The sequence below is a fragment of the Phyllostomus hastatus genome, unplaced genomic scaffold (genome assembly GCF_019186645.2).
Source record: "Phyllostomus hastatus isolate PE091 unplaced genomic scaffold, TTU_PhHast_1.1 phas_scaffold_585, whole genome shotgun sequence".
Classification (NCBI taxonomy): Eukaryota; Metazoa; Chordata; class Mammalia; order Chiroptera; family Phyllostomidae; genus Phyllostomus; species Phyllostomus hastatus.
In genome coordinates, this window is record NW_025334037.1 from 307,204 (window position 1) to 360,000 (window position 52,797).

The 52,797-nt window shown below is 51.7% G+C and overlaps 1 protein-coding gene across 2 annotated transcripts; it reads right to left on the bottom strand.

The window, feature by feature from the left end:
* Positions 1 to 1,434: 1,434 nt before the first annotated feature.
* On the bottom strand, positions 1,435 to 37,210 carry LMO1 (LIM domain only 1). Of its 2 annotated transcripts, none has more exons than XM_045825574.1 (5): positions 37,061 to 37,210; positions 32,425 to 32,683; positions 6,169 to 6,382; positions 3,498 to 3,623; positions 1,435 to 1,768 (listed from the first exon to the last, which is right to left on the bottom strand). In XM_045825574.1, exons 2-5 carry the CDS (start codon positions 32,447 to 32,449, stop codon positions 1,663 to 1,665), a joined length of 471 nt encoding a protein of 156 aa, XP_045681530.1. In that variant the 5' UTR covers positions 32,450 to 32,683; positions 37,061 to 37,210; the 3' UTR covers positions 1,435 to 1,662. The 2 variants fall into 2 exon arrangements, with proteins under 2 accessions (XP_045681530.1, XP_045681531.1); XM_045825575.1 differs by lacking the exon at positions 37,061 to 37,210 and adding an exon at positions 32,765 to 32,887.
* Between the last annotated feature and the right edge of the window lie 15,587 nt (positions 37,211 to 52,797).

Below are 52,797 nucleotides of genomic sequence, written 5' to 3' on the forward strand. Positions count from 1 at the left end.
TCCTTCCCAGGAGGGGGAAACCCCAAAGTTGAGAACTCCTACCCCGAGATCCTTGGCCTTTCCAAGCCCTTCCCATGAATGAGGCCATGGGCCACACAAATACAACTTAGAAACACAGCCTCTTCCAAGTACCCACAAGAGCCTGGCCATCCTCAGGCAGAGCTTGAAGAAGTAGACTGGCTTCATTAGCCCTGGGCTCTCTTCTGTGACCAGAATGAAAACAGTCCCTGGGGAAGGACAAGCGAGTGGCCTGATGGTGGGGGTAGCCTGTCCATACAGCCTTCTCTGTGAGGTGTGGGACCCAAGGAGCCCCCACTTGTTAAAATGCTGCTCAGTGATACTTTCCCAGTGCTAGTCCCGGTGCTCGGTGCTGTGGCTGCAGCCGAGACAAGGGAGCGCATCTGCTGCCCTGGGTGAGCCTGGCTCGGCCGGTGGACTGAAAACACCCTGGGTGTCTGCCTGTGTGGCTCTCTTCTGGCCTGAGCTGAGTGCCTGCCAGCTTGCCTGTCTGTCCCAGCCTCTCTCTGCCTACATACCTGTCTACGTGTGTGTCCATCTCTCCTGCCTGCCAGCCCATGTATCTGGTGGTGTGTCTCCTGGCTGCTCTGTCTGACTCTCCAGAGTCATCACGAGCAGTCCTGTGTCCACTGGAGGGAGCTGGCCTGTCCCAGGTCGCCCTGAGCATGAATCTTCACCATGACGAGCTCTGTTTGTCTTCCTGGCTTTCTCTCTCTTCTTCTCGGGCACAGGCTGTGTCCGATGCATGATTCATCCTCGGGCCTGGTGCTGACAGCGCAGGGCTGAGACAGGGTGGATTAAGGTTTGCTGACTGAGTGAACGAAAGCCTCCAGTCCACTCAGGCTGTTACAGGGGAGCAGGACTGTCCTCCGTCACCCAGGGAAGCAGAAAGCTGGACCCCAGGTCAGGCCCAGGCTGCAGGGAGGAGACAGCAAACACTGCCCACTGCCCTGAAAGCCAAGAGGGGTTTCAGAATGGTGCTTCCGTGGTAGGCTGCTCAGGGTTTGGGGTCCTGCTGAGGAGGAGGAGGAGGAGGTCAGAACTAGATTACTGTCCAGGCAGAGAGAGGGGTCTTGGTGGGTGGATGTAACGGAAGAACCCAAGGAAGGCGGGGCTCCATCTTGCCTCTTCATCTGGAGGGCCTGCTCGGAATCAGGGTATATGCTCTGCCAGGTGAAGGAGAGGGCACCCCAGTTCCCACTTCTGGCTGTGGGGTGCTTGGGGGGCTCCCTTCTCTCCAGTTTCTTCCCCCTAAAGCCCACCTGGAGAGCCCCATGCCGTGCTCTGTGTCCCTCCCCCGTCCCCCCAAGGGCCAAGGGAGAGCCTGCCCACTCCCGAGCGGAGGACAGGGGCAGTCATGTGATCATCGCAGAGTAGCCTCCCCGGAAACATTCATAAGTTTAATCCACGCCAGTAATAAAATCGCATTACATTTCTCATAAAATAAATGTTCCCATTTATATACAGTAGACAGAATGTACAGGCCCCGCCTGGCCCCAGGAGGGTCACACACAGACGGGCAGCATGGAGGGAGGGCCGTCCCTCCCACGGAGGACGGAGTTCTCATCGACGGGAGAGCGGCTGGCCGGCCAGGCGGGCGGGCGGGCAGTCGGGCGGACAGCCCTGGAGGCCAGGCGCCGGGTATTACTGCACCTGCGAGTCAAAGGTGCCATTGAGCTGCCCCTCCTCATAGTCCATCTGACACAAGATCATGTTGTTCTTCAGGAAGAATTTGTCTCCCACACAAAATCTGGAAAACCAAGCAGGAGAGAGAGAGCATGGAGGGGTCCCCATGGGCGGTGAGAGCTCCAGACGGGGAGGAGGACGCGTGGGGCTGGAGGTCCAGGGGGCTTGCTCCTTGGACTTTCCAGAGGGGGCCCCAAAATTCCCTGGGTCTGCCCAGCCCTCTGCCAGGCCCCGGGACAGTCTACCATACAGGACAGACAGACAAGCCTGGGCCACTGGGGGGTGGGGTTAGTGGGAAGGTGTAGGAGTAACCTCTCCCTGTCCCAGAGAGGGAGAGAGAGAGAACAAAGAAATGGGGAAAGACCCAGGGAGGAGAGAGGCAGCAAGAGGTAGAGATGGAAAGGAGGAAGGGATAAAATGGTTGATTTTTTCCACACCTCTGTCCCCTCTCCAATTTAAGAGGACGGCTCAGTGAAGGGCAATTTCTTTAAACAAAACCTGTGGGCTTCCTGGAACATCCTTCCAGGAGGAGGTGATCCAGTCCCACCATCTTTCCTCCTACCCAAAGAAGGCTCTGTTTTGCCCTCCCTCTACCCAGTCTTCCTTAAGTACTGGAGGATTCAGCCCTTCCCTCAAAGACATCTCCAGGGTGGCTGAGCCTTTAGTGGGACCCCAGGGTCACAGGCCTAGTCCCAGCAGATCCCAGTTCAACCACCAGGTGGCGATGCAACTTCACAGAGCCCTCCTAGCAGCAGGTCTGGCCAGAGCCCCAGCCAAGCCAGCTGTCCCTGAGGCTCCCTCCGGGAATACTTATATAAACTGCTCCCTGACCTGCGGACTCCTGAGAAAAGGGCCTGCCTTGGGAGCCTTGGTCCCCAGCCGGGAGGGCTCTGGCTTTGCAGGTCCCTGGGGCTTCCCACCGGGCTGGGGCACTGAGCAGGAGCCAAAAGACCGGGAAGGAGGCTGGGCTGGAACTATAATAGACTCACAAGAGAAGGGTCTGCAATGAGGGGCTGTTCCCTGAGGGGATCTCACCCACCAGGCCCGGGAACCCCTTCTTTCTGGAATATATGTGCACACGGTACCCTCACAGGGCACAGGGCACGTGCACAGGACCCTTGTACATGCACATTTAAAACAGGTCTCTTCCTCCACACACCCACTCTTCATGCACACAGAGCACACACATACCCCATTTGCAGACAGACAACTAGAATTATGTACATATTCCATCATGTGCATATATCCATGTGGACATGGACATTTAAAAACACATGTGTGTGCCCCAACTAGTGTGGCTGAGTGGGTTGGGTACCAGCCTGAGAGACAAAGGGTCGCCGATTGGATTCCCAGTCAGAACACATGCCTGGGTTGTGGGCTAGGTCCCCAGTAGAGGGCGTGTGAAAGGCAACCAATTGATGTATCTCTCACACATCAATGTTTCTCTCCCTCTTCTTCTCCCTCCCTTCTCTCTAAAAATAAGATCTTTAAGAGACACACACGCATGTATGCACACGACACACTGTGCATGCACAGTAAGCTCATGCATGCTCCCATCCATTACATTCACACAGAAATGTGTCCCACAAACATGTACATATAGTACTGGTGCACACACATTTGACTACAAGGCTCAGGCTTACATGGAACACACATATGTACACACATGCTCAGGACAGCGTGCACATGGCAGCCACATGCACACACAGAACCCGCATTTGCATGCAGGCCTCCACAGGAGTTCAGGTGGGATCAAGTGAGGGGGTTGAGTCTCCTACCAGACTAGCACTCACCTCTGGTTGCAGAGCTGGCAGGCGAAGCAGTCGAGGTGGTACACATTGTCCCGGGCCCGCATCACCATCTCGAAGGCTGGGATCAGCTTGCTGCAGGCGGCGCAGTTTCCCGTGGTGCCAAAGAGCCTGCAGAGGGAAGGGTGCAGAGGGCTCAGGAGCGGCCAGAGATCTTGGGAGAGGGCGGCCAGGGCATTGCCTCCACCCATGGCTCCACTTGTCTCCCTAAATTCTAAGAGATCAGGTTTCAGAGAAATTGGCACATGGACTCAGGGAGGGGGATGTGGGACTCCAGGTCAGCTAACACTGCCTGTCCCTGGGCTGGGATGACAAGGCCTCCTCCCAGGCTCTCACGGAGGTCCCTCAAGCCCCAGGGGGCACCAGAATACTGGACTGGACCATGAGCAGGACTTCAGAGTCACACAAGCCAGAATATAGAGGCAGTTGGCCAATCATGGGCTGCGTGTCCTCAGGCAAGCCACCGAGTCTCTCTGAGCCTCATGTACTTCAACTGTAAAACAGGGACTGAAATACAACCTTCACATGCTTGTGAAAGCTTCTGTAAATGCTCAGTCACAGCCCCTGTATTGTAGCAAACACCTACCCAGTGCTTACTATGTACCAGGCCCTGTTCTAGGGGCTTTACAAAGATCAACTCATTTAATCTCGACAACAACCCTATGAGGAGGTCTTTTTCAGCTACCAACTCAACTCTGTGACTTGCGTAAGGCCCGTTTTCCTTTCCCTGGAGCCCAGTCCGTCCTTCTTTAAAATGGGGATGCTGGACTAGATAATCCTGTTCAAAGGTGTTTCTACAACGAGACTGATGTCAACGGGAAGTTCTAAGGACTTCTGGCACAACACCTCTTTGAGACAGACAACCCTTCTCTTAGCAGCTGGTTGCAAAGTTCTGGGGGCAGGGAGCTGATACTCTCCCCATGCAGGCCAGTCCTTGGCTGGGCATTTCAATGGTCTGAGCCAGCCAGGCTCCTCCTCGATTCTTTTCTGCACACTGGCAGAGAAAGCCCCAAGTGAGACAAGGGGGCTGAGAGGCAGGCGGAAGGCCCCTCTAATCCCTGATTTGTCCAGCTCGAGCTCCGGCGTCTGCAGGCAAGTCTGGCTCCATTATTCATCAGTCCGAACTGCCTGGTAGCTCAGATTAGGGCAGACAAAGGCTGGGCCACAGCATCTGCCTGCCAAGAGGGGCCAATCTTGCCCCCAGTCCATGAGCAAGCTGCAGAGGGGGCAGGCTCTGGAGAGCCATTTTCTGGGGCTGAGCAGCTCAAAGAAGCCCCACCCCCATTCTGGACCACTGGCCTACCTGGCCCCAAAGTCATTCTGTGGCCTCTGCCAGAACCCAGGAAAATACCTTCAGGTTCCAGGGGCTGGCAGGGCTCAGGATGCTTGTGGGCGCTTCAGCCCTGCTGACAAGCCCTTCCTGCACTGAGGCCTACATCTCCAGGGCCTGTGGACCCATCAGATGGGCTGCCACCTCCTCTGACCCAGGGGTGCAGCCCCCAGCCAACGGCCTAAACCTCCAGGTTCAGATGCCCTGTTCAGGTCATTGAGGGGCAAATCCCCAGGAGCTCCTTTCTAAACCCCTCCTCCTGGCCTCAGCCTCCCTCTTCTGGGCCCAGCCAGGAGCACTGAGTCACAGGCCCTGGTTCACTGCATCTCTAAAAAACAAAAAACAAAAAAACAACTCCTGCAAAAGGCAAACGTTAAAAGAGAAGATACAGGCAGGTAAATCTTAAGCTCTTCGGGTTGATAAGCCCACCCCACAACATACCCACACCTGAGTGGAGGGGCCCCAAGAATCCCTTGCCCCGACCCATTAATTAACAAGTTAGGCCTTTTCCCTCCCGCAAGGCCCAGACACCACCCAGCAGCCTGTGTGGGAGCCAAATGCAGGTGCTGGGTCTCAGCCAAGGCCCTTGCTCTGTGGCCTCCTTCCAGCCCTGCTGATGTCATGGATGGCCTACGGGAGGGTCAACTGGGGGAGACAGCCCCAGGGAATAGGATCCAGACTGAGGGGGAGGGTAGTAGGGGAGCTCTGATGAATGTCAAGCAGGAAGTTATTCTTTTTGCCACTTCACAGAGGGGTAAACTGAGGCTCAGAGCTAGTTCAAACCCAGGTCTTTCAGCTTTGACATCAGCAATCCTTCTCCAGGGTCTGGCTGCCTGCCAGGATCCTCAGGCATCAGGGCATCAAATCCCAGGACCCTCCTAGAAAGGCGGGGGGATCTGGGCCCTGGGGAGAGGGGGGAAGGGGGTCCCAGGGCAGTCAGAGCTTTTCCACCTGCCACAAAGCCCCTCTGAGACACCCTCTCTCAGACCCAAGGACAGGGTGGGTCAGAAGCCCCTGACAAAGGTGGGGCAGGACCAGGCTGGTGCCCTCGGGAAGCTCCTCTCCATGTCCGTGGTTACGGACGCTTGCCCGGAACCTGTGCTGGTGGCCACTGAGTCCCAGGAGTTGAAGACATGGCCCTGCCCTGGGGGGCTCCATGGGTGTCCTGGGGAGCAGGGCAAGGTCAGGGGCAGCACAGTCCAGGACGAGCACACACTTGGGCTGTGCACTCCGGGTACTGGGTCTGTAGTTGGGGCAGGACCATGCTGGGCCCCGGAGGATGGGGGCTCTCTGAGCAGAAGGACCAGGTGGCAGGAGGTGGCCCACCTCAGGTAGTCTCGGCGGCACAGGATGAGGTTGGCCTTGGTGTAGAGGGTGGAGCCCACCTCGCCCAGGCGGCAGTCGCAGCAGGCGCACTTGAGGCAGTCCTCGTGCCAGTACTTATCCAGAGCCTTCAGTAGGTAGCGGTCCTTGATCTTGCGGTTGCAGCCAGCACAGCCCTTCTGCTTCCCTTTGGGCTGGACAGACAGCATCGGTACGCCTGCGGAGGGACAGACAAGAGACAGAAGGACACGGGTGGGCCCTGTGTCTCTGTGCCCTCTGAGAATGAGAGCCCTCGGCTTCTCCCTGCCGTGCCCCCTCCAGGATCGGGGTTCCCAGGTGCCCTCTTTTTTTTCACCAGCACCCTCCTCCCCAGTCTTGGGTCCTGTCCTTCAGGCTGTGTGGCACAGCCTGTTCCCCTGCCCTGTGAAGGTCCATCCACAGGCTCCAGGCACCGGGGGAGCCCCACATCTGCTCTGCTGCAGGACCACATGGGTGGCCCGGAGGCCTGGCCCCCCTTAGTTGTTCCCTGCCATGCAACACTGCCCCCCCTCCCCAGCCCGAGCTACAGGAGGCCCGAGCCTCCTCATGCAGCCGCCGTCCCATTGGCTCTTTCTGCAGGTCCAAGGATGAAATCTCCTAACAGGCAGGGGGTCCACTAGAACTCCCACATCTTTTTGCCACCTTGAGACTTCCACACACAGCATGTGTGTTTATTCCTCTTAAGCCAAAAAGTCAGGCTACAGCCTCTTGGTTTATTCATGTAGAGCTGAGGAGGTATCACAAAGAAAATAAGATGCCCTTGTGACAGTCCCAGCAGTGGGGCCCAGGGGAGGGAGGGGGGAGGGGGAGCAGGAGCTCGGGAGGCAGGTGTGTGCTGGAGGCAGCTGGGCCAGGCCCAGGTGGGGCTCTCCTCAGCAATGCTCCCAACTGGAGTCATGCTCCCTACCTGCCCTGGCCTGAGGGAGGACAGGTTCCCAGCCTCTGGATCTTGGCTCTTCCCAAAGATCTCTGAGTCCCTGGCCCCCTCCCAGGACCCAGAAAGCTTCTCAATATATAAGAAAGAGCCAAGTACAAGGGGCTGGATCTGAGCCTGGCATTCACCGAGGTAGAGGCAGACCTCCCCACAGGCGAGCGTGCGCATCACTCAAACCCCATACACGCGGGCACAAGGAATGACCACAGGGAGGGCCAGTTGAAGAGGAGATGGGGACAGATGACAAGTGTCATCCGGGAACTTGAACATCTACATGGAGCCCTGAGGCTGGAGTGTGCTGAAGACTAGGCTTGGTGAGGAGTGCAGGGAGTCTCAGACCCCCAACCTGGGGTGGGGGTGGAGGTGCCTGTGAGCATCTCATGAAGGGGATGGGGCGGGGGGAAGGGGTGAGGATGAAGGTATTGACTCTGGAGAGAATAGCTTACCCCTTCCTGCCTCCCTGGCTTTTCAACCTGCTCATGAACTCTGCCCTCCTCTTGGCCCCATCCTCTCCAAGGGATCCCTGCACTCTCCAGGGCTCTGGGTTCAGCTCCCATCACCTGGCATCCTTCCTCTTGCCCCACTCCCACTGCCGGCAGCCCAGCGTCTGAGCTGCTTCCTCAGGCTTCCGAGGAGAGCCACAGCCTCCATGGGGCCTCGGGCTCAAAATCCATGGGTGTCAGATTGGATGGGCCTTCAGATTTCTTCTAGAAAATGGTCGCATTCTACAGATGGGGAAACTGAGGCTCAGACAGTCTAAGGGGTTAGTGTAGACCACTAATTAAGCTGGCCACAGGAGCCCTTCCCTCCTCCTGAGCTTTCTCAGCCTCATCGTCCTCTGACTTCTCTGGGAGAGGTGGTGGCCCTTGGGCCCAGGGGGCCCTCCCGAGCCCAGAAGCAGCAGGACAGGCGAGGGCAGGGAGGAGGTACCGCAGGCTGCTGTGGGCTCTCTGCTCCCTCCATCCTCCGGTCCCCGCAGGGCTGTCTGTTAGCTGGGAAGTTCACTGCCTAATTTCCTTAATGCAGCTCTAAAGGTTAATTGGTCTGAGAGAGCGATGAGGCTCAGAGTGACTGTCCTCAGGCCCGCCTGTGTCTCTTCTGGCAGGGCTCAGCCCAGTCGTGGCTCTGAGGGACCCATGGACTTCGCCTTGGGACCAGGCACCCAGAGAGCTAAGGGGGACCTGAGGGGCTCCTTTCAAGGCCTGGCCTACAGGTATGCCCGAATGGAGGGGTTAAGAAAGCTGGACGTGGGATTGCCTGGCAGTCTCAGGACAGCATTATTTTTCTCTGTCACCCACAGAGGGAGCATCCAGCCGGCATAACTACCAGTTTGCAAAAGCTCGGGCCAGGCCTCTGGTGTAGAGCCCAGGGCTGATTTCCACGTACTTACCTGGGCTGGCTGTATTTGTGCTCTCCTGGTAGGGGTGGGGCGAGTGGCTGGAATATCCATCCATCTAAGGGGATACACCCAGTTCACTAAACTATACCTGAAAATGATGTAGGATCTCTCAACACTAGGAGTGTCTGCCCTCTCCATCTTCCTCTGGCTTGGATCCTGGACAGAATGCCTGGCCCCCGAGCCTGCAGGGCTGTGAACTACAGCAGTGGCCAGCACCTCCATCACTGGTGGGACCTGACACCTAGAGGACCCAGGGAGGCCAGGAGGAGCAAGGCCACAAGCTCCCCCAGGCCCCCACCTCCCACCTATGCCCATGCTGGGCCTAGCACATACCAGGTTCTTGGTAGGGCTTGGGCACCCTACTCTAGGGTGTTGGACTCCACTTCCTAGGCCCTGGAGAACTCTTAAGGAGCCATGCAGCTTCTGCCAGAAGTCCGCCGAGACAAGGAACACCAGGGCCAGCCTGGCTGAGGAGGTCTCAGAGCATCTGGGGACCTTGAGCTTTCTCTGCCTGAAAAGGCTGAGGTCCTGGGAGAATTCTGACTCGCCCTCCCTTCTTTGTGATGCCCCATGCTGGGCTGGGTCCCACTGGGCTAATCCAGGAGATTGAAAACACTCCTGGAAAGGTAAGGAGGCACCTCTGGGCTCCTGCTCCCCAGGGGGTCCAGGCTCCCCCTCTCCGCACTGCCTCCTCAGCAACAGCCCCCCCCCAACCCTGGCCTGCCAGTTGGCCCTGCACACACCTCTTCCCTCCCCACTTCCCTGCCAGGCTCTCGGAGCTGAGCCTCGGGCCATGCACTTTCCATTAAGGAGATAGCATCCCTTTGCTGAAGTCCATTTGGGATCCATTTTAGTGTTATCTAAAAATCAAATCTACATGGTAATCCTTTTAATGTACTCCTGACTTTAGAAAAAAAAAGCAGGTTTGCGCTCCTTCAGGAAAGGTTTTAGAGCATTACCCAGTAATTACTACTCACCATGAAAACACTGACATTTTACGATGGGTGACGCTTGCACCTCCCCGTACACACCGGCACACGCCCAGGCCCACCCGGGGACTCGGCAAAGTCAACCGCTTCACTCAGCCACTGGGTGCCCCTCGAATCTCAGGGCATGGAGGGGACATCTGAGGGGAGACAGGCCAAACGCCTGGCCCACCACTACCCTGGGCAGGCAGGCAGGGGAAGGAGGCAGCCTCCCAGGCTGACTCATCCAGCTGCCAGACACCTACCCTCAGCTCTTTAATCTGGGGAAAAGCCAGACAGTCCAGGTGACCGGGAGGGACTGCCAGAGGTCATTCAGCCCTTCCTGCACCCTCCTCTTCACATGGCCTCCCCAGGTGGTCTGCCAGCCCGACCCACATCATCCACAGTCCCTGCCCGCCCATTCCAGGCCAGGCCGCCTTTCAGATGCTGCAGGTGGGCTGCTCCAAACTGCCGAGCACCGAGCCCGTTGGCTCCTGATCCTGCCAGGGCCTCCGGCTTGGCTAGGAGGCTGAGCAGGCTGTGGAGCACTCTCGCCCCCTCCCAGTGAGCTCCTCCGAGGCCTGTCTCCCTACCCAGAATGCACAGCCTGCCCAGCCCTAGGTCACTCCAGGCCTGCCCTGTGGCTCCCCTGCCTGCGGCCATTACCAACTCTGCCTGGCATTTGAGGCCCCCTCCCACATACCAGCATGTCCTACTTGGCACTGTTGGATCTGCTCCCTGCAGAATCCTGGAATACCATCCCTCTCCACCAGGCAAATGGATCTTGTCTGCTTCTGTCCCAGGGCCCTCATTGCGCTACTGCCCCAGGACGCAGTGCCTGGTCCTGCCCATCAAAGGTCAGAGTCCACAGTGGTGTTGAGGCAAAGAGCACACACCTAGAACTCAGAGCCTACTTTCCAGTCCGGGAACTGCCCCAAGTAGGGGGGAGGGCCTGGAGCAAATCCCGGCACCTTTCTGACCCGCCTCTGTGCAATGGCAGCAGTGACGGTCTCCTTCCGCGCGGACTGTGGTGAGGCCGGAACGCAGTTACGCACAGGAGGCCAGGCACAGAGCCCGGCATCCCGGCGGGAACCGGCAGTGTCACTGACGCGCCCTCCAGGTCACCTGCCTTCCCTGCTCTGTCACTTGTTTTCTTTTTGTCTTGACAGAATTCCCAACTTGCAGAAAAGTTGCAAGAGTAGAAAGAATTCCTATATATTCTTCATCCAGGTTCTCTAAATACAAACATCTTACATATTTACTTTCTATCTATCTATAATATTTTTCCTGACTCATGGGAGAGGTGGCTTTGGGGATGGAGCCCTATACCCTTTAACACTTTGGTGTCATTTCCCCAAAGCGAGGACATTCTCTCAAGCGATCAGAGCACAGTCACCAAACCCAGGAAACTATCACGGACGTAACACTATTATCTAATCTACAGACCGTATTCAGATTTCAGCAATGCTCCCAGATATCTTTTATGGCAAGATACAGTTCTGGATCACGTATTGCATTCCATTGTCAAGTTTCATCTACTCAAATCTGGAAGGATTCCTGAGCCTTTGTGCTTCGAGACACTGACGTTTTTGAAGACCAGTTATTTTATGAGATATCTTTCAGTCTGGGTTTATCTGTCATCTTTGATTGTATGACTTTAGCTCCTCTGTGCCTCAGTGTTCTTTGTTATACAACGAGAAGGGAAACACGGCTCATCTCATGCAGTTACCACGAGGAGTAAAGGAGTTCACGTACGTCTTTAGGACTAACTGGACCTAGCGGGGGAAAGTTGGCTCTCATTAGTGTCATCTACCTCATTCACGGGAAGGATGACCTTAGTCACAGCTCCATCTCAGGCCCCTAAAATCATGCTAGACTCTTATTTTGAGGAGAGCAAACTGACATGAATGTGTCACTGGGGTAAAAGTCACACAGGCACCAGCTAGAGTCCAGCAGAGCCCAAAGGACAGTCCTGTGGTCACTGCAAACATTTGGGAGGAAGTCAGCCCCATCAATCTGATAGGGGGTTCCGTGTACAGTCAGGTGGGAGGGGTTGTCATGGCAGCTCAGAGAGTGCTGGCTCAGGGCAGGTCCCTCTGGCTGCTCTGGAGCAAGGCCTGGGGGCACAGGCAGGTGTGACCTTGAAGTTTCTCATCGTCTCTCCTTGTGCCTCAGTACTGGCTCCACACCCATGCCCACACGGTGCAACACAGTTGCTCAGCACAGCTCTGGGGCTTCCCTTTCTCACTATGGCTGCCCGCCTGTCGGTGGGAACAGGCAGGGACCCTGGGCTGGGGTTCCCCAGGGCTAAGAGCAGCCTGCAGGGAACACTGGTGGGACAATGAGCAATGCTCAACTTCTAAGCGCTTCACTCACAACTGCCTCATGAGGTAGAAACCATTATTATTCCCATTTAACAACAGGAAAACAGAGGCACAAGAAAGGTTACAACTTGTCATGGGGGACACAGTTAGTATGGAACAAAGCTGGGATTTGAACCCCAGCAGTCTGTGCTCAGGGCCCAAGGACGAGACCCATCGGCTGCACTGCCAGCCTGGGTGTTGCAACCCTCTGAGGTGCTGCAGACCCAGGTGGGAGGCATTACAGAGATTAGGAAACCCGGAAGGTACACAGGTGCAGGACACACATTCAATACACACAGCAGCACACACAAGTGTGTGCCTGCAATGACACACATGTGCACTCTGTCCGAGAGGGGCGGGACTGTGTCTGTGTGCTCTCCCCACGACAAGTGGATCCCAGTGCCTGGCTCAGTGCTAAGTACAGTAGCTGCTCACTAAGTTGCATAAAAAATGCATATGCATCCATGCCAGTCATACATACATGCTTGGGTGAGCTTGTGTAAATATACACACATATGTACAAGCAGTCACATACACCTTTATTGCCTTTTGAAAAACTACATTTCCAAAAAGTGGAACATAGCTGGAAATCAAGCTCCAATTTGAACAAAAGGCCTCAATACCACCTCTCCAAGGAAACGGAAGAAAGGGGGTCCCTGAGGTTTCACCCGTGTGGACTCATCATCCAGAAAGTCCCACTACGGTCACACCCACTTCTGCTGCCGTGGGGGGGGCGTGGCCTGCGGCCTTCAGGAACCTGGGTCCCTACCACCTGCGAGGTGTTTGTACCCACTTGGGTCTGGAACTGCAGAGTAGAGTCCAAAATGGAGCCAGCCAGCGCCCCCTCCTTGGCATCAATCCCGTTTAATAAGGAAATTTGAAAGTGTAATCTAATTCTGCAGAATCTCTTTAAATCTCATTTTCTCAGAAGTAACTTCATTTCCCATGGACACATCCAGCCTTGTGAGAAGGCCTCCATTTCACACCAGTTTTATCTCCACAATTTCTCGTCTCGCTGCACTCCTATCCCAGGGCCGTGCCACGCGGCAGGCGAGGCCTGAGCTAATAGCATTTCCTACTCATTTGGAATCAAAAGCCAACGAGAACAACTGTTGAAACGCGCGGCTACAGCCACCTAGAGCATGCTCACTGCCGCCCCTCTGCGCACCCATTTGCAGGTGGCTCGCTTATTGGGTTAGATGAGGGAGAGAGGCAGGGTCCCTGCGGCCTTCGACTCCCTGCTGGGGCAGTGAGGGAGGCAGACAGAGGTTGGCAGGCTCTGCTCACGGGATGGCGGTCAGCTCAGTGGTAGGACTGGCCCCTTTCCCTCAGGGGCAGCCCCTGAAGGGGATGGGAGACAAGAGGCGGGCAGTGGAGATACTGAGACTGCGGGCCCTGCAGACGGATGGCCTCAGCTCGAATTCCACCGCTTCCCAGCCCTACCTCAATTTACTCACCTGCTAAATGAGCACAGCCTACTTCAAAGGATTATTCTGAGGATTAAATTATATCATGAACAGGAAGTCCTTATAACATGCTTGACATGGTAACTTTATAAAATCAGCAGAGAAAACTTATGTGTTCTATATTTCATGACCCACCAGCTCTATTCCTGGCTATATGCCCAAAGAAAGGAGAGCTTATATCCACCAAAGGAGATATACGAGGATATTCATAGCGATTGTCTTCATAATAATTCCCAACTGAGAACAACACAAATGTCCATCAACAGTAAAATGGGCAATAAATTATGGTATATTTGTATAATAAAATAGCCCACAGCAATGAAAAAAAATGGGCCATGACACACATGGCTGTATGGATGAATCAGACAGCGTAATGTTGAATGAAAGGAGCCAGAGGCAAAAAGGCACATATTGTGTAATTCTATATACGTAATCCCCAAACAGACAAAAACTATCTCCAGCAGTACATGTAGAATAGCTGGGCTGTACTATCACCTGGCGGGAGGTGTGCGGAAGCCTGCTGAGCTACTGGAAGTGTCCCCGTCTTGCCCTGGGCAGTGTTTAAGTGGATGCACGCACGTGTAAAAATTCACCAGATTGAACACTTGAGACATGCAATTTACTGCATGTATTTTATACCTCAATTTAAAAAGAAAAACAAGCTAAGATGGAGACCTCTCAGTCAGGACGTTTTTCCTCAGAAAACCCACCCCTTCCTCAGCATCTCACTGAATCTTCCTATTAAATCCCAGGTACTAAATGATTACCCCCACTCAATGGACGAGGAAGCAAAGGGCCTGGGAGGTCCAGGCCATTCCCCAAGGTCACGCAGCTGCAAGGGTGCAGGGCAGGGGTTGCAGCCCCAGCCTGCTGAACTCCAGAGCTCAGGTTCTCACCCAGCACACACCCATGGCCTCCCTGTCCAGCCTGGGTGAGGAGAGCTCCCTGGGGGCAGCATCTGGGTGCTCCTGTGCCGCCTGGATGCCAGATGACGCTTGGGGGGGGCGGGCGGGGCGGCGGCAGGGACATGCATAGAGCAGGGCCTGGGGTGAGACCAGGAGGAACTATGGACCAGGCAGGACACTCTGCATACTCGGGTGGGTCACAGGTTGTTTCTGCTCATCTGTGGGTCCTTTGAAAGCTATGGCTGCTGTGGGAACCTTAAACGGACATCTGGGCTAGGTCAAATAGGAGATATGGACCAGAAACTATGGCTGGGAAGGCACAGGGGCTGGGAAGGAGCAGGAGGGCTGTGTAGAGGCAGACCTAAGATGTTTGCATTGTGGCCTTGACAGGGACCAAGAAGCCTTGAAATGGCACATGTCCTCAAGGGAGAGGGTCGAGCTGTGAGGGGAGAGCTGGGGGCTCCAGACCCATAGCCACCATGGTGGGCGTACCCTCAACCAACAGCCAGGGGCTTGAGAGCCAATGAGGGAACGGCGAGGGGAGAGGTCCCGAGAGGGGCTGGCTCAGGGTAAGACGTTTAAAAACAGCCCAGCCACGCTCGCCTTCTCTAAAGCCCCCAGGCCGTCCTGGTCTCCGCAGACCACCGCAGTAGGGGAGGCTGGAGGAAGCATTGCCCACTCGGGTCCCCGCACATCTGCAGCCACTGTAGCCTGATAATCACATGATAATACCCCTATTAAATGCCTACTATGTGCCATGGCTGAGGTCTGGGAAAAGCACACAACCTGCCGGGGGTCAAACCTGCAGGGGCCCAAGGGGCTTCAGACCCAGGCTGCTGGCCTCAGCCCCTCTCTGCTCTCTCTCAGGGCCAGAAGCAGCACTGTATCATTCTTTTCCTGAGCCACCGGGACAGTGAACTTCTGCTTGGGCCCAGTCTTGATCCTGCCAACAGAAGGCGGCTCTGAAGCCCCCTTGCAGGGATCCATCAGTCAGGGTGGGCTCCTGGCCCCAGTACCTCCAGGGGAGCCACCCCTGTGCAGGACTATGAAGCGGCAGGTGTCTCTGCAGCGTGTTTTGGTGGAGGCAAACCTTCTTAGGAACGGAGTGTCCTAAAGCCTGAATGCACAGTGACCTTCCAGCATCTGTAGATCATGGGGCTGAGGAGCTTCCACACACCTTATGCTCGGGGAAGCCGGACCCAGCACAGCCCTGGGTCAGGCAGTCGGGGGCCCAGTTGAGAGCTTACAGGGCCCTGGCCAATGTGCCGAGACACTGGAGCAGTGATGGATGGAACAGGCAGGTACACACAGTCTTCTCAGCCCTTGGGTGAGGGGAGCTTAAACCTCAGAATCGACATGTGCTCTTTGGAGCTTGTCACTGCAAATAATGCTTGAATTACTTGTGTAGTTATCTGAGAGGGGGTGGGCATTTTCTTCCAACTCTCTGGTGGTCTCTGTGAAGCCCCAGCTATATCTCAAAAGCAATAGGCCCACAGTAGGACTTCAGGCCACCTACTCAAAACCTGGGCCCTGAAGTCTCACCCAGGCTTCCCTCCGCTGCACTAACACCACCATCCGCCCAGGCACTCAGGCCGGAAACTCGAGTAACCCTCAGATCTTTCATCACACTCGTCCCCCTTCCCCACTGACTCCCGTTCTCCGTCCCAGCTGCTTCTCTTCACTTCCAAAGCTACTGCCACCTCTCACCACATTACCAGCATCGCTCCCCGCCAGACTCTTGTGTCTAGTATCCACATCCCTTCTCCACACAGCCACTGGAGAAATCCTTCCAAACAAAGTAGGTCATGTTGCTGCTCAACTTGAAACCCTTCTATAACTGCCAGTGGTCTGAGAATAACATCCACACTCTTCATCAAGCCCAGGATATCCTCATGTGGTCCTACCCCTGCCTCCCTCTCTCACACTGTGCTCCAGCCACATTGAAGATCTCCCTACTGCCACAGGGCTTTGCACGTGCTGTTTTCCCTTTCATAAAACACCCTTCTACCTCTTCATGTGACTGGCTCCTTCTCATCTTTGAGCTTCAGCTTAAATGTCATTTCCTCAGAAAGGCCTTTCTTGACCTACTTATTTCCTTATTTAATTGATTCCCTGGTCATTTCCTTTTGAGTTTTTATCACAATTTGTAATTGCTTTACTTTTCTGTGATTTTACTTACTGAAAATGATTGGTCTCTTTCCTAAGACTGTAAGCCCAGTAAAGGCCTGTTTAGGGGCTCTGTCTGTCTTGTTCACCATTGTGTCCCCAGCACGGAGCCCCATAGCTCACCTTTTAACCAGCAGTTCAGTGAATGCATGAAGAGACCCATATTCCTGTCAAGAGCCTGCTGGCCAGAGTGGGCTGATGCAGAGAGGCAGGCTCCCCAGGGATAAGGGCCTTAGTCAGGCTTGTTGCTGCCTGTCGCTACAGCCCCCAAGGCACCTGCAGCTTTATGGCCCTAGCAAAGCAATGTCTAGGTCTTACCTGCCACAATCTGGACTTGTGAGAGGCCCACCCCAGGGCTCCAACTGAGACAAGACAGCTCTTGTGAGGATATGAAATGTCTACCCCTTAGATAAAGAGAAAGCAATCCTGTCCCTCAGCCCCCGCAGACCTGGGAAGAAGGAAGCTCCCTCCATACCTCCCAGTGCATATGACTACTCCGCCCAACCCTCAGGGCATGGGGCCTGGAGCCTGAGCTCAGCCATCTATGTGACCTCGGCAGCTCCATCTTCCCCTCTGCATCTGTGGCCTAGGCACCCTCCTCCTTCCCAACACAGACCTAACCTTCTCAACTTCCACCTGGGGGTCCTCTTGGCTTCCAGATACGACCACTTTTCTGGCCTAGTCTAAGCTCTGGGGGCCCAGTGGAGAAAAAAGTCCCTGAAATTTGCCACAGAAAAACCCCAGGCCCAAGCTTTTCTCTACATGTAGCCTCTACCAAGCCCCATTCCACCCTGGGCTGCTGCAGCCAGCCCCAGGTCCCTTGACAGGATGCTGCCTGGAGCTGCACAGCTGTGGGTACCATCAGGGAAGTGTCTGGAAGGTACATTCCTCAGACAGCAACTCAGCTGCTCCCTGGGCACCCACACAGCCCACATCACCCATCTAATGAAACAGGGCTCTCAAGAGGCCTGCAATCTCCGCGGAGGAGGAGGACGGCACGGACTCTCAGACGAGTCTCAATTTCACAGCATCAGGGACGTGAGCACCAAGGCGCTGAACCAGAAAACGAGAGTCTGGCAGGAGCAGCAGACACACCGTGAGCGCCAGGGGATCTGAGATTAGGGCCCTTCAAAATCAATTTTGAATTCAAACTTTTAAATGTGTTCTCCAGACGCAAAGAAGGGACCCTCCAGGCAGGCTCGGCCCAACCCGCTGCTAGGTCCTTCTTCTTCCATGAAGCAGCCCAGGCCCACCCGCTGGCCACTGAGAAGGAAACTCTGGACCCCGCCCCAGGAGCTGCAGGGAAGAAGCAAGGGGATAGGAGCCCCTTGGGCTCCTGCTGACACAGCACTACCTCCGGGATGCCTGCCTGAGATGCTGTCCTGGGGCTTCCTGGTGAGGCCTTGGGGCTCCTCCACCCTCTTTTGCAGACCGGGATGAGAGGAGCTGAATGCAAAGCCTGTGTGGGTCGGATCCTCACCCCCAGCCTGAGAAGGCTGATGGGGTGCCAGCCCTGGACAGCACTTAGAGTGCTAGCTTCGGGGTCAGACAGACAGAGATTTGCAGCCTGTGTCAGCCCCGGGCTCCCAGGGAGAAGATTCTGGTTCAGAAGGGAATTTCTCTTCTGGAAACCCAGTGGGAGAAATCCTGCGGCGAGGGTCTTAGAATGCAGGTCCTGTGAAATGAGAGTGGTCTAAAGCCCCCAGTGCAAAGGGAGAGAAAGTGTCATCTGGGTGTGAGTCAGCAGGGCAGTGCGACTGCTGGGAAAGCTGGTGCAACCACAGGCTGCATTATCCGAGGCTTGGTGCCTGCAGCCAGGGAGCTGACAAGCACGCTGTCTGGTACTTGTCTGACCACGTGTGGAGTACTGAGTACCGTTCTGGGCCTGGCATTGTGAGGTGGGCAGGGATGCACAGATCAGCAGGCCTCATTGGAAGCGGAGTGGAACAGACTGCCCCAGCCAAACCTTGGAGGAGGCCCCAGGGCCCGCAGTAGGAGGGTCCTGGGAGGCCTGAGCCCACAGAGGATGCTCCTGGCAGCCCCAGCTATGGCCCCCCGATCCTGCCTGAGTCCCCACTCAGCCATATTTGTTCCTCCAAGCCTATGATCTGCCCGCTACTGAGGCCTTCCCCATCTCTGGGTGGGGATGCTGGTCCATGACAAGCCTCTCTGACCCCACTGATCTCACAGCCCCTACCCTCCAGTTTTCCAAGCCCACGACTAAACCTCAACTTTAAGCCACACGCCTGAGACATAAACATAAGTGACTGTGAATGACTCTTCTGCTGACAGGCAACAGGAGGGGTAGCCAAGGCCTTGGGCCTGCAGAGACCTCACAGGGAGCCCCTCCTGGAATGAGGAGCGCTGGGAAGGAGCTGGAGCCAGCAGGCCTCGTCCCCAGTCCCTGAGAGGAGGCAGGGATGCCCTAACCCCTTCCGCCCCAGCCTGGGAGTGGGCTGCAGGCTCTGTGAGGAAATTACAACACAGGCCTGGGTAATGCTCCTTTTAGTTACAGCATAAACTGCAGCAATAAAGCGTACCTGGGGAATGTTTAGAGAAAGCACTAATGATTTCTTCCCCAGTGGTTAATAAATTCACTTCCAGATCAATTTGTTCGCGATAGAGCCCGGTGAGCGGAACCCGCGCGGCGGGCACAGCCGAGTGTGTCTTTTTCAGTATAAATGATTTATTACGATGATTAGCAGCACATAAACAATTTAAAATACAACGCTAATTAGTTTGGGGAAGAAAGGAGGGGAAAAGCCACCCTGCCTCTCTCCCCATTATGTTCTACTTCCCTAAGTGTGTACTTTTTAATTAAATCCAAATGTCACAATAAATTTAAAGTGTTTTATTACCATTCGGGCTAACTGAGGCAGTCATGCAAGCCCCCTCTCAGGCATCCGCGGGCTGGGCTGGGGGTGAGGGCTGGGGTACCAGCAGGGTCTGCCCACAAACTCTCCTCGACGCAGGAGGTTTTCGTGAGACCCCTAGACACCTCTCCTGGGTTCTGGAAGCCCCAAGCTGGGACTTATTCTGGGACTTCCCACTTTCTCTCACCTTCCTGGCCGGCCAGGGTGATAGCTCCTCCTTAACGCAGGCCCTGAGCAGCCCGGAAGCCAGGCACGTCTCCCCAGTGGTCCCACAGTGCTTTGCACCCTCTTCAAATCCTCCTCAGGTGCTCTATAACCATACACCTAACACCTCCTGCATGCCTGGCAGCAGGCTTGGCATTTCCTGTACATCTTACCATGTTCTCGTTCCAGTATTATGAGTAGTAATTATTGATTCAATTTTGTGGATGGGGAAATTGAGGCTCAGAGAGGCAGAACAATTTATCCGGAGTCACAGCTAAAAAGTAGACTTTTGCAATATCCGTATTTCTACATCACCCTTCTGTCTCAGAGCCCACACCTAAACACATCTGGGCTCTGGTTCCCCAGCACCCAGAATGAAGAACAGAACACAGTATACTCCTGCCTATAGTGCTCTGCCTTGCCCAGAGACACATCTGTGGCAGAATTTCACACCAGGGACCTGGGCTCTGATGAATCTGGCTCCATGTTCAGGCTCTGCCATTAACCCACAATGTGATAAACTCACTCAAGTTCATTAGCCTCTGCGAGCTTCAGCTTCCCTGTCAGCAGAACTGGAGTAATAACACCCAGCCCACAAGCAAAAGAACCAAAGCAGCTAAAGCAAGCAGAGTGCTCTGCAATCCTTGATATGTTATGTGAGTGGAAATTACAAACAAAATCCCTTGAGGTGAGCAGGGCTCTACAAGCACCCCATTCACCAGAATCAGAATCAGAAAACCGAAGCCAGCGGGGGAAAGGACTCAGCCAAGGACCCACCGAACCCGAGAAGCCCAGGGCACCAAGTTGCAGGCAGCCTCCCTTTCAAACACTCGGACAGCCAAGAATAGTTTCTCTCCTAAACATTCCTGCACTGTTTATTTCACATTAAAAGCTAATGTCCCTAAATGCAGAGTTACCATATGACCCAGCAACTCCACTCCTAAATACATGCCCCAGAAAAATGGAAACAGGTATTCCCAGAAAAAAACGTGTTTGTGAATGTTCATGGCAGCGTTATTCACAACAGCTGAAAAATAGACACAACTCCAATTTCCATCAGCTGACACATGGATAAATAAAATGTGGCATATACATACCACGGAATATTATTTGATCATAAAAAGGAAGCATTGCTATATGTTACATCGTGAAAGAATCTTGAAAACATTACGTGAGGGAAGGAGCCAGCCACAAAGGCCACCTCTTCTGTGATTCCATTTATACGAACTAGCCGGAATGGGCGCGTCCACAGAGACGGAAGGTAAATGAGCAGTTGCCAGGGAGGAGGGGAGTGGGGAGGGACTGACTGCTAACGGGTATGGAATTTCTTCTGAGGGTGATGAAAATGTTCTTGAATTAGATGATGGTGATGGTGGCACAGCTCTGTAAGTATATAAAACCCACTGAATTGTACAGTGAAAAGAGGTCAATTTTGTGCCATGCAAATTATATCTCAATAGAGCTGTTATAACAAATAAAACCAACAAAACAAATATGCCTCTGAGGACAGGAGAAATCAGTTCATAAAAAATTAAGTCCTGAAATCAGAGAGAGGCTCTGGGATGTCCGGCAGCCAGGCCTCACAGAGGGGCCAGGCCCTGGTCACCCCACCTCCCGTGTGCTGCTCCACGGAAAGAGAGACCTCCAGAGCACGGCCGTGGCCCCTCCCCAGTCTCCCACAACCAGGACTCTGACCGTACTCACTTTCCCAGCCATGCTCCCCGGGTAACTCAGAACCTGCTGGATCCATCACTCTACTCATGGTTTGGTTTGTCTTCCCAGGTTTCTGTTGAAATTTCTGCATCCTCCAAGGCCTGCACCCAACCTACAGTGCTCTACTGCAAATTCGGCATCCCCCTTCAGACCAACACTGAGTACCACCCACAAGTTATGGTATGGGCATAATGACCAGACCCCAGGGGGCCCTCCAGGCCTAGCCAAGGTTCAGTGAGCAGTGCTGCCCTCTCCCAGGACCTGTAAACCCTGCCCCAGACGGGAGCGCGCAAGCTCAGAGCCAGGCCATGGAAGCCAGGAGGGAAGGCAACATCTGCCTTTGGGTCACCACGGGAGGTGAAAGCACACAGTGCCCAGGCTCACCTGAGAGGACAACTCAGGAAGATGAAGCATCCTGGCCAGCAGGGGGCTAGTACCCTTGGGGGTGACTGACTCCCTGGGACAGCCTTCCACGATAACACCGATGAAGCCATGAAGCCTCACAGAGCCAGCCTCATGTCTAGAAAATGGGCGTTTGGCCCGAGGCCCTAATACCGCCCTCAAGGGACAGGGGCCATCCTGTTCCAAGGCATCCTAACCTAGGGGAAGCTCTGCCTGGGAAAAGCAAGGGATGGGACCATCCAACCAAGCTCCCATGTGGCAAGACCAAGTCCAGAGGGCCGGGGGCCACCAATGCTTGCCCCTGGGATCTCTACTTTTCCTGACCCTGGGGCACTAAGCCCAAGAACCCTCATCGGGTGGTTCCTTTCCCCTGGTTTTGGCCTCACCACACCTGTCCCCACCAACTGTCAAGTCTCCGTACACAGCACCACACATGAGGCATCTGCAGCCAGTGACCCTTGAAAGGGGAGACCTAGAGCCCAAGAGGGGAAGGTACCTGCCCAGGGACCTACTGGGAGCTGGAAGCAGAACCAGGTGGTGGCTGCAGGAGGGCCAGCTCCCAACCCTGCATTCCAACCCACTGGAGAGCCTCTGTCAGCCCTGCTCCCACTCAAGAAACTGCTGAAGTGGCCTCTGCCCAGGACACCTCAGATCTCGGCTCCACCGCACCTGACAACAGATAGCAAGGGGGTGAGGCCCTCAGTCCAACAGCTTCAGGGAGGGTGGCTCAAGAGGAACCGCCTTCATCTCATCTGAGGGTGTGGTCACCACTGAGTGAGAAGAGAGGCCCTGGGGTAATGGGCGGTTGCTTCACAGGCTCCTAGTGCCCTGGCAAACTTGCCATTTATTAAAAAAAAAAAAAGAAAGAAAGAAAGAAAAAGGAATGCAACAGCACCCACCCCCAGCCCAACCCCTGTGTGCACATGTTTATAATCAGTGCCATCCCTGTCACCAGCAGAGACAGGGAAGGCCTGGGAGCATATTTGCCCCCACTGCCCCAGGCTCGTGGCAAGAGGCCTGGCTCTCATCTGCACTCTGCCACACACCAACTTGCTGGGCTGTCCCAGGCAAATGTCTTTCCCTCTCGGCACAACCGACTCCTCTGCACAATGGGGCTAGTACTTGATTTCCCAGCCTCTCATGGATGCTGTGAAGATGAAATGAAAGGCTCTGAGACATCTGGGGCCTTCCCTGGCACGAGGTGATGCAGGAAGCAGAGGTGCTGGGCCTCCCAGGGAACAGGCTGCTGATTCATTCTCTCTGGGGGCTTCCACACTGCTGGGCACCTGGCACCTGAGGCGCCGTTCCACAGTAGGCTGACCTTTCACAGTGGGCTGGTCTCTAAGGCGGTCCCCAATGATCCTGTCTCCAGATATTAGCACTCTGGTGTAATCCTCCCCCCGCACTTCCTTGAGTGTGAGCTGGACCAAGTGACTTGCTCCCAAGAAAGAAAATACAGCCAAAGTGATGAAATGTCACATTTGTGATTAGATGTGTCACATCTTATAAAAGACTGTGACTTCCTGCTTGCTAGCAGACTCTGCTGGCTTTGAGGAAGCGAGCTGCCAGGCTGGAGAGGACCGTAAGGCGCGGAACTGAGGGCAGCCTCCAACCCACAGTCAGTGAGGAGTGGAAACCTCAGTCCATCAGCCCGTGAGGAGCTGAATCCGGCCAACAATCAAATGAGTGAGCTTAAAAATTCAGTTCCCAGATTAATCTTGATAGGAGACCACAGCCTCGGCTGACGCCTTGCTTACGGTCTGAGAGACCCTGAGTGGAGGAGGGCTCAGTTGAGTCATTCTGGGACTCCACCCACAGAAACGATGAGACAAAAGTGGATGTTGTTTTAAGCTGCTAAACTGTGATTTGTTACAGAGCAGTAGATGACTAATACACTGCCTCACCACATACACACACAGGTCAGGGGGGCCTCCTTGCTCCTGACGGACGGATCTCTGCCCCACCTCCCATGCTGCTGTGAGCTTCCGTCAGGAGCCCAGTCCGTGCTAAACTGTTGGACTCATGGGGCCTGAGATGCTGGTCCTGCTCTGGAGTGTCATGAGGACAGGTGCCCAGGGGACAGCCTGCCCTAGCCAGACTCTCTGCTCTCTGCTGAGCGGAGCTGCCCACCTCTTCATGGTGCCATAGCCCCGGGACTTTCCAAAGCACACCCTCCAAGGGCTCTGAACCACAGGCACACCTGAAGCAGGGTAAGCATTTCAAAGTACACTCACTTCCATTTTCTCCTGCCCTCACTAAAACCCTAGGAAGGTTAGGGAAACTGTACCAATCACCCTCAGGACCATCGAGAGTTTTGCCTATTGAAGGCTCCACAGGCCTAAAAGGTAGTCATGATCACATCCGTTCAACTAGTTAGAATTACCATTACCATTTACTGTTAAGAACGACCACGTGGCAGAGGCGGGATTTGAACCGAGTCTGTCTGATGCAAAGCCGATGTTAGTTCCGCTTGTTTCACAAATGGGAAAACTGAGAAACACAGGGTTCAAGCATTCTGACGGCACTGTAGGCAGCCCCTACACCACCCTTCCGGAACAACCTGTCGCCAGGGGTCAGGAATCGGAGCTTTTAAAAATTCAGGGGGGAAGAGAGACAGGATGGAGCAGATGCTGGCTGTGGGCCCTAGATGCTTGAGCCAGAGCTGCTCCCACTTGTCTGGGAAGAGTGGTCTCCCTCCCCCTCTCTATCAAGTCATTGCGCCAACCGGCAAAATTGAATTATTAAAACTCCCTTCTGGGGTACCGCATGGATTTTTCTCCACTGAGACTCTGCGCGGAGGGGCGGCTGCTCCCGCCACACAATATTAAAATGTCAGGAGTGTAAGGCCTGCATTGGTTGAGTCATAAGTTACCAGCACCCAGTGAGGGCCGACAGAATGCCTCCCTTAAATTATTAAGCAGAAAGCGTCAGACTGTAATATTTTGCTAAACCAAAGTACAGACACAGACAAAGATGTCATTTCAATATTTGAAACCAGCGAGTTTAATTTAAAATAAGAGCAAACCAATAAGCTCAGAACATAGCAGCGTATAAGAGGAAAATTATACTGTGAGAGGAAAAAAAGTGGAAGGACTTAAGAAATTTATAAAAGTAATCTCCAAGTGGAAATTAGAAATCAAGGCCTAGAAACAGAATAACACAAAAGAAATATTACTGTCCACTTTCTAAATCAATATAACACTGCTCCACGCCAGAATTACCATGGTAACTCAAGTAAAAAGAATCAAGCAATTCTTATTATTTCAAAATAAAATCACAGCCTGAAGCCTGGGTTTTATTACAACCACTGATAGATCGCTGGCTTGTATTTATCTGAAATATTGCTTTTCAATCAGCTGGTTTATGAATGTACACAGGCCTCTCGCCAGCCCACTCACTGCCCCGTTCTGCGGCAAGGGGCTAACCAACGAATTGAGTCCCGCCTGGCTGCATCTGCATGTATGCCCAGGTCTAAGTTAGCTTTTGTAATCACAGAGCTTCACACCCTTTCCAACCGTCCAGTGCTTTTGCAGAACAAAGAAGAAAATCTGGAGAAGGCAGTGGGAGCAGACCTCCCTGTGGGCTTCCTCCCCTTGCTGCTGGAGGAATGGGTGCAGGGCTCGGGTGGCAGCCCCAGACAAAGGCCCCCACCATCGGCCTCCCCCTACCATCTTCCCAAGTCATTCTCTCACTGGCTCCTCCTCCCCATGCTCCGTGAACTCTCCCTGAGTGTCCTTCTCCCCATCCCCAAGCCTGCCAGATGGAACAGGGAGTTGGTGGAGTGCAGAGGGGAGCACACTCGATAGTCAGGCAGCCTGGGTTCACAGCCCAACTCTGGATTTGCGAGCAATGGGACCTGTGGCCAATGACACAGCCTCTCTATACACCAGTTTTCTCATCTGCAGAATGAAGATCATAGTAGCAGCTTTTTTCTCAGGTGGTTAAGGGTATTAAATGAAGTCATGCACGGAACATGTTTTGGTGGGTTCAGTATAGAAATGGCCCCAATTCTCTACCCCTCCCCGTCTCCACACCCTTTGCGATGTGACTTTTCACCTCCTTTCTTCAAGGGTATAATCTATCTCCCCACCCCTTGCACTGAGGTTGGCCTTGTGATTTCTTCTGACCAATAGAATGTGGCAAAAGTGACAACATTCCAGAGCCAAACATAGGCCTCAAGAAGCTCTGCATGCATCCCCTCTCTCCTGGACCTGTCGCCACCATGCAAATGCGCCGGAAGAGCCTGCTGGATGAGGATGGGCGTGTCGTCTTATCACCCTCAGCATCCAGTTGATTAGCCACCAGCCAGGCATGAGTGAGACCCCCAAAACTGCTCATCCAAGTGCAGCCTAAATCACTGACCCAGTGATTCAAGAGCCAAACAGACACTTGTTTGGAGCCTCTGAGCTTTGAGGTGGTTGTTTATGCAGCGATAACTGATTGATAAACGAGCATAGAACAATGCCTTATTTTTTAGTAAGGGTTCAGTAAAATGATAGCTATTGCATTTCCCCTAAATGCCCAAAGTGAAAAAGCTCATACTGTAACTGTTCAGAAAGCAATGTCACTTCACACTGGCACGAGGCTTTCTGGCTTATCAAGCGTGTGCGTGGGCACTGGCTACCAGTCAGATGCTGTTCCCATTGCAGAGATGTGAAAATCGAGGCCAAATAAGTAGCCTGAAGTCACATAGCAGCCAGCTGGGACTAGAATCCAGGTCTCCTGAATCATGCCAGCAGTGAGGGAGGGGCAGGAGGAAGGAGCTGGGGCCCCAGGCCGCCTCTGCTACCTGGACCAGCCGCTTACTCCTCCCACGCCATCGGCTTTGACTTTGCCCTGTTGTGTCAGCCACTGTGGGCTCCTGCCTTGGAACAGAAAATAAACACATCCCACCCAAATGAGAGAGGAGCTTGTTGCTCTGTTGGGTGGATGTGACTCTGAGCATGGCCTGGAATGGTTTTGGTCACCTGTAGGCTCCTACAAGGCTGACCAAAGGGGGAAAGGCATGCCAGACAAAGGGGTCAACACGAGCAAGGTAGAAAGGCAAAGATCCACAGAGCAGTCGGTAGGCTGGCTAGGGCCACGGCTGGGATGCTCAGGCACACGGTGCCAGACCAGCTGATGTTCCTCTCCATCAGAGTCTTCTGTCCCCCGGCCTCATCATGCCTTGGGGCCAGGGCGGAGGGCACAGAACCCAGAAAGATGCTGAAGCTCCGGGCTATAACTCACTACGTAACTCTGGGCATCTTTCTTGCCCTCTTTGTGCTTCACCTGTTCCCCCATGAATGGAGGGACTTGTAAAAAGCAATCTTGGAGGCTTCTCCCCATAATGCTAATCACCTTGGCAACCTGGGCAGTGGTGAGTAGTGCAGCCAGGCTGCCTCCGGGACAGCAGTGATTGGTGGCCGTGACAGATAAACGAACCGTGAGACGGAAGGCAATGTCCTGTGTCCAGAAGTGAGCAAGGCACCAAACTGGGCACAGGGCTGTTTCAGATCCTACTGTGACTGTGAGGAAGCAACGTCACCTCACACAGGTGTGAGGCTCCCTGGTGTATCAAGTGTGCGCACGGACATCATCTCATTTAATCCTGATAACAATTCACCCGTTAGACGTGGTTGTTCCCACTGTAGAGATGAGAAGGCATAAAGGCAAAGCAGCCTCCGCACTGGGTAGACATGGATCACAAAACCACAGCAGACACATTGGACCTGACTAGTCCAGCAGGACGGCAGAGGGGGCAGCCAGGCCAATAGCACCCGGCACACTGGGGTACTCATGCCCTTTCTTTCTCCACCTTCCTTCTTAGCTCCTTCCTATCATCCTAATGCCCCTGATCAAGAGTTCTTGGGAGGCCCTCTGGCCCCTGGTCAGAGATCTGAACAGCAGCCTCGACTCCTGCCTGTTTGAGGGCAGCCCTGCCCTGGGTAGGCTGTAGGTGCAGACTCCAGCAGAGGACCCCGGCATGGCTCATGTCACTAGCTGCACCACACAGCCACCTTCTGCACAGAGAAGGCCCGGCCTGCCCAACCACGGCCATTCCCCAAACCCAGCAGCCTTGTGCCAGCAGCCCAGCTGCACCGAGCCGGAACCTCACGTCTCCTTCGCCCATGACCACAGAGAATCAGCTGCCAACGCTGGCTGGAAATCATTCATCTGTTCCAAGGGAGAGAGACCAAAATAGACCTTCTCTCGGTCCTGCTCATACATGGGGCCTGCTAAGGGGTTCCGTAAGTGGAAGCAGGTGGGGCAGCCGCTGGGCCTGACTCTGGGACACAGGGTGGGGTGGGGAATCCACTCTCTGGAGGGATAAGAGGCAGGCCCCGGGTCTAGGAAAATGCACATTTCTATGTGCTAAAAGCATCTTTATGGGACATGTTCAGAGAGAGAGGGAGACAGCAAGAGAGAAAAGCGGCTCTTGTGGCCACAGAGGCCAAGTGAGTGGCCAAGCTAGCGCCAAGGCCGCCCGGCATGCAAAGGGTGAAGCTTTTAGGCAAGCGGCGGCCAGTGATCTCAGCTTCCCCCAGTCCTAATGCTCCTGAAAGGCTCTCTCCCACTCCCTGTAATTGGGCATCAGTAGTTAATGCAGTATTGACTGCATTACACGCTCCCGTGCCTCCCCTCGCTAATGCCAATTGCATCACCTTGTACAGTCACTGGCTTGCTTAGCCAATAGCCGTTAAAAGCAATCCAAATCATGAATCATCTGGGAAACTTTTAGCAAGACACCGCCATCCAAGGAGACAATTTACAGTTGAGTTAATCTGGGTACATTAGTGAGACATGGATTCCGGACGACAGACCAATTTATGTTGTTTCCCTGTGTCCGCCCCCCTCCACCCCCACTGCCCTTAGTGCTTCATGTGGGCAAATGAATGGAAGAGCAGGGAGCAGAGAGAAGCACCTGCTTCTTAACCCAAGGCTTGGGGAGGGGCTGAGGGAGGCCTATCTTTACAGACTCTCGCCTGGCTGAGTTTGGACAGGAAGGGAAAGCAGCTATACGTGCTGCTCAGGATTTGCGATGCTTCATTCCCAGCAGTGAGGAGGTGGCTGCTGCTGAGGTTGGCATAGTAGATGTAGATGGAGACCCTTCTCTTCTGGGCACAGGTCAAATGCCAAGCCTGATCCCCATTCTTCCAGCCTTACAAGACCTTTCCCAGGCCTTGGAAGGCAGCAGTGCCTGCTGGGGTCTCTGAGAGAACAACGGGGCTCACTTCTTGCCTCCACTCCAGGGCCAGGGAGGTACTGACCACATTCTGCCAGGAGAGGTCCTCAGGACTCTTTGTGGTCCAGAGCATGATGGGATATTCCAGGAGGTCCTGCAGGTCAGCACCTAAGCATAGATGAGAGCCTGCCCTCACAGATCAACTGAGTCAGCTGTGGAGGCTGTGCTCCTAGAGGTCATTAACAATTGAAGATTTGCTGTCTGGTCCTCCTCAGGCCAGTTCCACTCTCCTTAGGCACTTTCACTTATTAAAAATGCTCTAAAAATCACGTCTGGCGTTTGGTTCTACAACCTGCCTGCTGCTTCCTGTGGTCACCTCAGCCTTCCTACTGGGCCTTTGCAGAGGCGGCTTACACCCAGACCCACCCAAAGAGGTGTCTTTAGCACCTTCTCCTGCCCATTCCCCCACCCAAGGCTTCTCACTGTTCTTGGGGTCATTTGGACCCTGTGCTGTCTGCCTGTATCCACGGGACTCTTGTCCAGTAGCCTGAGGGCTAATTTGACTCCTGGGACTCAGGGCAGTAGCTCTCTTTGCTCCCCTGGGGCTGAAAGCCTCACCGGACAGCCCATGGCCTGGTGCCAGTTCACGCACAGGTGCCAAAGAAAGAAGGGCTATTTCTCTGGGAAAGTGGGAGCTAGGCTCCCTTTGCTGACAGGCAGGCCCAACAGCATTTAGAAAGCCTGGACCCTGAGTTCCAGTAAAGTGGAAATGGCTAGGCCAAGAGCAAGCATCCAAATGAAAGCAATTAATCTTAAAACCCGAAGTTTAACCGTTTGCAAAACAGATCTTTCCTCTCTGTGGTGGCCCTTCACTGCTCGACCTAATGGATTACTTTATTAATAATGCACTGTGCTTAAAAGCAAAAAAAAAAATTTTTTTTCTGACGATTCAATACTTCAGAAAGTCTCTTAAACCCGTTGCTACGGCAAAGCGATTGATATTTTATTATCTTTCAGAAGTGCAACATGAAAGCCCAGCAGCCCAGCAGAGCAGGAGCTTTGGTCCGCGGCAGCTGGCAGACCCGACTTCAACCAGAGGGGCCCCGGCCTCTTCCGACAAGATGCTGTCAGGTGGAGAAAAGGCATTGGGGGTGGTTAATAAGAGCCCTGAGTCCCTGCTGCAGCCAGACAAAGGGTGCAGGGCCCCAGACCCGAGGAACACACTCTTTGGGGGCCAAAGCTGCCACCCAGTGCACACGGCCACCTGCTGGGAGGGCATAACTGCTAGGAAGAAATTAGGCAGCAGGGTAGAGTGGCAGGTGAGTGTACCCAGACCCTTTCGCCCTCTCCCAATTAGAGGTGCCGACTTCAAGGTTCCCTGGAACCAGGAGAGGCCAGACTCCAGCAGGGAGTGCAGGGTAGATTTATGAGCAGAAAGGTTACTTTTGGAGGACAGTTCTAGGCTGGGCAGGACAAGAATCCAGTGCTCCTCAGGGCTCCAGCTGTCTGCCTTCCTTGTGCCGTAATGGGCCTCAGAGCTCACTGGCATCAACGAGAGTGGGCACCATATTGTTTAGGCTGGACAAGGTGGGGGACTGAGGGGCATCGCATGCTCTCCACCACAGGTCCGGTGGAGAGGAAACACATGTGTCTGGGGTAGTTGAGGTGCACTACAGGCCAGAGGCAGGGTATTGGCTAAGATGACCCTCCAGAGAGCCGTTCCCACTCAGGGCTCATCTGAAAACCTGTAGTGTCACAGAGCACGAGGCACTCTAGGGCACCTGGACAGAGAGCTGGCTCCAAGACTCAGGGTGGTGGTGTTGGTCTCCTCTTGTTGGCATGCTCGAGGTCTCCCACATAGAGGGCCGGGACTTCCGGATTTCTGGGTTGGGCCAAATGACTGCTGCTAAAGACATATCCTGATTTCCACATGCTTCCCACAGTGGGAGCACCCTCCCACACCAAGGTGAGACCTCCTGCACTGGCTTCCCTGAGCCCCTCACATTACCAAGAAGGAAAGTAACATCTAGAGAAGAGTGTGACTGCTCCAAGATAACACAGGGAGTTAGTGACCAAAGGAGCTAATTTAAGGCCTCCTCCGTCCCTGTGTGGCCTGAGCCCGCCCCCTTCTCCTTTTTATTCTATAAACAATGGCGTCAGTCTAGTCCTCTGATGACCCACGTGGAGCTCCAAGGGAGGGGTCCCTGAAAGGAGAAGGGCAAACTGGAAATGGGTGTCACACCCCAGGTAGATGCTGGCAACTGGGTTCTTTTGACCAGAAGCATCGAGTTCCCCTTTCTTCTCTTACTACACATATACCGAGAACCCGCCTTCGTGGGTTTCCTGGCCATAGGATTCCCCTACATGCCACCCTCAGACCAGACACTTTAAATGTACCTCCCTGCTACATGTCTCAGAAGGTCATGAGGAGTCCAGGGGCATCAGCACATGGTAGCAGCAAAGTGAACATGCTGTGTGACCTTGAGCAAGTCACTTAACTTCAAATTTTTACCAAGTGACCATGTCAGTAGAGCCATTGACCTATTGACCTGGGGCCCAGCAGCCACTCACTAGAAAGTCAGAGGACAGCCCCCACAGTTGTTGTAAGAGGAGTCCCTCTGACTCACAGAAAACCCACCCTCTCAGTTCCTTCCCAGTAGAAGGCAAGTGGCAGCCTACGTGCTAACAATTACACTTACCCATCTCCCTTCAATACTAATGAGCAACCCTCCCAGGAGGGTCTGGGACAGCCACTGTTCTGACCCTGGGGGCTGCACTTGCATCACAGGGTACCCACTTGGTTTTCCCCTCAAGAGGGGTGGGTTCCCCAACCTCTCTTGTGCACACCAGGGCACCTACTGCAGGGCATGCCCAATCAGGAAGGTTTTAGGGCAAGTGCGACCATGTGCTAGTGGCCTCCAGTACCCACAGGCCCTCTCAGTTCTGACCTCTGAAGCGCCCCGAGGATCCTGACCACAGCTAACCCGTGCCCCTTTCGCGGGCCACTCCTGCAAGAGTGCTACTGGCCTGTAGCGGGACACTTTCTTCCTTGTGGGCCAAACTCCCGCCTCCGCGCTTAGGAGACAGGGAGACAGTGGGCCCGCACGGGAGGCATCTCTCTTTCCCACCGAGTCATACTTGCGGCAGCTGTCTCCCTGAGGGTCCAGCCGGCCCAGCACCCCAGGGCGGGCTCCGATTTCCTGAGCGCGGCTTGCCGCAAGCCCTGGAGTCCGATTTTCTCGAAGCCACTGATTTGCCCAGCGCTCAGCACCTCTCAGGTTACACCGCGGCGCGAGGGTGATGGCTGCGGTGAGAGGAGCAGCCGCAAAGACGAAACGCTCTGCACAAACTGCCGCTGCGTGGAGATCGGAGGGGAGCCGGAGCCTTCCCGCATCCCACAGAGCACCACCTGGCCGGTACACAGCTCGCCGGGCTGGGGGGCGCGCAGCCCGGGGCTCACGCGTCTCGCTTCTCTCGCGTCCCACTTGGCCCCCCCGCCCCCCCCCGGCCCAGCCCCACCGCGTGCCGCCCCCCCCGCCCCCCCCCCGCCACTGGCAATCCCAGCAGACTCTGGCAGGTGCGCGCCTATGTCCCGGCGTGTGTGTTCCCGCGCACCGCGTAAGGCCAGGGGGTACCGGGCATCGGGACCCCCGCCCGCCACCTACCGTCTTCCTTGTCCAGCACCATCATCTCGGGCGCTCCGTGTCCAGCCGCAGCTCGGCTCGGCCGGGAGAAGGGCACCGACTCCGGGCGCGCTTCGGCGGGGCGGCCGGTCCTCAGGCAGCGAGCGGGCTCTAATTACCCGCTTGTCCGGCTCTTAACCTAGATTGCACTCAGCTAGAATTACATTCAGGAGTGAAGCACTTCGCAGATACAAAAGCAGTCTCACCTACTTTTGTGCCTCAGAATTGAAGGAACTACGAACTGCAATTTAGAGAGAGAGAGAGAGAGGGTGAGGGAGAGAAAAGGGGGAGAGAGGATCAGAGCCGTTTCTTTGATTCTCACCTTCTAAATGGCTCAATTTGCCCAGTATAATCTGTCTTAATGTAATTGCCTTAGATAGCTCATAACCCTGGCTCTGGCAACGACACAGCTTTCAGCCTCATAAAGTGTTTTCCCCTCGGATTTAATCTGAATCTCAATCTAAAATTATATTCAAAGAGATGGGGGAATCTCGGCGGCCGTCTCCCGCTGCCTTTCTCTCTCAATGTATGAGGTTTGCACTCCTGCTACTGAATAAATGCACACATTTCCCGGGGCCCCCTCCTCCCTCCCGGGTTAATGGGGAGTGGAGACGCGCGGCTGCCTGGCTCCGCAGCGCCACCTGGAGGCCGCTCTGCCCCAGCTCGGCGCGTGTCTCCACGCAGGACCCAGGGTCCGCCTCATCCTGGTGATTTGTCTAGTGGGCCACAGGTCTGTCACTCCCAGCCTCTCAGCCTTGATTTCTGCTCCCCTCCCACCCTGTCAATCTTCCTGTGACCTTCTACCCTCTCTTCCTACTTGCTCTGCCCTGGGGTTTCTGGTTGTTTCCTGAATTATTTGGCAAAGTTAACACTGTGCAGGGCATAAACTCTCCTACTGTGAGTCTCACAGGACTACCTTTACCTCAGCAATCGCCCCCCCAAGAGCAGCTTGATTCCATAGAAACCAAGACCTTGTCTCAACTTCTCTCTGAGCAAGCACAGCATAGCACTGAAAGCTTTTCTCATTCCACAACTGTTCACTGAGCATGTATTATGTGCCAAGCACTATTCCAAGGCAATAGGGACACAGCAGTATACAAAGCAAAGAGCCCTGCTATTACAGAGTTGATGTTCTTGTTTGTAACTCAGGAAGCAGGAAGGGAGATGGTTTCCAGCTCCTTTCCTCCTGAACTCTGTTTCTTCCCCAGAGCCCTGGGGATGGTGCCCAGGCTGCTTATTCCAGGGCTCCAGACACATATGTCAAAGATGCAATCCTGGCAGTCACTTCTGAGGACTAGACCCAGGCGAGGAGAAGAAAGCTGAAGGGGCAAAGGGCTGCCAGCTGTGATTTCATGCTATCTCTGCCTATTACCAACAGTGGACCTTTAGCAAATCACTTTCTCTCTCTGGGCCTCAGTTGCCCTGTTGGTGAAGTGGGAGACCTGCTCTTCTATCTCTAAGGTTGCTGTGGGGATCAGATGGCATAACATATGTGCATGTGCTTTGCAAGCTGTGGCACCCCAGACAGTGAGGGAGGTTATTGGGTACAAAGGAGACCTGGAGGCCAGGCAGTGCCCCTTAAGCCCTGGGTGCTTGGCAGGGCTGGGGAGTGGGGAGCTGGAGCAGTGCTGCAGCCCATCTTCCTCTATCTAGGCAGGGAAGTCACACTCAGAAAACAGGAGAGAGGCTGCTTCTAATGAGATGCTTCATTCGCAGCTCAGAGGGTTTCGTTTTCCCCTTCATCTTGAATACTTAATCCTAATAGTCCTTGAGTATATTTGATGTTAAATATATCATTTTTCTCAGCCTGACTGTCCCTCAGGACTGTGAGCTTGATCTCTCCCCTGCCACTGCAGCTGGAGCTCTACCCTGAGGGCCTGAGGGTGGCTTTGGCTCTGCTGCCACTGGCTCATCTAGTGTGAGCCCCTCACCCCAGCCTGAGCTGGGGGCTGACAGTGCAGCAAGCAGACAGGCTGTCAAGGGGCAGCTTCTTGCTGTAGACACCTCTAGGTGACCTGGAGGCATTCACTCCACAAGAGCTGCTGCTTTACTCCTGACCTCCAGGACCACTTCTTCTCACTTTCAGGGTCTGGCCCTAACCCACAAACCAGGATTTCACAGCGGGGGCCACTTTCCCACTGTTTTGTCCACGTGCTGTACTTGGGACTCTGCCCCAACACCAGCTCCCCCAGCCTCCAAGGTACTCAATTAGCAGCCACATAGCCAGCATCCCTCTTGGAAGTCAGGAGCCCTGTGCCCCAACTCAGTGACTGGAGCAGGCCTGGGGTATTGAGCAATGAGCTGCAGGAGCTGGCCAGGTATGTCAGCAGGGGATTGATGCTGAGTGTGAAGGGCTGGCTTGTGCCCACAGGTGGCTCTCTCTGCACCCCCAATTTTGAGCATTAAGCTCCCACACTAATCCTGTAAAGGGCCTCCACAGAGGCCTTTTGGGTGGTGTACAGAGCAACCCACTTTGAGGGTGTGGATGACCAGAGCGCCTGGCCAGGAAGGGTCCTGCTGGATTGACAGCCAGACACGAGCCTCCTTCATCCAGCAGCCTCCCTCTCAGCTCATGGGGAACTGCTGGGCAGGCAGGGAATCCCTGTACCCATGCTCACCCCCACCCAAGCTGCCTCCAGAGGCATGCCCACAACACCAGGGCGGAATCCTCAGATCCCCTGGGGCTGGAGGAGGTAACTTGTGCCTGACACATTCCACAGGTGATGAGCATTTGCTCACTTGGACACTGCCAAGAGTGTTCCAAAGTGCCCTTGAAATGCCTATGGGGACAACAGAGGGAGGCCACTTGATCAGTACCCATTGTTACAGTGAGGAGAAAGGGGGTGCTGGCTGCCTCACAAAGTTCTGGGCAGGTCCTAGCAGTGTGTCAGTGCACCTGGCAGGAAAGTACTGAAGAAGGCTTCCTGCACTGGGGGTGGGAAGGAGGCAGGGAAACGTGGTGCCTGAGGGTCTGAGCAGACCAGATATTCCAGAACCCTTCAGTGGAGGCTGCCCGATGTGTCTCTGCCTGAGGGCCCTGCTCCCAACACAGCGCAACTGTCTTCAAGATGGGCTTACAAGCTGGTTTTACAAGTGATGCGGAGGGGTATTCGAATGACAAGGGCCCCTTCCCTGTGGCCACCACAACTGACATGAGGGAGTAAACCTACGGTACCATCAGGACGCCTGCTGGCCAAATTCAGATGCTCTGCCCTGCCCCTTACTCACACAAATCAGCCCATGCACAGGAATTTGCAACCAGCTGGAGTAGAGAAGTGCACACATTTCATCTTTGGTTTCTGGAAGCCCTGGACATGCCTTCTAGGAGCTGCAGTTATAATTCATTAGGCCTGATTCATTAGATCTTGTGGAGGCTTAGGCCAAATGTGCACCCCCAAAACCAAGTCTCTCCCACCCCCTTGATGAAGGCCAACCCATGCCTGCACAACAGCTCTGAGAAAGTTATGAATGTAGGCTGGCCAACTGTCCTGGTTTGCCCAGGACTGAACAGTTTCCCAGGATGCAGGACTGTCAATGATCAAATTAGGTGGTCCTGGGCAAACCGGGGCAGTTGATCACCATAGAGGGAGGTGGTAAGATAGGACAAGGGATTAGTGGAGCCAGAGAGAAAGACCAGGCAGCCAGGCTGTTCCCCACAGACTAGCCTCTGCCTCCCAAGCCCAAACTTCTCAGTCATTCTATTCAGGGCTTCCTCTCCCAGGCACTAAGGAACTGCCCTAGCGCCAGCAGGGCTATAAGTTGACCTGAGAGACTGGCAGTTAGAATGGAAAGGGTGTGAGTTGGTCCCAGGGCTGGATCCAGATTTCGTGAAAGCCAAACTTACTTATACAATTGTGGGGAGGGAGGCTCTTTTAAGAAAAGGAATACAAGATTAAAAACGAAGGACTCTGAAGCTTAAACTTCATTCGCTTCAAGGTAAATCCTCTCCTGATGTTTTGGATATATGGTCCACCTATATACCCGACCCAGTAGGACACCTCCCAACATGCTAGGCCCGGGAATTGATGGCGAGCGCCCTCCCCAGCCTTGCCAGGGGGAAGCAATGTCACCCATCCCGCAGCTGTAAGTTCCGGACTGCTGGGACCCCAGGACCATGCGGTTTAACTGAACCTTCACCCCTAGGTTCTCTGGCGAGACCCCTAGGGCCTCCCCCTAGGGGAGCCACTTCGCAGTCCGGTGCAGAAGTGGGACGTGCAGTTACCCAGGGAGGCTGCTGAGGGATCTGAGGGTCCGTGGATACTGCGGAGAAACCTACGGCGCGGGTCGGAGAGGCGCTCCCAGTGCCTGTAAGGCTGCGAGAGCCAGTGAGAAAGTTCCCTGCCGGAGCGTGTGGGGCTAGCGGGCTCAGGGTGGTCCGTGGGACTTCCTAACCCCGCTGAAGAACCCTGGGGACTGAGCCTGGCACCTTCGCCACACACCCTCAAGCGCGCGTCCAGCCGCCGCTCTTCCGGGAAGCCGCCTAGCGGCCCCAGCTGCTGGGACTGGCGGGGGCGCTGCCGCGGAGAGCGCGGTGGCCTCCGCAGGGCCCGCGCTAAATCCGTCCACCCCCACCCCCGCCACCCTGCGCCCCATGCCCAGCGCGTCCTTGGACACCTACCGTCCTCCTGGCCTAACACCATGGTCCCCCGGCGGCTCCAGCCCGTCACGGGCAGAGGACGCGGAGGGCGCGCGGTTCTGAGTCCGCAGCTGCCCGCCTGCCCTGCTCCTGCTGGCCGCGCCTGGGCTCCGCGCCCCACAAGAAGCGGCGGCGGCCGCGGACCAGAGCGGACAGACCGGCACCCGGAGCAGAGCCCTGCCGGCAGGGAGCGCGGGAAGGGGGACAGAGGTTCCGGGAGGGGGCAGGGACGCGTCTGCCGGGCCGGGATCGCCGGAGCCGTGCAGCTGGGTACAAGCAGCCTTTGCCCGGGACCGGGCCGGAGCCGGAGCCGGAGCCGGAGCCGCGCTCCCGTCCTTTCTACGCGCCCGCCGCGCTCGCCGCAGCGGAGTGAAGCCTGCGTTTCCCAGGGCCCCGCAGATTCCCCCCGTTAATTAAATCAATTCATTATGCTCAGATCTGATTAGCGGCCCTTCCCCCCCCCCTTTGAATCAATTATTCAATACACAAACATAATTGCTTGGGCCAGAGGTGCCCGCCATTAGCTTATTTAACTCCAAGGACACTAATTACCCGCAGGGCACGGGAACTTTTCTCATTAATTCTGACAAAACACAAAAGCACGCCAGAGTGTGTGCATGTGAGCTAGTGTGTGCGTGTGCGTGTGTGTGTGTGTGTGACCGCATGCCAGAGTGAGGGCTGTGTGTGTGAGCTGAAGATGAGACTGGGGGTGGCGGAATGTGTGCAACTGCAGGTGGGAGTTTCGGGATGTAGTTCTGAGTCTGTGACTCTGCGGTTGCGAGTGCCGTGCGACTCCGTGCGTGTGATTGTGAGAAAGGGATTGTGTGCCTGCCTCGGGCTGGGTGTGGCTCTGGGTCTGAGGACTGGGCCAGGGTTTGAGACCCGGCACAGGAATGTATGAGGTTGTGTGAGTGCTTGCTTCTATGTGTGACTTTGTGAATGTGAATCCAGGACTACTGTCCCAGGCGCCCCACCCCCTTCTTTTTTCATAACTGACCCACCATTGTCTGTTGCACGCTCAGACCCACGGAGGAAATTGCAGACCACAGAAGAGAAACCGAGGAAGATCAGGAGAGTGGGGGAGGGGGGTAACGCTGGAGCCGGGCTGCAGCAGTGTCCCCTTGCCCACCCCACCCCTCATCACCTGTTTGTTCTACTCCTCCCCCCAGTTGTAAACCCAAGGTTCCCATCGCCCTCTTCTTTGCTCTTCTCCTTGCACATTCCAGTATTTCCCCCACTCTCCATTTTTATCCCAAAGCTCTCCGGGCCCCCGCGCCCCTCCCCCCACCTTTCCACAAGTGCCTGACACCCAGGGAACCCAGCCCAACTCCATTCACCCTACGCCTAGTTCTTCATCTCCTGTCTGCAAGGCTGAACCAAGGGTGTGCCTATGGTTGACCAATTTCTCCACATTTTACCTCCCAGGAAATCTCTATTGAGGAGAGGAGTGAGAGAGCCCACAGAAGCAGGGACACAGAGGGTAATTGATTCCCCCAAATTAGGTTTCTGCTTTCTAAAGACAGGCATTGTTCCTGTTCTCAATGTGCACAGAGGTATTGAAGATTTCCTTTTTGTTTCCTCCGGCAATGAATGAGCTTAATCCATTTGGCTTTATAAATCAGGAAACTAATATTCGCTCCTTCCAAAGCAGCTTTTTAAAAAATTTAATTGCTGGGGGAGGCACAGTTTGTCACCCTTATGCTGTCCCCAAGCCCCCACTTATAAAAACACATTCTGATTGAGGGGTGGAGAGAAGGCTGGAGGGGGGCGGAGGAGGGAGGGCTCCGCCGGATTCCTCCTGCCCTTCTCCATCCTTGCACACGGACACACAGTATCTGGAAAAGTTTGTGAAATGATCGGATGAATTCTGTTCAATTCAGTGATGAAAAGGGGGGTGTTCAGAGGTGCTTTTCAGAATGATCTCCCAGATCTTCTGTTCTCAATCTCCCACTAGCACTGAAGGCAGCCATGCCGTGCCATGTTTTGGAGCATCCTTTTCCTCACCACCCTGCACAAGCTTCTAGAGACATCTTCCTGGTGTCAACATCTGATCCTGCTACTTTCCTGCTCAGAAATCTTCTGTGGCTCCACGTTGGCCATTGACAAAGCTCCAACTACTTATTCTATCATTTTAGGCCCTTCACAAGATCTGAAGAAGACTGTGAGCTAACCACTACCCTTCACTTCAGTTCAACTGGTATCTATTTTTTAAAATGTTTTTTAAATTCTCACCCGAGAATATGTCAGGTGAGAATTTAAATAAATAAATTTATTTATTTAAATAAATAAATTCTCACCCGACACAATAAAAATATTGATATATTTTTTAGAGAGAGAAGAAGGGAGAGAGGGAGAGGGAGGGGTGGAGAGAGAGAGAGAGAGAGATTGATTGAGAGAAATATCTATATGAGAGAGAAATGTTGATTGGTTGTCTCCTGTAAATGCCCTGACCAGGGATCAAACTCCAAACCTAGATATGTGCCCTAATAGGGAATAGAACCCTCGACCTTTTTGGTGTATGGACCAATGCTCCAACCAACTGAGCCACCCAGCAAGGGCCAAATGATATCTATTGATCAACAAAAATCTTACCACCCTGCCCCTCTGGACTGCTTTACTATAATGGACCATGCCTTGCAGGTGCCTGTTCCAATGACTCTTCCTTTAACATCCCTCTTCTTAGAAAACCCTTGCCCACCTCTCAAAGTGTGCTGAGGAAATAGCTCCCTTATGTTCCTCGAAGTGGGTGTCTCTGTGTGAAGGCTTGGTTACTAAGTGGAGTGTGGATTATCCCATTGAGTGCTGAGGCATAAGATCAGCCCTTGGGGGCCCAGTTTTAGCTCTCCTCTGGAGTAGGGGGACAGATATGGTATCAAGAACCCACATGGGTCCCTGGAGAAAATGGGAATTGCAGAGGCAGGGGAGGGATTTAGATACAAGAATGCAGGCTCAGAAGGAGAGACCCTTGGGCACCATAATTTTCCCAGGATCTCAGATGGCAAAGGACCAGAACCCAGGCACATGCTTCCTCTGGAGGCCCACTAGTTGGATCTGCATGTTGTTTAGTTCTTTGTGTAGCTACACATGACCACTGCCTAGATTGGTGCCAGCTGTTCTCTGCACTAGGGCATCTGGCCGAGGGGGCAAAAGGGGGCTGAAATTCTGCCCTCCCTTTGCTCTCCAAGCCATATGCCTGGCATGGACTGCACCCACCCAGAGAAGCCACCCTTTGCTAATTTGCACAAAGGCACCCCTGGACTAGTATGGCCCTGCAATTGGATAGCTGTGCTTGGCCAGAGTTCATGCACAGAGAAGCCAGCCTGAGAGGAGTACCCAGGCTCCCCTTTCTCCATCCTCAGTGGCACCAAGGGCCTGTGTGAACTCTTAGAGACCAGCCTTCTGGTTTTCATAGAGAAAGAGAAAATTCAGAGAGATGACCATTTTGGAGTGGTCAGGGACACTGAAACAGATGCCCAGTCCCATCTCTGAATTTGTATGGGGCCCCGAGCTCTGGTGAAAGACAATGAACTCAGTTCACAGCTGGGATTCAGACAGGGACAGACCTATTCCAAGGACCAAGTCCCCAGTGGGGGCCATGCCAGAGGTAAGACAGTGAGGTTCCTGAGAGGAGATCCTCATAGGGGGACTAGACTGAGCCGCAAGGCCTGCAGTTTGCAAGGGCAAAGCTGGGCCTGACCAAGTGAGAAAGTGGATCTTTAAGGGCTCTACCGCTTTGCTGTAGGATCTGCTTCTGAAAGAGCTGGTCACTAGAAACCTGAGGTATCTCCCTGCTGAGCTAAGAAGGACAAAGGCAGCTAAGGTCAGCAGCTTGGTGGCACTGGCAATAGTGCATGCATGAATGGACAACAAAATGGCAAGAGCATCAGCCAACAGCTCTGACTACATGGAACACATCTCTCTTCTGGCCTATCAACCCCACCTCCCAGCTCTGGGGTTAGAGAGAAAATGACTTTATCCAGAACTCCAAATCTAGTGGTGTCCAGAGGGTACTTGGGTTACACATGTAAGCATTCCTAGAAGTTCTCACAACTTTTTTGGAGAGAAAGACCCTGAAGAGGAGAATCAGAACGTCGGAATTTGGGAATAATTATTGTAAGTGTGTGGGGTCTGGTGCTTGGCATGTATGGCCTCTATGTTCCAACCTGTCTCAGCTCTATGACAAGCATGAAGGGAAAGGCTGTGTGAGCAAGAATGGACCAGAACAGTAATCGGGGAGCAGCTCCAACACCAGCTTTGTGCGGTGGCAGCGGAGTTCAGCAGGAGGTGCAAAGGGCACTGCTATATCCATGCCAGGAAGAGCAAAGGATTTGCCCCTACTGCCCCTCCCCACCTGGAGGGCCTCCTGAAGCCACGCTTGCTCTCCTATGCTCCTGAACTTCCATTTCATGTCTCTTCTCTTCTCCCCAACCAGCTGGTCCCCCCCAGTCCCACTTCAGTCTCAGCAGATGCTATCACTTCCTACCTCACTGAGATGAGAGAATCCATCAGACAGGAAGGCCTTCCTCCTGCCTCCTATCTTAATCTTCAGCATCTGCAAGAGGCATCTGGTCACACACACCTGTACTGAAACATTAGAGAATGTGGTTTTCCTCCTGCCTTGGCCCTATCCCTCAGCGTGTGCTCTGGCCCATGCTACTGCCTGCAAGGTGTGTCCCACTGGCTCTTCCTTTCCCTTCAGTCTTCCCATTCTGTGGGGCCTTTCACCATAGCAGGCAAGCAAAATCTGGTGTCTTCACCCAAAAACAGCAAGCACACACATTCCCTGGACTGCACATCTTGAGATAATTCATTACCTATTCCCCTTTGTTGTGGTGCTTTCTCATCTGCCACTTTCTTCTCACCTGCTCCTGACTTTGGCTTCCACAGCTTGCCAAGGTCACCAGTGACTTTTATATCACCAAAGGACTAGTTTCAGGTCTCCCCTTACTGGACCTCTCGGCTTTTAATACATTTAACTCCTTCCTTTTTAAACATGTTTCTTCCCTAGACTAATATGTTCTCTGGGTTCTCTTCCTACCCTCATGGGTATTCCTTGTAGTCTGTGTTTATCACCAGCTTCTCTTCTTTTATCCAGACTTCAGCGGTTGGCATTTCCCAGGACGGGGTCCTAGGTCATCCTGGAACACCTTCCCCCTGGGCTGCCGTCCACAGCTGTCGGTGTGTGTGACCTTTACTCAGGACCGCTCCTTTGAGTTCTGCTCCATTATTTTTAAATGCCCACTTGACATCTCAAAGGTATCTTAAATTTTAAAATCCAAATGAAGCCCTTGATTCTTTTCCCAAATCTTTCTTTACCTTGCTTCTGTAAACCAATCACCAGAATTCTGGAGGTAAGGCAGAATTTCAACCAAGCCAGCAAAAGTCAAAAAAAGGGTGGGAGGAAGGCAGCAAATATATAAAATAAGATGGACTAAGTAAAGGTAAGTATATCCATATATTACACTAAATGTGAAGAGACTGAATTTCCCTATCAAAAGCCCGATTATCTGAGTAAGTTAAAAAAATAAAATATAGCCAAGTGCTGTTTACAAGAAATATCCCCAAAACAAGGTGACAACTGAAAATAAAGCAATGGGAAAAGATATACCAGCCAAATGTAAGCTCAGAGGGAGTAGGAAGAGCAATATTGATATCAAACAAAGCTAACTTCAAGGCCAAAAGTATAAACTGCTTGGAAATTAAGGAACACTCTCTGAAATTACTACTGGATGAAAAGTAAGATTAAAACTAGAATTGCAAATCATCTAGTAAAGAAAAAGAATACAACATACCATATGGAATTTGTGGGACATAGCTATACTTGGAGGAAAAAGTATAGCCTTAAATGCTTTTTTTGCTTTTTTTGTGTTTTTTTTTGTTTTTGCTTTTTCTATGTATTTATTACAGGTATAACAGAGGTCTTCATAAATAGTTGCATATTAAATGTTTTTAATATTTTAAATGGGCAAATTAACTAGATATTTAATCTAAGAAATTAGAAAGAGAACAAACTAAGCCAAAAGAAAGTAGAAGGAAAGTAAATTAATAAAGTTAAAATCAGAAATTAATTAAATAAAAAATAAACAAATAATACACAAAATAATTAAAAGAACAAATTAAAACCCAAGCCTGGTTCTTTGGGAAAAAAAAACCCAACAAAATAGATAAAGTCTTCCAGGCAACCCTGGCTAAAACAAAAAAAAAAAAGAAAAGAAAGAAAAAAAGCAAAATATACAATATTAGGTATAAAAAAGATATATCACAGGTACAGAAAAGGTTAAAGACATAATGATTATGTGTGTAAGCCTATGAAAATAAATGTGAAAACCCAGAGGAAATGGATAATTTCCAAGCAAAATAGAAAATGATCAGAACTGAGCATATAAGTTGAAACCCTGAATAGACCAATAAACAAAAGAGATCTTTTTAAAATGAAAATCAGCCATTAAAATATTACAAGATATCATATGATGCTGCAATTCCATTTCTGGGCATATATACTCAAAAGAGTTGAAAACAAGGTCTTGATTTGCACACCCCTGTTAATAATATCACTATTCACAATGGCCAAAGGTAGAAGCAACTCAAATGGCCATCAATGAATGAGTGGATGAACAAAATGTGGCATATACATACAATGGAATATTATTTAGTCTTAAAAAGGAATGCAATTCTGACACATGCTACAACGTAGGTGAATCTTGACGACATTACACTGAATGAAATAAGCAAGTCACAAGAAGACAAATACTGCATGACTCCGCTTACATGAGTTACCTGGAACAGCCAAATTCATAGAGACAGAAAGTATAATGGTGGTTGCTAGGGGCTGGGGGAGGGAGAAATGGGAGTTTTTGTTTCCATATAAAGTTTTTATTTTATAAAACGAAAAGAGTTCTGGGCCCTGGCTGGTGTAGCTCAGTGGATTGAGCGTGGGCTGAGAACCAAAGCATCACAGGTTTGATTCCCAGTCAGGGCACATGCCTGGGTTGCAGGCCACGGCCCCCAGCAACTGCACATTGATGTTTCTCTCTCTCTCTCTTTCTCCCTCCCTTCCCTCTCTAAAAATAAATAAATAAATAAAAATCTTTTTAAAAAAGAGAGTTCTGAAAATTATTGATACAAAACAATGTGAATGTGCTTAACACTACTAAATTGTGTCCTTAAAAATAGTTGGGATGGTAAATATGTGTTATTTTACCATAATTAAGAATAAAATAAAAATATCACAAGCCATAGATTATATTACAATGAGTTTTATATAACCTTTAAAACAGACAATTTTTAATGTTATTTAAACTATTTCAGACAAGAGAAAAAGCTGAAAGTTTCCTGGTTAGTTTTATGGGCAAGATTGAATTTTGAAAAAATCACAGACCAGTTTGAAGGAGTGCAAAATCTGAAATAAGATGCTAGCTAACTGGGTATGGAAAAAGTATCAAAAGAATATATTGTGCAAAGGAGGGTTTACTTTAACATCACAAACATAATTTCGAATCATGAAATTTACCATTATAGGTCACTACAGCAATAAATAAAAGGAACAAGATGTGATTTTAGTAATAGATGCCAAAAATCATTTGATAAAATTCAGCAAATATTGCTAATAAAATATTAAATGAAACAGAAATAGAAGAAAACTACTTCAATTTGATAACGACTATTTACCGAAACCCAATAGCACATATACAGTAACATTCAAAAGCTATTTCCAGAAATTGGGAACAAGACAGAGGGAGATTTCAACTAGTTCAATAAGACAAGAAAATGAACTAATTATAATAAATAGCTCATTTTTAAAAGGACAAAAATATGTGATTATGTATCAAGAAACTCCAATAAAATTTGGTTTAAAAGCTACTAGAATTAATTGAATAATTGGAAAGGTAGCTAAATTCAAGGTAAATAGAAATGTATAGTTTTTTTCTAAATGAAATGATATATTAAAAATGGAAATGAAGAAATAGATCACTTACAATAGTAATAAAATGATAAAATACTCATGAATAATTTTAAAATAACAACCATCACAAAGGTAAAGGTCTTCTTTGAGGAAAGTCATAAAATCATACTGAAGAACATGTAACAAGATATGAACATATGGAAAGACAGCCATGTTTAAAAACAAAGACTTATTCTCATAAAAAGTAAATCCTTTCAAAATTAATATAGAGATTTATGGCAATTTCTGCTAAAATCCAAAATAAAAATGTTTTTAAAACTGTAAAAATATTTAGTTTGAAGTACATTTGAAAAAAATAAATATCTGCATCTGGTTAAGAAAACATGAAAAGAAAGACTAGTTAAAGGGAAATTGTATTATTAGATAATAAAACATACTACAAAGCCACCATCATCTGAACTGTATGGTGATTAGAGGACCAAAGAGCCAATAAATAGATCCAAATATAGAAAGAAAGTTCATGTATGATATAACTTGCATTTCAATTCTTCAGAGAAAAGAATTAATACCTTGTACTATCATCTGAATAGATTTCCCTAAAGAATACATGCTAAAAGATGTTCAAATCATTGAAAAAGCACTTCAAACTACAGTAATATACCCAATACACAATAATAGTACTTCACACCCACTAAGAAGCTAGAATAACAAAGTCAGATAATAACAAATGTTGATGAGGAAATAAAAATTCAGACATTTTTTGTGGGATTGTGAAATGGTCCAGCCACTTCAGAAAAGAGCCTAGTAGTTCCTCAAAGGTTAAATGTAAATTCACCATATCACCTGTTAATTTTACTCCTGCATATATAGCTGGGAGAATTGAAAACATATTCACACAAAAAATGTGTACATTAATGTTTATAGCACCATTATTCACAATAACCAACAGGTGGGAAAAAAACAAATATCCATCAACCAATGAATGGATATCACTTGGCCATTAGAAGAAATGAAGTACTGATACCAGCCACAAAATGGATGAGCCTTGAAAACAGTATGTTAAGTGAAAGAAGGCAGTCAGGAAATTCCACATGTTATATGATTCCACTTATATGAAATGTCAAGAACAAGCAAGTCTGTAGAGACAGAGGGCAGACAAGTGGTTGCCAGGGGTTGGAAGTAATAGTGGGATGACAGCTGAAGTATCTGGGGTTTCTTCTTGAGGTGCTGAAAATGTTCTAAAATCACTGATTCACCTATCTGTGGATATACCAAAATGCACTCTAAAGGGTAAATTGTATGGCATGTGACTTACATCTCCATAATGTTGTTTTAAAAAATGGTACTGCCATAGATGGTTATCCATCTGGGAGAAAGAAATTGGATTCCTACCTTCTTAAATATAAAGATTATGTTCCAAATGGATTAGAGATTTAAATATAAAAATGAAAAAAAATTTAAACAGGGAATATATTTGGATAATAACATGAGTAAGTCGGGTGAGAGATACATGCTAGAGTAACAAAGGAAAAGATGGATATACTACATTCAATTTTTAAAACTCTGATGAGAAAAGCTACCATAAACAAAGAAAAAGCCAACTAACTTTCTAGAAAAATATTTGCAAAATATTCAAGTTTTAAAAAGGGAGAATATGCTGTATACACAAAGAGTTTCTATAAATTGGAAAGAAAAAGACAAATGCCCAGCAGGAAAATGGAAAAGAGGCATGAACAGGCCATCCAAGTGGGGGAAATCTAAAAGGCCAGTAAAATGCTAATCCTCATTATTAGCTGGAAAAATGAAAATTAAAGCAAAATAAGTTTTCATTACCTTAAATCATCAGATTGGCAGAAAAATTTTAAAGAGTAAAATGTTCAGCTCTGTTAAAAATTTGAGAAAATGGGTATCCTTGTTTGTTGCTGAGCAAGTAACCTGGCACTGTCTATTAAAACTATAAATGCACTTGTCTTAGACCCAGAATCCTCTTTCTGGGAATGTGTTCTATGGGGGGAAATCACCTTTAGGGGGAAACATATAACTTCAGCATTGTTTGTAGTAGCAGAAAACTGGGAACTATTTGAATATCAATGTGACTCGATGATCGAATTAATTGTCATACGATCAAGCTGTGGAATATCACACAGTGGTCAAAACGTAAGTTAGAGCTATAGCTACTGACTCGCAAAAGATGCCTGCGAAGTACCATTAAGTGAGAAAAGTAGGTTGCAGAGTAGCGAGTAGCATCATCCCATTTAAAACCCAACCTCTCTCTGCTTAGATGCACATGAGGGCAAGATGTGCAAGGCTGCCCGTTTGGGCTATCAGCCTGGGGACCTTTGCACATGAGGATGTACAAAACAAAGTTAATGGGAAAAGTGTCTGTATTAGACACTTTTAGAATATTTTCATTACTTATAATGAATAAGTAATTTTAAAAATTGAGAAGTAAATCAGAGTCATTTTTGACACTCCTTGTAGTGCATACTTAGTGCTGCCACACTAGTCCGAGTGATCATTATCTTTCGAACACTTTTGCCAGACCTTCCTAGTGGCCTTTCTGCATCCAACTCGAGCCCCACTAATCCAGCCTCCATACTTCATATGCAGCCAAGAGATATTTTTTAAATGCAAATCAGATTTTGTCAACCAACCCTCAAACCTGAAATGGCTTCCCGTTGTTCTGTGCAGAAAGCCCCCCCCGCCGCCATCCTCTGCCGGTCCCTTGGCTGCACACGAGCAGGCTTTCCTGAAGTGTCTCCCACCACTGACACCCACGACTCGATCCCATCCTGCAGTGTGTTGCCCTTGTCATTGTCTGAACCATTGCCTGCCGCAGGGCCTGCAGACATGATGTGTCTTCTGCATGAAAAGTTCTACTTCTCTTCATTTGGACCACCTTTTGCTCACCCCATGGGGCTGAGATTTAATGTCACTTCCTTCGTCAGGGTAGCCTCTCCCCTCAAGACCAGATCTCCCTGTTACAGCCCAGCATGGCCCTCTGTGCTTTTCTTCCATAGCTCTTATCACAGCATCTAGTTAATTATGTAGTTGTTTGTATAATTATTTGTGTGACAGGGATAAAAAAAACATTAGGCAATAAGGGCTTGCGTCTTCTCCTCCAGACCCCTGCTTTGGGAGAGAAATGTGTCAGACAAGAAGGCCTCAGGGGTCTACCCCAACTCTAAGATTCTGAACTTGCCCTTGTCTTCCTCATAGCCACTACTCAGGAGAGTTTGCCTGGCTCCACTATTTCCCTCCATTCTCTTATGATCTAGCCAACTAGCTTGTTCTGAGAATTGGTTATGACAAAACCCTCTGAAGTGTTGGTGAGCATGCAGGCTTCTCCAGACAGCTAGAGTGAGCCACACCTGGAGGATGGGACTCTCCCAGTCTCCAGATGGCTTTCCCCTGCACCTCCCACCCTTCGGAGATCCTCTCCAAGTGGGCTCCTGGAGGCTACAAACAACCCAGCAACAAAACCCAGCCTGACCTGCAAATTCAGAACCTCAACCTGAACCCCCTCTCTCATGATAAGGGGCTATCCGTTCCCTCTCCTGCCCTCCTAATCACCTGTCCACCAAGACCTGGAGACCTGGACTGATCCTGGGCTGGGTCTTGGAGGCCAGGTATTCCCACGTGCCCCTGAGGCAGGTGCTAAGATCTTTGTGGACTCCAACTGACTGGCCTTTGGGGCTGAGCCCCGTGACTCACTCTCAGAGAACAGACTGATTCCCGACAAGCTCCTCAGAGGGAACACACCCACATGCAGGTGGTCCCCTTGGAGCTACGACCGCATGTCCCAACAGCACAGGCATCTCAAAAGCAGTCCTGGATTCTGCAGGCAGGGGCCGTGGTATGTGGCACTGGTGAAGGAGCACTCCTGCTCTGCTTCCACCAGACTCTAGTAGGCTCCTCCTGTCCTGCCCCTTCGCCAAGACCGAAGAGGCCGTAGGGGTTCCTCCTTGTGCAGCGGCCAACCTGTCCGAGAGGCCTCACTGACTCCCACATGGTACAAGTTTGGAGAAAACACCATCCCCCCTGAAGCACAGAGCCCTCCATGGCTGCTGCTCCCTAGGGCCTGCCTGGGCTTCTCCAAGCCAGGTGCTGAGCCCCCGGCTCAGACCACCCCTTGTGGTGAGTCATAGAAATATTCGAGACCCATCAGGGCTGGAGGTCACAGTTGGCCACCACTGAGAGCCTGCCAGTACTGGGTGTGCCCAGGCCTGATAGATGAAGCCACCCACAGCTGGGGGACCACAGCCTGAGGGCAGGCTGCTAATTCAAACCCTCAGAGCCTGCAGTGCTTCCCTGGGGCCTCTCAGACTTGGTGGTGACTGCTCAGGCCGGGAGCCCAGTTCCCGTTCTAACTCCACTACTTACAGATCTCAGGTACCTGTCCACCTGAGTGTGGCAGATAGCTGGTGGTGTCCCAGGACTCTGTCCTCCCCTCCCTTCAGGGCACACAGCTGCCCAGCTGGAGACTACCTTTCCCAGCTTCCTTTGCGAATAGCTTAAGATAAGTTACTATTTTCATCTGTAGGCAGGAGAGATACAAGCTACTTTTGCTTCTCTTGCTTCCAAGAAAGTTCCTTACCCAGGGCTTCCTATCTCCCCTGCCCCCCATCCCACAAGCTAGAATATGGACATTCTGGTGCCCAGATTTGACTATGCAGATAAGATCGACACCCAGATGGGTGTAGGGAAACAAGATCTAAGGAAATGGGTCCCTGAGTGACATGTGACACCCCATTCTCCACCAATAACATAGTCTCTGGTTCCTTGAAGCTCCAAATTTCCAGTTCCAGGCTGTGCTTTGCCAGGCCCCTGGTTTCTGAGGAGCCATCCAAGAAAGGAATCTTTGTGCCTTAAGGAATCTTTGTGCCAAAGATGAGCCTCACTACACTCCCTGCTTCCTCCTTACTTCAGGAAGTTCCCTGATGCTCACATAGGGCCTGGTCCTGGGAGAGATGGGGGAAAGGATATGTAGAAGCATCCAACCTGACCCCCTCCCTTTTAGCTAAGGTCACAACTGGAGCAAGATCCACATGAGGGGGGATAAGGGTGGGCTGCTGCCTCTCTCTAAGGCTGCCTAACATTTCAGGACCTCCCCCATAAGAACCTAGTTAGGTATTAATCATTACCCTATCCTTCACCATTTTAGCCCAACCGCTCCAAGGGTAGGCCTCTTGCAGGACCCACCCCTCACTCACCCTTTCTTCTAGTTATAGGCCAGACTCTGAACTTAAAGGTGTGGTTCAGGCCTGTGCACACAAAAAGGCCAGGTAGCTGCTTTTCCTAAATTCCATTCTATAGGACCCCTGAAGTGTCCCTGGCTAGGGTGGCACATGCCTACTTCATGCCTTGCCTGTGGGCCCTACAAGTTGGTTTAGCAGCTGATGGAATCATGTGATAACAGGCAAACCTGTTTCCCAGAGGGCAGCCCCCTAGTCCAGTCTAGTTCAATCTGACCTTAAGAATTTGCCCAAGGGTGATGCTAACAGGAACTCAGGAGCTGGAAGCTACCGACCTAGAACCAAGTGGCCCAGGAAAAGCCCAGATCTCCTAAGGCCATCAGAATCATGCCAAGGAGTGGAGGTGGGGCTGAGACTTCTGCATATTAAGTCTGGCCTGAAAGCCTCACATCCTCCTTCAGGTTCCCTTTGTCTACAGCCAAGAGTGCCTTGTTCCTCCTATGGTCAGGTCTCATGCTGGGCACCCAGGCTCATGGTCACTGTAGTAGACAACTATAGGATATCTGTTTAGCATGCCTCCACCCCAAATACCTCCCTCTATCCCTCATTTCATTCACATATCTCCTGTGAAAAATATCTAGCTCATATAATGCCACTCCCATGGCCCGATGGGCCTTGGAGTGGACATCTGATCCAAGCAAGGCTGATGGGTCTTTCCTTTAGGAGTTTTGGGGTTAGAGAGTTGAGTTAGTCCCTCTTTGGTTACTGAAGCTTTGCGATGTAAAGGTCAAGACTCCTCTGTCACGTAGATAAAGCTGCTCTGTGGAGAGACAAAGACTAAACCAACTCTCTAAGACAGATAAAGACAGGGGACAGGCACAGGCCCCATTGTATTCTGTCTCCTAATTCCATTTTTTCCTGAAGCCCAGCTCTATTCCTGCCCTTCCCTTGGATTGGACGTTCTAAAAGTAAATTGCATTTGTATCACTTGCAACCAAAAGAAACTCAACAAACATATTCTTGGTGGTGGAGAGCACAAAGGGCTCGAACCTTAGGCAGAAACACCGAGGGAATTGCAGGCATTCATGCCAGCAAGGAATGAATGTCTCAGGACCATGGAGGGCTCCCCAGGAGGGGGCACTGTGGGTAGTGGGGGCTGTGTCCCTGGCCCTGCTCCAACTTCTATAATGCTGTATAATGTGCTAGCAAAAAGCATCTTATCCAAACTCTTCAGGTCAACATTTCAAGACCTTCCAAACCTGGCTTCCCTCCTTTCTCCACACTCATTTCTCTTCTCAGAAAGGCTCAGCTCCAGCCATGCAGCCATGCCCCTCTGCACACCCATGAGATTCATCTGTCTTCCTCCAGGAAACCTTCTATAGTAATTCTTGTCATCAGTGGTCACTCCCATCTCCAGACTCCGACGTCACTCTTCTCCTTAGAAGTGGGATCCGTTTTAGGATTAATCATAATAACAGGCCCTCATGTGCTCATACCTATTTCACTTTCAAAAAACTGTTCCCCTCTGCCTAGGCTGACTCAGGGCTGGCATATAGAACGTGTGAGTGAATAGATGGGTAAGTCAATGGATGAACTGAAGGACAGTAGAAAATGACATATTTGGAAAATTGATGGATAGATGTGAAGCAGGATAGTAAGAAGCTAGGAAAATTCCTTGGCGAGTGGAATGGGGAAACTGAGGCAGGCAGACAGATTCAAACTGGCCTCATCCAGCACCCTGAGTCGCCTGCCTCCTGCTCCTGTGCATGACCACTCCCTTAAGCACAAAGCCCTCAGGACAGTGAGGTTCTGACTTGCACAAATAACCCTGGGAACAAAGCCTCAGGTCTGTTGACCACAGAGACAGATTTTTTGTCAAACTAGAGCTAATATCTAGGTCTCAGTTGTGTTTCAGCTCCAGACCCAGAAAAGCAGCAAAATCAGATTAAGTGGTGCCATGGCGGGCATCAGCACCGGATACACTGATCGACTACCCCCTACCTTAGCACCAACCAATTAGTAGATACTACAACCCTGACCCTATAGGCTCATTTTGATTAATCAACATACTAAAGAACACACCTGGAAAGCTGATGAATATTCTATTGAGATCCTCCTCTAAAATCTCCCCTAAAATTCCTGCCTTTAGAAAACAGGTTAAAACCCTTAAGACAAAGGACCCAGTGCATGCATGTGCACTCTCTCTCTAGAGTATGTCCGCACCTTCTTTCTTTAGGTGTGTATCTTTGCTTGTTTTCTCCTAAACTCTAAGGGTCTTCACAAGACTTGCAACCAGGGAAGCAGTGTGTAGCAGCAGCTCGTTCCTGGGATAGCCCCCTGAAACTGTCTCCAAGGGCCTCTGTTTTATCTCTGTAACTTGTTTCTTGAGTCCACACATCCTAGCTGGCTCACATCTTATGCCTCTGTGACTTTCTTTCGAAAAGCCTAAGGCAGCTCTTTGAGCAGCCTGCTCTAATTCTTCCTTTCGAGTGTACTTTTCATTTGCTTGCTAAATAAATCTCCTCTTGCACTAGTGTTCTTGGCTCTGAATTCTTTCTTCTCCAAACTCAAGAACTGAGGTCTTACATCACTGGTAGCAGTCGGATGACTGGAAAGTGAGT

Excerpts from the sequence above, each read along its gene's own strand:
- LMO1 (XM_045825574.1), bottom strand. The coding sequence starts at position 32,449 with ATGATGGTGCTGGACAAGGAAGACG. Across the intron at positions 6,383-32,424 it reads GGTGCTGGACAAGGAAGACG|GCGTACCGATGCTGTCTGTC; the intron begins GTAGGTGGCGGG and ends GTCCCTCCGCAG. Across the intron at positions 1,769-3,497 it reads TGCCAGCTCTGCAACCAGAG|ATTTTGTGTGGGAGACAAAT; the intron begins GTGAGTGCTAGT and ends TTGGTTTTCCAG.